Source organism: Ctenocephalides felis, unplaced genomic scaffold, assembly GCF_003426905.1.
Source record: "Ctenocephalides felis isolate EL2017-DRISC unplaced genomic scaffold, ASM342690v1 CF-g0.4_SCAFFOLD_01886, whole genome shotgun sequence".
NCBI lineage: Eukaryota > Metazoa > Arthropoda > Insecta > Siphonaptera > Pulicidae > Ctenocephalides > Ctenocephalides felis.
In genome coordinates, this window is record NW_020538040.1 from 86,548,328 (window position 1) to 86,620,416 (window position 72,089).

At 29.6% G+C, this 72,089-nt stretch overlaps 3 protein-coding genes and 1 long non-coding RNA gene across 4 annotated transcripts; 3 read left to right on the forward strand and 1 right to left on the reverse strand.

The window, feature by feature from the left end:
- The first annotated feature begins 15,179 nt into the window (after positions 1-15,179).
- On the forward strand, positions 15,180-22,607 carry LOC113375480. Its single transcript, XM_026615414.1, has 5 exons — positions 15,180-15,212; positions 15,329-15,484; positions 16,896-17,052; positions 20,012-20,291; positions 22,421-22,607. Exons 1-5 carry the CDS (start codon positions 15,180-15,182, stop codon positions 22,605-22,607), a joined length of 813 nt encoding a protein of 270 aa, XP_026471199.1.
- A 2,765-nt stretch (positions 22,608-25,372) lies between these two features.
- LOC113375482 lies at positions 25,373-31,430 on the forward strand. The gene is made up of 5 exons (XM_026615415.1): positions 25,373-25,405; positions 25,522-25,680; positions 27,316-27,472; positions 28,848-29,127; positions 31,154-31,430. The coding sequence occupies exons 1-5, from the start codon at positions 25,373-25,375 to the stop codon at positions 31,428-31,430; spliced, it is 906 nt and encodes a 301-aa protein (XP_026471200.1).
- Positions 31,431-36,512: 5,082 nt separating this feature from the next.
- Positions 36,513-36,887, forward strand: LOC113375483 (threonine-rich protein-like). Its single transcript, XM_026615416.1, has one exon. The coding sequence runs from the start codon at positions 36,513-36,515 to the stop codon at positions 36,885-36,887; it is 375 nt and encodes a 124-aa protein (XP_026471201.1).
- Positions 36,888-37,441: 554 nt separating this feature from the next.
- Positions 37,442-44,840, reverse strand: LOC113374562. The gene is made up of 3 exons (XR_003366996.1): positions 44,294-44,840; positions 42,481-42,643; positions 37,442-37,614 (listed from the first exon to the last, which is right to left on the reverse strand). It is a non-coding gene; the product is annotated as an uncharacterized LOC113374562 (long non-coding RNA).
- Positions 44,841-72,089: the final 27,249 nt, after the last annotated feature.

Sequence of the window (72,089 nt, forward strand, 5' to 3'; positions counted from 1 at the left end):
TTGAGAAAATTCAATTAGAAATCGCAATGTTTAGATTTAATTGAAATCTAAAACTTGATCGAAATAAACAGTTGAAAATGTTATCTAAATGTCTAAATCTCATTTTCGGTTGATTAAGTCAATTATTACTCCTATCGGGAAATTTATGCAACTTGCCTTAAGGCAAAATGCCTCTTTCAACTAGTATATGTTTTATATTGCGACGACCTTATCGCACAAAACACTTATATATTATATATTATGTATGTTTACAAGAAACAAACAAAACTATATCAACTCGAGTTTGAATGAAGGCTTCCTAAGGGAAAGCCTTATTTTATTTTTATAAAAATTATATAAAATACCGTTACAATTTCAATCTCAATATATCATTTTTATTTCAATTCATTCTTTTCTTTTAATAAAAATTTTGAAAAAAATTGGTCATTTTTGAAAATTGTGAAACATTTCAAAAAAATGTTAAAAACTAAAATTAAGATTTTTATTTTAGAATTTTTAAAATGTTACAAGAAAATTATTTTTGGAATTATTCTAACTCTCGAAAATGTCGATGAATATTTGTACATACAAACATACACACACATACAGACACAAACATATAATCTTTGAAACGTAAATTTATACAAAAAATTTCATTTGCGGGTAGTTAATAAACAGTAGAAAATGTTATTTAAATAGCTTAATCTTAATTCTTCTTGTATAAGTATATTATTTTCATAACCTTAAAATATGCTAACAACTTGAGTTAGTTTAGTTTTTTTGTTTTGAAATTTTTATTGCATTATGTGGGATATAATACAACATACATAATTTTGTACATATTTTTCTACCTGGTCAAGATTTGACCAGGGCTTTTTATTTAACCGGGACCCTTCGGGGTAGGGGGTACAATTATATGAGTATAAATACCTGTAACATATAATAATAAGCGAGTCTAGCAAATGTAATAAGAGAAGAAGGTTGTAGAGAGTAGTTCAATATATGTCATAAATTAAATAGTGGTTTTATTCACATCTTCTTATGGTGATGAAATATTTATAGTTTACAGTCCACACAATATCAAATTAATCAAAGTGATCCTCACCATAATTGGTCCATTTCGAGCCGAATTTTAGATCAAAATTGGTCACATTAAGCCAAATTTTAGATCATAAATTGTTGATCTGATCCGAATATAAAAACTACAAGTGGAATAATATACTGTGATTTGTGATTTTGATCTCGTGCTATATTGAGTCGTGTAGTGGTTTGTTGTATGTCATCACGGATTTGAGACAATCGGTCCGTTCGAGAACCCGACTGGAGCAAATTGCTAGCCAATATAGCATTTCAATACAACTCTTCAAGATCTCAAAGGACGACTGCTGCGTATTGTTTAGAACTATTAACAATACTGCGTACGCATAGCTGGTTCCTGCAGGAAGTTTATTCAACCATTGGAAGCAGATTTATCTTGGCCACTAGTTGTCGGATGCTGCAAATGGACACTCCTCCAGAGAAATATCAGCTAAGTCGATTTATTTGCTAGATTTCTATTGATTCTTATTATTTCTGTTTTACCAGAATAATATTTTATGGATTTTGCTTCATTTGTCGAGCATACAACATTAATGTCTTGACCGAAATAGTCTTATCATAGGGATATTGTTAATAATTCAATAGTATTAGTGAATATTTTTATTATTCTTTACCTTGATTGTCAAGTGCTTTGTTGGAATAATTGTTGAAAATGTTGTAATTGAAAATTTTGAGATACTAGTCTGAATATTATATATTAGATGTCATTTAATTGCCATATATAATACATAATTTAGTAAAATCAATTGTAACAGTTAACGCGTCCCATAACATTTCGGTAAAATTATTTTCATAAGTATTAAATTATAATTATTATTTTTAATATTTTTCGAGTTTTTGTGATATTTAATCAAAATGGCAGAATTAAAAAGGTTATTATATAAACGCCAAAATATTAAAATTAAATTTGAAAAAACCTTGAGTAGGGATCTTCAAGGAGAGCCTACAAATTTATTAAACGTTTTAAAAACGCGGCATGAAAAAGATTATTTTAATTTTGAAAATATACAAGATTCAATTAATGAATTATCTGATGAGCACACTTCAGAAGCGCAAGTGATCGATGATTTATATATAGAGGTAATCTTTAAATTAGAACGTTTGTTAAGCACAATTTCAGAGCCCGTTAATAAGAAAAATGTAGATAGCGAACCGCAAATAAAGTTGCCCGACATTTCGATACCAAAATTTGACGGATCGTACAAAAATTGGGTAGGGTTTAAAGAATTAGTTTATGCAACGATTCACAATAATAATAGTTTGTCTAACGTACAGAAATTTTATTATTTAAAAGGACATTTGATCGGAGAAGCCGCAGAAGCAATTAATAATTTGCAATTGAGTGACAGTAATTACCAGATAGCGTTAGATTTATTATGCGCGAAATTTGAGAATGTTTGCCTAATTACTTATTCTTATTTACAAGCATTAACTGATTTACCTTCATTGTCTAAACTAAATTCATCAAACATAAAATCTTTTTCTAATAACGCTCAGCAAATTATTAATTCGCTTAAGGCTATTAACACTAATGTAGATAATTGGGATCAGTTATTAGCCTTCTTATTATTGAATAAATTTGACATAAATACTAGGGTTAAATTTAATAGTTGCAGATGCCAAAAACAGTTACCGACGGTGTTGGAAATTTTCACGTTTTTAGACCAACAAAGAACGGCATTGGAAATATCACAAGGAATAAATTTAAATACCTTAAATAAATACAACTCTACAGAGAGGAAATCCTTATTGTCCCGATCAAATAATGTTGACAATGCATGCGTTTTATGCAATAATAATCATTATTTAGTAAATTGCTCCAAATTTCTTTCTATGGCATTATCTGATCGAGAGAATTTTATTAGCGGCAACGGATTATGTTCTAATTGTTTGCAAAGGGGACATTTACGACATAAATGCTTTAAAAGGTATAGATGTGGGATATGTTCTCAGAAACATCATAGTTTGCTCCATAAAGATAAGCAAATAAATATTAATCGGCCAGGTATAGACGAACCCGACAATGCTAGCAATACGTCTAATACGGTTATGAATACAAATCTCGCGACGGGGGGTGCGTTCTTACCTACAGTAAATTTGTTTGCGAAAGGTAATAATGGAAGCCGTGTTAAAATTCGGTTCATAAAATTATTATTCGCAAAACACAATACGAAAATTTTAAACCATTAATAGAATCGATTAAATCAAATACAGGTGTTAAAACTACAGATAGATTTTTACTTCAGTTAAACCCATTTTTAGATGAAAATAATATCTTAAGAGTAGGGGGGCGACTAGAGAATGCGAATATTCCATATAATCAAAAACATCCAATAATATTGCCGAGTAAAAATCATATAACAAATTTAATCTTATTACAAGAGCACCAGAGGCTGCTGCACGCAGGTGTACAAACGGTTCTTGCAAATATTCGATTACGTTTCTGGCCTATAAATGCGAGAAACACGATCAAACATATTATTAAAAATTGCGTTAGGTGTCATCGATACAATTGTCGTCCTGTACAACAAATTATGGGAAATTTACCGAGTGACAGGGTTAGTCATTCCAGGCCCTTTGTAATCACCGGCGTAGACTATGCCGGACCTATTACACTTCGTGCAAGCCGATTGCGCAAGGTTCAACGATTAAAAGCTTATATTGCGGTATTTATTTGTTTCAGTACTAAGGCAATTCATTTAGAGCTGGTAAGCAACCTTTCAACTGAAGCCTTTATCGCGGCGCTGAAGCGTTTTATTTCTCGGCGGGGAAAGTGTATCACAATTTATTCGGATAACGGCAGAAACTTCATTGGGGCTCGTCACGAGTTACATGATTTATATAAACTTTTTAAAAAAAGACAACACGCGTTCTGAGTTGATTGAGGCAGCATCTATACATGGAATTGACTGGAAATTTACACCACCTAGCGCACCAAATTTTGGGGGTTTATGGGAGAGTGCTGTCAAGCTAACTAAACATCATATTCGTAGGGTCATTGGTAGTACTTTATTAACCTTTGAAGAATTTTACACGGTGCTAACTCAAATTGAAGCAATATTAAACTCGAGACCGATCACTGGCGTTTACGATGATGCATCAGAACCATCCTTTTTATCACCAGGTCATTTCTTAATTGGCGACGCGTTAACTGCTTTTCCTGAGCCAAGCCTCAAAGAAATAAATATTAATAGAATGTCAATATGGCAAAACTTAACTTACATAAGAAATTTATTTTGGCAAAGATGGTCAGTAGATTATTTAAATCAATTGCAAAGACGTTATAAATGGCTAATAGAAACACCTAATTTAAAAACTAATGATGTAGTTTTATTAAGAGAGGACAATTTGCCTCCATTAAGTTGGGCCTTAGGGCGTATTATTAAAATTATTTATGGAAGTGATAACAAAGTACGTGTCGTACATGTAAAAACAAAAACGGGTGAATATGTACGCCCTGCATCAAAAATATGTCCTTTACCAAAAGGAGATTTTTAATATTGTTTATTAATATATCATGTAATGGTTATACAACTGATGTATTTACTGATATTCCTATGCATATGTTTGGATAATTTAAGTAAAATATTACCTTTTTATAATTCAGAGTTAATGTTAATCGTATTCTTTGATATACTTACACATGTATGTTTAGATGATCTGACTAAAATGTATTATTTGTAATTTTTATTGTTCAATTTTAATGTTAATTTTACTTTTGATATATGTTCTACTAATTACTAATTAAGAAATATATAATAAAATGATAGATAATAAGTTACAGGGTAAAAGATATTAGATAATAAGAATTCATATTTTTGTAATATTTAATCAATTGTTCAGCATTAATTATAATGCAGGGCCGGCAGTATGGTCAAGATTTGACCAGGGCTTTTATTTAACCGGGACCCTTCGGGGTAGGGGGTACAATTATATGAGTATAAATACCTGTAACATATAATAATAAGCGAGTCTAGCAAATGTAATAAGAGAAGAAGGTTGTAGAGAGTAGTTCAATATATGTCATAAATTAAATAGTGGTTTTATTCACATCTTCTTATGGTGATGAAATATTTATAGTTTACAGTCCACTCAATATCAAATTAATCAAAGTGATCCTCACCACTACCCTATAGGTATTTTACATTTCTAAATGTTTCTAATTTCAGTGAGTAAATATAATGAAAGTGGTGTATGGCCTCCTGCCTTATTAAGGCAAATTACTGGAATTTTACGTACCAGAAAATATTTTTTTTTAAAAAAGATAAAATTTTTTTTTAAACTTTGAGAAATTTGATTTTTGAAATTTTTGAATAAAAATTTACTTTTATGAAAAAAATGAATCTTGTGAAAAAAATATTCTTTAAACAAAAACTTTTTAACATAATTGCAAAAAAATCAAAATGTTTGCATATCTTTAGGTTCCGAAGGTTTCTGAACATTTTGGCATACCTTAAAGAAATGAATGTATGTGTGTTTTTTTGTATAGCAAAAGAAATGCCTTTATGCATCCCTGGTCTTTTGTCTGGGTATGTCGGACTCAATACCGCCAGGATATATAATGCCGACTAAAATCTCCGCTTTCTCCTTGCCTCTGGTCCCCACGGAAACTGCGTTAGGCATTACTTTGTGGGGCGATGATCTAGAACAGTGATTTCCAACCTTTTTTGGGCTCCGCCCCACTTTGAGGTTTCTAAAAACGTTATGCGCCCCATCTATTTTTTTTGTTAATAAAATAATAAAAATGTGAATGATAACTTTCAATATAAAATCACCATTAAATTGTTATTTAACGTCATAAGTAAAATTTCGGAATAAGCCAAAAAACGGAAATTTCAAACAAATTTTATTACTATTTTTTCGAAATTTATTGCGATACTTATGCTTGCATGCTGCACAAAGATTCTATATTAGGTTTTAAATTACTGAGATTTTACTAAACTCAAGTTTTCACGTTATGTTATTTCAAGTCAATTTTATTTTATCAAAATTATAGCAAATATTTGTTCATATGGTCGGGTTGGCAACTAAGTAAGGGCCCATTTTTACTAGAAATTTGTAGTTATCAAGTTGGCAACTAAGTAAGTGCGCATTTTTGTTATAAAATCAAAGACAATTCTTGCGTGGAATTAACCCCTCAGCTTAAAATGACGAGCAGAGCCCGCGAACGATTGCTAAGCCAAAAGTGAATATTACGGGCAGAGCCCGCGTACGATATTCGGGCCAGAAGCAAATATTACGCATTTCGGGCATGGCCCGGTATGGTAAACGCTAGTATTACAAAATATTTATTCATACGAAACTATAAAACAAAACTTATAAACTTATAAAACAAAATTTTTTTTTTATTTTTGAGATAAACCGTACACTATGAGAAAAAATAGTCATAACGCCGCTCCAGCTTGAACAACTTTGGGCCGACATTTTTGAATCTAAATTGTAAGTTAAGGGGTTAAATAACTTTTTCCTTAAATGTATTGATCATTTTGATCAATGACCAAGAAGCATCATTATCCCACGTTTATAAAACTTCTAGTTTTTATTAGCAAAAACTGAATTAAGCACAATTTGATATCATCATTTTATTAAGCACAATTTTTTTTTAAATCAAGAGTTTTAATCAAATGGTTTATAGCCAGGTCATTGATGGATGTGGAGAAACATTCCAACGAACCAAGCCCCAATAGTTTTCAAACATAGCCAAATTGTTTCTATTAGCCGAATTGATTATTGTTTTAATTAAGTTGTCCACATCTTTAACTAGACAATCAGAGCAGCACTGCTCACTGTGACAAAAATCACCAGAATGACATTTTCCAAACCAATTTTGACATTTATTAAGGCTTCGACACTATAAACAACACCTAACTTTTTGGATGATTGTTTTCCCTTTGCAGAAATAAAAATGGAAAATATGATAAAAATGTTTGTTTTGATTTTTTCATCTTTCAACGATGGCTTAACGAAAACTACGCAACCGATCAAAAATGTATTTTCTACCAATTAAAAGCTGAATTTTCTACTATACAATAAAAAATGTGTTTTACATTTAGAATACCTTAGCAAACCTAAAGATTTATTTGAAGCAATCTAAGAATAAAAACCGCACTTATGTACCAACCTTGCACTATTTGAGGATACAATAAAAATCAGTTTGTTTTAAATTAATTCCATCTTTAGCTATAGTTACTAACAGTGAGTAAAAAAACTCACATCGTATTTTTGGTTTACGTTTTTTCCGGTTTTAAAATCTTGCATAAAATTCTGTTTGCGTTAAACTTCGCAATTAACTTTAGTAAAAAATATTACTTTTCTTGTGCATGAATCTTGTCACTGACCTTCTTGTGCCGAAACAGAGTTTACTTAAATTTTTGGCAATTTTCGTAAATTTGGCAAAGAAAGTTTAACATAATTAATGAAGGGCAATTTGGATTCGGAAAATTTCTGCTTTTCGCAACATTCACTTCATACTGTTTAGTATTATATAAGCAGTTTATCGCATATATCATTTCTAGATAATTACGGTTAGTTGTAATTTTACTAGTAATGAGAAAAATACAAATTCAAGCTAAACTTTTTAAAAAGTCAGGTCAACCCGGGACAAAAAATATAACTTCGACACCAGGGAAGCAACATTACGAACTAGGAATGTCCCGACCAAACTGGGACACCTTAGTTAGATCTAATAAACATTTTTTGTTACTACATTACATTCAAATCACCAAAATTTTCAAATTGCCCACCGATGGGGCGTGCGCCCCACGTTGGGAATCACTGATCTAGAATGTTATCATTTTGCACTGAAATTATATTTATCTTTTAAAAAAACAAAGTTCTATTTGCTTTTTCTCTTTCCATAGATTGCAGGTCAATTAGCACATTTCTCGCAAATATGTCTATGGCGTTCCAAGCGGGCTCAGTTCTCAGCATTTACAACAGCATCTGGAGTAATTCTTCGGCTCAATAATATTTGTCGGTGGTTGGGCTGGCTACCATCAGTAATTAATAATAAAGCGGACTGTAAGAAAATAATTGTTATCTGACGATAACCGTTCCAAATTTGAATCTTACTGAATAAAAACACTGTGATTGGTATAAATCTATATTAATATCTTCAAACTATTACAAATACAGCGGTGATTGAATATACTTGTTGACTGTTCCGCTGCATTTTCTAGACTCACTTAAAATTATGACTGTCGAGTGTACAGTATTTAGGTATAAAACAGCCCTTGTGTGAATGACACAGGTCAGAGGCTGCAATACCAATTTTCTAAGAATTGTAACGCAAAACCCGGCGCCACGGCACGGTGCACTGAAATTGTCAAATCGTCAGAATATATTCTGACCATATTACGCCCCGAAAAATTAAATTTATTCTTCATATTATTTTCTATAGTTCATCATTCCATCGGCATCAGCCGAACAGGTCACATCGTCTGTTGTGAGTTAAACCATTACATAATCATATATTTTCGATAGTAGTGAATATTACAATTTATATATTTTATCAGTGAAGTGAATTCAATAATTTAGTGTTATATAGAAGTTTAATTTATTTTATATATGCTCCCTTCGCAAGGAGAAGGGAGCAATTATTCAATACCGCCACTTGTTCAAACGGAACAAGTATTATCTGATGATTCGCAAACAAATTCAGAATTTATTCAAAAACTTCAAAAGTTTGCAAAAACACAATTTAATATGGATACGTCAAGTTCTCAAATGACTTCACAAATGGAAGTGAGTAAACAAAGCAATGAAATAAATGAACCAAATGAATCAATTAACCCAAACCCGTGGCAGCAGGTTGTCTACGGTATAAAAAGAAAACGTTTTGCAAATAACAATACTAATTCAACTCCTACGTCGAATAGATTCGACACACTTATTAACGAAGATAACAATAATCAGGAAACAAATAGTAACATAATTAAAACACAAGTAACTCCACCTGTTTTTCTATATGGTGTTAGAGATTTTAAATTAATGATTAGTACTTTAAACACAGTGTTTACTAGTGGTCAATATACAACGAAAATCCTGCCGGACCAAATTGTCAAGATTAAAATGGATAGTGCCGATAATTACAGAAAATTTATTCATTACTTGCAAGAACGCAACACAGTATATCACACATGTCAAATAAAGTCAGAAAGATCGTATCGAGTGGTTTTAAAATACATGCATCATAGTACAGATATAAATGAAATTAAAACAGCGATTGAAAAAGCAGGAATACATAAAGTGCGTAACGTATTAAATATTTTGCAACCTAAAACAAAACAACCACTTAATATGTTCTACGTGGATCTCGAACCAAACGTAAATAACGCTTCAATTTTCAAAATAAACAGGTTATTAAATCAAGTTATACATTTTGAAGCTCCATTTAAAAATTCAAACATTATCCAATGCGCAAGATGCCAATTGCATGGTCACTCAAAACGATACTGCAACCGGCCATTTGTATGTCTTAGATGCGGGGGCCCCCATCCAACTCAAATGTGCAAAAAACCCAAAGAAGCGCCTGGTACATGTTACTTTTGCGAAGGACCGCACAACGCAAATTACCGACAATGCTCATATTATCAAGAACTTATCAACAAAAATCATAAAATGGAAACAACAGTTAATAATCGTATCAACGCAAACCCGACCAAACCTAGAAGTCAAAATCATAACATAAACAAACCGGCATACACATCCGACCATTTGAGCTATGCACAATCACTACGTCAGCAAGCGTCATACGCCAATGTAAACAATCATTCCAACATGGATGGCCAACTGTCACAATTCTTATCGGAGTTTAAAAAAATGTTCGATCAACTCATGCAACAAAATGGAATGATTTTGAACATGCTTTCAGCAGTAATTAGTAAAATGAAATAATGGGACAACTACTGAGAATAGCTTTATGGAATGCAAATGGTCTTCATTCTCACAGAAATGAAATCATATTATTTTTATCAATGAACAAAATTGACATACTATTAATTAGTGAAACACATTTCACTAATTATTCTCATCTCAGAATTCCATATTATAATGTATATCACACACCACATCCAGATGGTTACGCACATAGAGACAGCGCAATAATTATCAAAACAAGTATTTCACATTACGAATTGCAAAATTTCAACAAAGAGTATTTACAATCAACTTCAGTAAGAGTTAAACTTCTACCATATGACTTAGTGATTTCGGCTGTATATTGTCCACCGAGGCATAACTTGAAAGATTTTCATTTTCAAGAATTCTTCGAAACTGTGGGAAATAGGTTTGTAGTTGGAGGAGACTTCAACAGCAAACATACAAATTGGGGATCACGATTAGTGAATTCCAAGGGAAAAGAATTAGACAAATTAATACAACAACATAAATACACAACTATTTCTACAGGAACACCAACATACTGGCCTACTGATCCAGCAAGAATACCTGACCTCTTGGATTTTTTCATAGTTTCTGGTATTAATAAATCATATATTGAGGTTCAAAATTGTTTCGATTTATCATCTGACCACTCGCCTATAATTGCATCAATCAATACGACAGTTATACCAACAAATCAAGCTCCAGCGTTGCATAACAACAATACAAACTGGGAATTTTATAGAAGCATGATTGAAGAAAAAGTTAACTTAAAGACCAAATTACAAATTCCAAGTGATATTGACAATGAACTTGTTAACTTCAAACAAATCATGGAAAATGCGGTCAAATCTTCAACTACAAACAAACATAGTAGTTATAAAATTCCAAGTATTAGTCTTGAAATAAAAAGATTGATAGCAGCAAAGAGAAAAGCAAGAAGAATATGGCAAAATTCTCATTATCCAACTGATAAAAAAATACTTAATGAATTAAGTAATGAATTAAAAGTCAAAATTAAACAATGGAATGAGAATAGCTTTAACAATTATTTGAAAAATCTCAACAGATTTGATAACTCTGTGTGGAAGCCTATTGCCAACAAGAAAAAACCTATCATGAATAAATCACCAATTCGGGAAAGCAGTTCTTCAACTTGTTGGGCGAGAAGTGACTCAGAAAAATCCATATTATTCGCAGAATACTTAAGCGCAGTTTTTACACCGAATATTTCATTTTCAAATCATAGCTTTCAGTTTTCCACAAACAATGGACAAGATTTTACAGCTAACAAAACAAAATTCTTTACAGTTAAAAGAATATTCAATGAAATTCAGAGAATAAAAATAAAGAAATCTGCAGGTCCGGATCAAATTACACCTATAATGCTTAAAGAACTTCCAAGAAAGGGTGTAATTTTTATTACATATATCTTTAATGCAATTTTAAGGATGGATTATTGGCCCTCAACCTTCAAGTTAGCGTCTATCATAATGGTTCCTAAACCAGGAAAAGATTTACATTTTGTACAATCTTATAGGCCTATTAGTCTTCTACCAATTTTGTCCAAGATTTTTGAAAAAATTATTCTGGAAGATATAAACAAAGAAGTCAGTCTGCTACCAGATCATCAGTTTGGTTTCAGAAAAGGACATTCTACTATACAACAATGTCACAGACTAATGGATACAATTACTAAGTCTTTTGAGAAGAAAAAATATTGTTCAGCCGCCTTTCTTGACATAAGTCAAGCATTTGACAAGGTATGGCACGAAGGACTTCTTCACAAAATTAAAACATTACTTCCGTTATATTATAAGTTTTTTGAATCGTACTTAAAGAATAGGAAATTTCAAATAAAAATAGGTAGTGATTACACAGAACCAAAAATTGTACCACAGGAAAGCGTGTTGGGACCATTTCTTTATTTGCTATTCACATATGATTTTCCGACCAGGTGACAAACAAGTCGGATTGACTTGCATTTTTTTAAATTTGTTCACCACTGCAATACCTAGTCCCCCTACCTCAAACAACTTGATAATATTACGCAAAAAAATTTTGCGAAGCTTCTCGCCCCAAAAAAGGCCTTTTTTGACACTTTTTTTTAAATAGCTGCCATTTTTTTTTCTTTTTGCTTTTTTTCTTTCATTTTGGTAGGGGTACTGAATTCAAACTTCTTCTTCAACGTAGTTTCTTTTTTTTTTGTTTCGGGCGATGCGCAACGGATTTATCTGTGGCACCGCAAAAGAGATCGATTTTGCAAGGCCGACTTTGTCGCCCCCTGGTTAAAAAATGACAGCGAAAAAAAAATTTCGTAATATTCTATGATTTGTATTTTTGTTTAAAAAAAACCGCATGTCTCTATGATAAATACATTTCGAGAAAAACAAAAACAAATTTCTTGCATTTTTTGTAAAAAAAAGAACAACCCCCTTAAACGTATATTCAGAATCACAATTAATTTAAGTCAATTGTAATTAATAATTACTAGGTGCTTCCGTACATCGGTGATAAATCATTATACGTCGTATGTATGGCCGGAAGAGGAACCGTATTGCAATGCGAAGAACCCGCTGAGTTTTCCCCAAGGAGCGAAACTTGTGTCGGGCAATGCCGAGCACGTGGAAAATTTGCTTTCAAGAACGACGCTACATGCCGAAAGTTCTTCACGTGTTTACGTCCTAAAGGCGAGCCAGTTCCTGATCAATGTCCGATTGGAACAGTATTTAACCAAGCTACTCAAAGCTGCAACACAGGAACTTGCGAGAGGAAACCTAAATTATATTAATACATCGATGAAATAGTTAACAAAGAAACTATACAAAATAAGTACTTTGTTTCATTTCATGCTTTATGTAAAAATTGATTAGGTTTGAACACAGACTCGTAAATATGAGAAGACATTTAAAAATTTCACATTTTAGATTTTTTTCAAATCCATGAATATAATTGTTCTAATCAAAATTATTTATTTTATCATTAATTTTATTGATTGAATATGTTGTACATATGTACAACATATATACTAATAGATAGATAGATATAGATAAAATTAATATAAAAATAAAGAAAATAGAATTAAAAGTAAGAAATAAGACGGACTTCTAAATGTATAGCATGAAGATGTAGAATAATTATTATATCACTATCACTATGAAATTTTGTAACAATGTTATTTTAAAGTAGAGGGTGAAATACATGTAAATTAAATTGAACCTTTATGCTTACTCCTTACCCCTTCGCCCTCCTTTCTAAATACTATATTAAGTGATTACATTTCAACACGAAGTTGTAGTTTGGGTTAGAGATCTAATATAAAAATGGTAATACTAGCATGATTGCGAAGACATTTGATTATATTCTGGAAATGCTGCTAAATTATATCTGAAAAAATGATGTGTCCCAATAAAACTTGAAAAATACACTCGAGTGCTTGATGCTCTATTCTGGTTAAAAATAGATAAAATATATTATTATGACATCAGTTTATTTATTTTTTTCATAAATTTGTTCATATTTTACCTTTCTATATGTTAAAACTTTATTAATTTTAGTTCAGAAATATTTTAATTTTTTTTATTGAATAAGCACTAAGTGTATCAAATTAAAATTGAAACGTGACAGTCAATATTTAAATAGTCTTATGTTATTTGTTTGAGTAGATTAACACTTTACGAGATCATATTGGCATATAGAGAACGATTCTGTCGTAAAATAGACGAATGTTATGGCAAGGCTATGTTACAAAATAGTACTAAATACTTTTCAAATGCCATGTGGTTGCTGCGCAGTCAGGCGTTTTAGATAAAAAACCTAACCTAGCAAACACACAAACGTCAAAAGTACAATCTTATCATAAACGCATCTTTGTGATGTGGCATAATAACATTGGTGAAATTGCATTTTATGTATAAAACGCCTGATCGCTCAGCAAATACATGGCATTATGACAGTATTTTAGTGCTATTTTGTATGAGAAGCGCTTGGTAACATAGCCTACCCATAACATTGATCTATTTTACGGCGGAATCGGCCTCATAATCAATTTTTTTGAGAGATTGTGAAAATATCATGCTTTTTCTGTATCTTATGAAGACATATTAAAAAATTAAAAATATAAGTTACCTAAAAAATCCTCACGCTAAATATTTTTGGATAGTATTAAAATACTAGTACTACTTAATTTGAATGTATTTAATGTATCTCTAAAAGACCGGCATATATCGAAATTATATTGATTTGAGACAACTTAAGAAATCCTGACAAATTATTATTTTATGATATTTATTTTAACTTTTTTGTAACATTGTTATATAAATAAATTGCTTAATATATACTCAATTTGTAACTTTTATATTAAAAATGATATTATTGCACTCCAAGCAACCAGAAACGGTGTTGGCGATAAATAATACTATACTCTTATAGATAAATATATTACTAACAATATGATGTATTAAAAATATTAGATGGGTCTGAGACTTCTTTAATTTTAGTATTTGCTAAGCTTGCTTAAATATGCATATAACTATATCAATAAACATATGTACATATATTATAAGTAATAAATTATGGAACTATTTAAATAGAAATTGTTTTATAGAAGTTAATGATTAGATATGAAATAAATAGTGCAATTAACAACATGATTTCTCAGGTGTAAAACATATACTAAAATTTAGATTTATGAAACAATCTAATAAAAATATTCATATTTCCGGATACCTTACATTCCAAATCAGAGAATATTTTTTATATTAAGTGTACAAACAAATATAGAACATATTAATTAACTAATAACTGCAACTTCTAAATATATATGCAATAAAAAATAATAAATTTCAATATTATCAATTAATTTTAAAATAAAATAAACTAAAATACTAGCTGTATGATAAGAAAAAGTGATAATAACTATTGGAATTTTAAATTAAATATAATTAAAATTTAATTTATGATATTATATCAATAAATTTCACATCAATTTGTTAATGAGATTACAATATTTTAATTTTCCATATTGGTTCAAATCAATATCATAAGATAGTTTCTTTATAAGTTGAGCTTTAGGAGCTTTTTCTTCTAGTATTATAAAAGAAATTGTTAACCTACTCTGTCACTCTCTGACATATGCAACTTAGAAACAATATATAAAGGCATATATGATTATGACTGCAATATAAGTTGCATATAATTTTACTTATGAATAAGTTTTCACAATGAAGTTCTCAAGAGTTTTATTGGTTGCAGCGGTAAATATTTTTAATAAGTTAAACATTAGTTCTGTACCCTTAGTTAGAATAATTTGGAGTTTTTTTAATGAATATACTGCAAATTAAATTTTAATTAAAGAATAAAATTTATGCAGTTTGCCTTGGGTGCAGTGGGTGCTGAAAGGAATTCGCCCACATATGTCCGTGGTTTCCCAGTGGGTAGAACGAGATCACGTGCAACATTCGGCGACCCACCAAAGTGTACTGACAATCAGTATGGATCATTTTGTGAAGGTTGTTCAACCTTGAAGGTAAAATTAGTAATTTATTAAAAAATGTATGAAACAATTCTCAATTCCAAAATTAACTAGTGATGCATGGCATCGTGTCTTGAAGCAAATTGCTGGTACTCCCCGCACCATTTTTTTTTAATGTTTTGAAATGTGAAAAAAAAATATTTTTGAGAATTTTGAAATTTCAAAAAAACCTTGACTTACTTGAAGAATTGGATTTTTTTTATATTTCGAAATTTTCTGAAAATTTTGAACTTTTTTTCAAAGCAATTGCGCTGCGTACCAATTTCAGAGTTAAAATAACAAAGCGCGTAAGCGCCGCGTTACAGTCTAACGGATAAACATTGGTACGGAACCATAGAGATATAAACAAAATGTGTACATATTAATAAAATCTATTTAAAAAATCTTATAGTTTGATGTGGGTATGTCTAATGATCATTTTTGACCTCTAAATTGCATTTTTTCACTTTTTTTATTGGATCTGCAAAACTGCTCTTAATTTTGTTAATACAAATAAAATTTTGTATAAATCATTCAAATCAATTGATCCGTGTTCCCGAAATCGTCGGCATAAGCATTAACACATACATTTTCTCTAAGGTATGCCAATATGATAAGAAACCTGTGAAACCTAAAGATATATACAAACATTTATTTTCATTTTTTTGAGATTATTAGAACTTACCCGACGTAAAGTTAAAAGTCATTGAAGAAGTTTATAGATTACTAGGCCCATTCTCGAATCAATATAAATGTTATAGTAATATTATGTTTCGGGTCTATAACCGCATAAGTTGGTAATCACAATACAAATGGCTACGTATTTGCTGTGCAATCAGGCGTTTTACATATAAATTCTAATCCTAACCTAAAAACGCACAAATGTCAAACAGCAATTTTATCATAATTGCAACTTTATTATATCTCTTTGATAACACATACGCGAAGTAAGGTTTTTTGTATTATAGACCAGCAACATAGCATTACACAACATTTCTATTTTATCCGAGAATAATTCATCATAATTATTTTATATAAGACGATCCGAGCTTTTTAATAAATGCACGCAACAAAAATGTAAAAATTTAAAATTGAATAGTCCTATAGATATTTAAATCACAATTTTTTTTAGATTAAACACATTTGCAAATGTTATAATTGTGCTTTTTGTTTATTTGCGATTAATTTTACAACGTATACGAAATAATTTAACATGGCATATCCTCATAAGCTGTTAGTGTTTAAATTAGGGATTAAAGTACAGTTTAGATCAATTTCAGTTGCATTTTTCACAGAAAGAAGGCAATACTTGCACATTTTTTATTGATGTAACGCTCAAATATGTGAAAAATGAGTATCTGTTTGTAGTATATGTCTTAATTTAAGTGTTATAAATTTTGTGTGAAGAAAAAAACATTTTTTGCAGTTTTGTGTTGGAAAAGAAAACCCGGTTACCACAATAAATTGCGCAGAGTCAAATCCAAGCCTTCCATATTGCGTAAATAATCAGTGTTCGTCGAAAACTGATGATGATAATTGCAAAAATGAAGGAACTACATGCGCGGTTGTTGGATATCAACCAGGTAACCTAGATAACCAAAAAATAATCTATTTCACTTCTTGGTAATTTTGTATAGCTTTATCTTTCTATTCTATCAAGATTCATATACATGAATAAACATATTTTTCTCAGTGTCTGTTTGTAGCATATGTAGAAATATGGCACTCTTAAAAAATCTAACAAACTCATTAAAAAATCAACTCTCAGATATAGAAATAAAATATATATACAACAAATAGTTGTTTAGAAGGTTTAAGAAATGTTAAGAGGTATTATCCATTGTCATTATGGATAATAATGAGCCTTCATAAACAAATTTCAATTGGTAAAATTTTGCGCTACATTTTAAAGCAAAATTAGTTATTACACCATTACTCATATTTTTTGCATTATTTTGTGTTTGTGGATTTGTAAAATTTTTAAAAATTCATTTTAAACACTTTGAAACTTTGGTGTAATACATAATAAAGTAATTACAAAAGCATATTTATTATGAATTAGAAAATATAACGTGAAAAAAAAATTGGGTATTGTTGATTTTAAAATAGAGTAACGTAGAATAAAAAAGTATAATGCATATATATATATATATATATCTTATATATAAAAATGGATCGCAAAATGTGTTGGTAAGCGCATAGCTCAACAACGCCTGGACCAATTTGCCCAATTATTCTTTTAAAATGTTCGTTCATGTCCAAGGATGGTTCTTACGGCGAGAAAAAATCGAATAATTGCCGGGAAAACCCTAAAAACAGCCCTTTTCTTTTTTAATCGAGTAGGCAACGAAATTTGTAGAAAAAACAATGATCTATGTCATGACATTTTGTGTAGTTTTTGATAATCTAATTTTTATTATATTTATATAAACATGTAAATATCTTTCTATTAATTAACGAGCTATATTTCAAGAACAAATTTGAGGCGAATCGGTTGATTTGGCAACTAACCAAGACGATCCACCGGAGTTTTTAAACTCGCTGGATTTGCTAGGATTGTCACCTCACAATCTTCAATTAAAGGTTGGATCGGCAATTATAATGCTGCAAAATATCGACCAACCGCGCCTTTGCAACGGTTGCAAATTCGAAGGTTAGCGATAAAAAAAACTACCAAACAACGTGATGGAAGCTACTATATTGAAAGGATAGTATAAAGCAGTAGATGTTCTCGCACCGTGCATCCCTATGTTTCCGACTGATATACCATTTGAGATTAAACGACTACAGTTTCCAGTGCGTTTATGGTATCATTAAGTATTTGTGGTATTAATTTGGAAAATCCATGTTTCTCACATGGAAAAATGTATGTTGTCTGTTCCCGTATTGGAAAACCATCAGATTTGTTTGTCTATGCGCCAGGTAATCAAACAAAAATCATTGTTTATCACAAAGCACTACAATGAAAATTGAACTGAATTTTGAATTATGATTTTCATGATTAAAATTACTTACTTTTAAATGCTTATAGTGTTTTATTTAATTATTTTTAATTCACACCGAATTATTACCAGGGTGACGGTTCTGTTCGGGATAATTTTTTGCAAAGAATAGAAAAAAGGTAGAACAAAACACCGCCACATTACAAATTTTTTTGACAGGACAAAGTCTGTCGGGTCGGCTAGTATATATATATATTTATTTATTTATTTATCATGAATGTTGATTTTCAGCCAATCGTCGAAATAAAAGAAAACATAAATAATAAAATATTTATTTTTAACTTTCCGTTGGGTAAGTTATAGTAATCGCAAAAAAAATCGAAAATGATAATTTTTATATATCTTTAAGTTTTAGAGGTTTCTGATCATTTTGGCATACCTTAGATAAAATTGATGTATGTGCGTGTGCGTGTGTGTGTATGTGCAGATTCAAATTTCCGTCGACGATTTCGGGAACACGGTTCAACGGCTTTCAATTGTTTAAAAACATTTGATTGCTGTTGATAAGGAGACGTGATGATTAGTTTTTGGCATAGGCAGATCTAGCCGTTTCGAAGATACGAGGCAAAAGTGCCACAAACGGTAACTCAGTTTTTAAAAGAACGGAGTGTCCGATTTTAATAATTCAAAAAACAGGTAAAGGCAGGATTAGCGGTTTCGGAGATCTAGTGAAAAATGTGTGAGAGTAGTAATGAATATGAATGTATAAACTTCACTTGTATACGAATATATAAAATTTATTGACTATAAAAATTAATGATATCAAAATATGACAAGTCCAATTGTTTTCTTTACCACGACTAGCCTGCTTGATCCCCACAAATGTAAAAAAAATGCCATTTGGCGGTCAAAAATCATCATTAGACATATGCACATAAAATTATCAAATACTTTATAAAGATTTTAACAATAAGTATAAATTTTGTTTACATTCCTATGGGTTCCGTAGCAATGTTTATCCGTTCGACGACGACGTGGCGCTTACGCGCTTCCATATTTCGTCTCTATGCAGTTAAAACAGTACGATTGCTTTGAAAAAAAGTTCCAAACTTCCAAAATATTTTAAAATAAAGAAAACATTTTTTTTCCGAAAAAATAATTATTTTAAAAAAAAAAATTATTTTTGATACGGAAAGTTCTAGCAATTTGCCTTAAGGCACGATGCCATGCGCCCCACTACAGTTTTTTTTTTGTTATACAGTATCTTTTTTGTTATACACTATCTCAGTTAGATACTATATAACAAAAATTTCTAAAAAGGCTTACTGAATAATGACACACAATCCGTGTCGAAACGTATAAATGAATATTTTATTATTTATTTGTTTTCTTTTATTTTGACGATTGGGTAAAAATAAACATTCAAGATATGTCTCAACGTCGAACAAAAAAATCTAAACCTTATATTTATTTATATATATATATATATATATATATATATATATATAATTTTGTTATAAGTGTATATATGCTTATAAGTTTCTTACAATAATGTCATAAATGTCATAATAACTAATAACATTATATGTGCATCAATCAGACCCGAAAGACTGCACAAGATACTTATTCTGCAAAGAAGGTAAAGGCCAGGTTTACGTATGCCCACCTAACTATGTATATGATCATTCTAAAAATATGTGTAAAAAGAAATCGTCAGAAGCTGATTGCGCCATCATGAATTGCACAAATCCCAATTCTTTTATAACCTATGCACCAGACCCATCAATTTATGCTTGGTGCAATGACAAATTGCAACCGATCGTACTGAAATGTGAAGACGACGTCAACGAATGGTTCGACCCAAAATCTTTCTCGTGCAGGTTAGTTTAAATTTTTATTTCATATACATTGTTTTCGCTATAGCTTTTAGCTATTATATTCATATTAGCTAAAAGCTAATAGCTATTAATATAACTAAATGTATAAAACAGCTCTCATATTCAATTCAATGTTTTAAATGTTATTGACATGTACTAACTTTTTTAATTTTGGGTTTTTTTATGTATTTTTTTTTATTCAGTGTATAGATAATGTAATAAAGTTTTACATTCTTTTTTATGCGCAACATCGCTCGAAAGTTTTTTTTACTGAAAAACATTGAATTTATATGTCCAAGTAGAAATGAATATCATTATTGCATGGTACCTAATTAGTCAGAGTAGAGTAGTCATCATCAAGTACTTTACTTAAAATTGGATAATCAAGAAAATCGCTAATATTTATTGTTATAATAGATATTTCGAGAAAGAGCATATGTATATTACAATGCTGTATAACGAAGGAAAATGTTTATGTTTTCGACAAAATATCCAACCTGCTAATTTTATGTTTCCTTGATGTTGTAGGTCATTCTGAATCGTTTGAGATCAAAATTATGAACAACATAAAATATCATAGTCGTAAGTGCGTATTCACGCACTAGGGTAGATCGGGGCACAAAGGTCCAATTCGAATTTGAAGAATTATATTGGGGAACCTAAACCAATTGTATCACTAAAAATAACATATCAAACAAACAACTATCTGACTATGTTCAGTAAAATTCCCAGCTATTCATAAATGTAGAAATGTTTTTTTGCTGTTTTTTTTTCAAAAAAAATTTTTACTTGGTTTCTTTTACCACATAGGCAGGATAATATAAAATGGCCATGGAAAACATAAATTCGAAATAATTTTAAGAAATAATAGCTACATTATTTAACTAATTTTAAGGCAAAATATAAATTTCATGAACACATTTTTCACGGATATAAAGCAGTAATACTCTCGATCTAGTATTTCGTCAGAAAAACTATCAAAATTAAAATAAATATTTTTTTAACTTATCTCTCGTAAAATAGCTTTTTTTTACTGAATTTACATTTTATTTACTATTTTTTAATGTTGCCTTTGCCAGGGTAAAGCTATTATAAAGGTTATATATATATAGAGAACTGTTGCATCTATCTTAAAAATAACATTCATCTTATTAAACATTTAAATAGTGTAGGTTTAAAAATTATATTAAAGTCTAGTTATTTAAACAAGAGTGCCCACAACCAATAAAACTAACAACAAACAAAAATAATTTTGCATGTGTATGAATAATTTTGCATGTGAATGTATTTTCAAACATTACTGTTCATCTCCCGATAGCAATCTTTTGCCCACTTCTTCCATTTATTGTTTTTGAAAAATTCTTAACTCTTGTTTTGAGATATCGATATTGGACCACGGACCTTTAAGCCCCACTCTACCCTATAGTCAAGAGAATTACATATATTATGAATTTAAGTAAATATTACATAACTTTTTATAGTTAATATAAATACTATTTTCAAAATTAACAGTATTTTTTTATTTGAACAGTCGAATCCCCATTCTTCTTAATGAAAAGGATTGATTTACATGTATCGGAAAGTTCATACAACTTGCCACTTCCATCTACTTTTTTTAACAACATTCAGAACGATAATATCTGTAAGATGTGATGATATTCCTTCTCGACGACTTGGCTTTTTATAAGACAAACCAGTTGACCTATCAATTGGATAATTTCTTTTATTAGAAAGTAATCCAGTAGTTGTTCTTTGTCGAAAAAGGCTAATTTTACATAAAAACTCTTTGTACATTTTAATTACAATCTGTCACACTTAGGACAATTAGTAAATGTTTTGACTTTATTATATCCATTTACATGAAAACATAATTTCATGTTAGAAATATGAATATATTATATAATATTAGAGAATCACGAAATAAATATTCTTTTGTCCAAAATATTTATATTTTAAAAAGATGGTAAGCCAAAGTTGTACTTGAATCAATAATAAGTAAAAACTTAATTTATCCAAAAGTATAACAAATTTAAAATAATTATCCACATAAAATTTATAAACTGCAACAAATATTAAATATACATAATGCATTATTTTACATATCAATATTATATATTGTGCATTATTTTCAGAATTGCATGCAAAAGTGAAAACGTCTTTTCCGATCGAAGGGATTGCAAAAAATATTATCAATGTTTCTTGGTTAACAACAAATGGCAAATAAAACATTATGATTGTCCAAATGACTTGTACTTTGATAAAACAGAGTTGCGATGCATACCCGGCAAAGATTGCAAAAATGAGATCACTAAGGTTTAAACCAGGAAAACAATCTTTAATTAGGATTCAAGTAATCATGAAGTAGACAATTAATGTAATAAATACACAAGTAATCTGCGCTATTAAATATAAAAAATATGTACAGAAATTAAAATGTATAAAATTGTATTCTATATATTCTATATAATAACAAGCAAAAACAAAATGTCATTAACTATTTTAATTTCTGATTATTTAAAATATATAAATATAAAAGTTTTATGAAATTACATGTATATTTTCAATAAAAGTAAATCGTTTGGGCCGTTTCTTTGTAATTAATTATTAACTAAAATTTGTCTGTGATTTATATAAAACGTATTTGACGATAGAGAATATGGTCTTCATATATATATATATATAAAATATAAAATTTTTCTGTAATAATATATGTAAATATACTCTTCCTAAACTATTATTTGGATTTTGATCAATCTTTCTGAATTTTGTTAAGGAAATTTTTCAGGATATATGTCATTATAAAAATGTAGTAATATTATAGAAATTAATAAAAAAAATTGCAAAAAACGACATATCATTAAAAATATTTGAGATATTGTTTGACATTGAAAACAAATGAAAACTGTCATTTGCCAAAAATTTCAATTTACTTATGAGCCTAATCAATATTAAAATATGTATAATAAATTCATGATCGCAAATAAGAGAAATGAAATGTCTACATTATTATTGCCAAAAAGCAGCTGAGATGTGACAGAAATTAAACTAATGTAAGATACAATATATGTATGGCACATTGAATGATACACATATAAACAATATTTGACAAATTAATTCACTTAAAATATGGAATTAAGTAATAATCAGGGTCCTGCCTTGAATGCGACGCATGCGAAAAATACGAGCGCACGCCTTAGAGAGCGCCAACACAAGATTCGGATATGGAATTTACAATATAGTTTTTTTTTAAATATAATTCGAAAATTATATAATTTTTTTGCATCTTTTACTCATCTTTGCACACTATTTTTAAAATACGTGAAAAATTTTACTCTAAAACAACAAATTGAAAAGTGAAGATGAATGCATACAATTCGGCCTTTACGATATCAATTAAAAGAAGTTTAAGATGCAATTTTGGATATCTTAAATAATATAAAATTGAATTAAAATAAACCAACATAAAGTACCAGTGTTATGTTATGGTTATATTTAATAATGGAAGGCTAGAATTTTTTGCGCTCTATGATTTGCTCAATAGATTAAATCACATAAAATGCCCAAAATAAATAAGTAAAATGTTTTAATAGCAAAATAATAATTAATAGCAATAATTTTATTAACAAACTGTTAGAACACGTAAAATAATAGCGGTGGCGAGGGAGCACAAGAAAAAATATAACATGCGGGCTCTGAGGACCCCAGGAACGTCCCTGGTAATAATGTATATTAAATTTTTACTAAGAAAAATGTAATTTAGATATTATATTTACTAAAATACCTACAGAATTATAAAAACTATAGACAACATTATTAGAGAAATTATTATTAGAAAAATCCAAGATAATATTGTACTTTTACCGTGGATACTACATATTAATTTGTTCTGAATTTGTTATACCGTTTAAAAGGCTTAAACTTCTAATATAGTGTAGGAATTGAGGCTCATCATTTTATTTAAAGCAGTTCTACATTTAACATCGCTCACATTGATTAAACTTAAACACTAGAAAATACTATGAATTTATATCATTTACAACAATTCTTATTGAATGTTGAGCCCAAAAAGATAATAAATTAAAGTAGCACAATAAGTGTTTTTCTATGAACTCAATGTCAGATAAACTAAAACAATGATGTCCGCATTTTGAGTAATTAGTTCCCAAAGCTTATAATTCCTGTATAAATAAAAATATGATTTCGCAGGTTAAGAACATTTTTAAATTAATTTTTTAAAGTTTGAAAAAAAAAGATTTTTTTTAAATAATTTTAAATATTATGGAATATGATGTTATTAAATATATAAATTGGTAATGAATTCGTTACTATTTTTTGTAACTAGCATTGCTATTACAGTAGCAGAATAAACAATTACATCTTAGACTTGATTATCACTTATTATTAAAATGATGCAACTCTATAACATGTAATACATTTCTATGTACTAATGAATTTGAAAGCAAAGTCTGAACTTGTAATGCATTCAATTTTTTGTTACCATGTACAAATCATCATATTTCAGCAAAATTATTCTAATTTTCAATATGTAATTAATAACAAATTGATAAAAGGCCTGTTAAAATGTTTATGATTATGTACAGGAGACTTGAATAAAAACATATATTAATGAATAAGCTTCAAGTGCAAATTTAAACTATATTAAAGTAATTTTATATAGTAATAAAGTTAAGGATTGCAGAATTAAAAAAATGAGAAAAATATATATTAAATATGAAAATGAAAACATATATCAAACATGTAGTGTTAACTAATGTGGTGTATATATACAAGTATTCTCTGAATCCATAAAATAATGTGTTAAATTATATTATGATCTACGAATACTCAGTGCATAAGTATACTTTTAATGTGCGATTATATACATAGTTCAATCATAAACACGGTAGTAAAAATATGAGCATGAATTAAAATAAGTAAATAAATATAATCTGCCCAAAACATTAACAGCACGTTATCTTAAAGTTTATTACCACTGACTCTTGATAATCTGATTAAAAAATTGTATATAAAGTAAAGAGCTTTTTCAAAATCTCAAATATTCACAGTGAAGTAAAGTGTGCAAAATGAATCATTTGAGGGAATTTGTGATCGTGCTGGTAAATAATAAAACTATAATTATAATAGTTTTTATTATAATATTTTAATTTCGTGTTAAAGTTTAGTATGATGTCTATCAGTTGAAATATGTATTTGTGGATATCATTTACTATAGATCGCAGTGGGGGCGGTGGCTGCCAATTATTCGCCAATGTATTTACGCGGTGCTCCCGTAATGCAACCAAGGATGGCGGCAGCAAGAAATACATCTGCTCCCCCACAGTGCCCAAGTGGAAAATTTGGCGCTATGTGTCATGATTGCAATACCATGCTGGTAATTTTATTAGATTATTTACAATTAATTTCATATACATTAATATTTTAATTAAAAATTATTGCATATATCATAGTAGTTATAGTTAAACATATAGTATTAGCACTAGATTTACGGATGTTGATGGCATATCTATTTTACTGAAGTGAGCTCATTTTGGCTCAACAAGAAAATTGTTTTTTTTTTGAAAAAAAAAATGGGTACAAGGCAATTTTAATAAAATGTTTATAATAAAAAAAAACATAATAAACATTTTTTACTATTTGGTCAAATACATCAATGCCATGCTTGTTTGTACCAATGTATATACTTCATTTTATATGTATCTAGTCATTAAATTTTATTGAGTCAAATTGGGTTGTTTCCTAAAACTAGTGTTAACTAATTGATTCAAGTTTCTTCTGTAAAGGTTTTTGATTTCTGAATAGATTAATCCATTGATCAGAAACGATGCCTCTATTTTAGTTTCCGAATATTGTGATAAACGGCCATACCAAAATATACCAAAAATAACTTGACAATTACTATCACTTTTCATTATACATAGTGTGTAACTTCTTTAATACAATTTGTAATACTTTATTGTGGTCAAGGTAAATTGTTGAAACTTTTAGTGTGAAAAGAAGAATATTATTGTGACTAAATATTACAAAGTTAAAAATAAATCGGGTAGAACTTTTTGTAAAATTTGAAGTTCTTTGGAAAATTTTAAAAATTCTGAACTAAATCAAACAATTTTGAATATTGCGATATTTTAATTACAATTTCTAAATTGATTCATAATTCAATACTAATATTAACTTCCCGCAGGGTAAGTTATAGTTATAGTAAATGAAAATGTTTGCAAATATGTTCACATTTCAGAGGTTTTAGAACATTATGGCATACTTTAGAAAAAAAATGAATGTATGCGTGTGCGTGCGTGTGTCTGTGTGTGTATGTATGTATGTGTGTGTGGGGATACAATTTTTCTTTGACGAATTCGAGTATACGGATTGACCAATTCGAATAATTCAAGAAACATTCGATTCTTATTGAAGTGCTGATTATTTTTTGAAAGGCAGTTTCAGCCGTTTCGAAGATACTGGGCAAAAAGTGCCAAAAATGGCAATTTAGTCTATGAGAAAACGCAGTGACTAATTTTAATAATTAAAAAAATTTTTTTCTGACTGCAATTCCAGCGGTTTCGGAGATCCAGAAAAAAAAGTTAAAAAAGTACCATTTGGGTGTCAAACATGATCATTATACATATGCACATCAAATTATCAGATATTTTATAGAGATTTTAATAATAAGTTAACATTTTATTTTCAATTCTTTGAATTCCGTATAAGATTTACAATGTTTTGCGTTTACTTATATAGTACAAACAAATTTTTTCGACATTTTTGATGGATAAACCGACTTGAACGAGTTTCAATATATTCAAAAAAAATTTTTTTAGTTCGAATTTCTTCAATAAGATCAGAATTTTCAAAGTCGGTTTTTTCAAAATTTTAAAGTTTTGAAAATGTTTGGTAGGGTACGGGAAGTTTCAGCAATTTGTCTTAATGCACAATGCCATGCACCACTAGTTGATTTTAAAATGAAACTAAAGTTAATTAGTTTTTATGTCATATTTTTTATTTTGAACAGTTTTGTACTGGTTCGACGACTCCAGTTACCACGATCACTTGCAGGGATAATCCCAGCGTTCCATATTGCGTTAACAACCAGTGTACTGCGGTGAAAAATGAAACCGATCCAACATGTGGGGCAGGTGGTACATGTTCAGTGAATGGCTATCAACCAGGTAAATTGATTTTAGTTCAGTTATAAAATTTATATTAATTTTTCGTAAAAGATGAGTAAAACAAGCAATCATATTATCAAGGCATATAAAAAATATAAAAATACTAATAAACTAAAGACTAATAAAAAAATAAATTTAATGTTTAATATATAAAATAGAAACAGAAACTGTTACAAACAAATGAAATATATAATTTAAATTTGCGTACAATTCTAAGTAGATTTAAAAAAAAGTTCTAGGAAGGAAACAATAGTTTTTGTCACGCAGTGGAATCATTTTACAATAATAGAATCTTAATAGAACATGCACAAACTTTTATTGTTAAAAGTCTGGATTGTTATCAATACAAAGATCATTTACTACATGATGAAGATAACGATTTGGACTAAAAACATTCATTAACAATTTGTCCCAATAGACTATATATGACATTGATTTACTCAAATGCTGAGTGACTCTTTCAACTTCAGTTTAGATTTAGGTTGTTAAATTAGTAATAGTTATAGTAATCGCAAAAAATCAAAAATAAAAATGGTTAATTATCTTTACGTTTTAAAACCTTCTGGAATCAACCGATTTTAGTTATTCAAAAATATTCAAATTCTATTAATAAGAAGTCGTGCTGATCAGTTTTTGGCCAAGCCAGGTTTAGCCGTTTCGGAGATACGGGGCAAAAAGTGCTAAAAATAGTAATTCAGTTTTTGAGAGAACGGAGCGTCCGATTCCAATAATTCGAGATACCTTTCACTTGTATTGGCAAAATGAAGAATGGATCGAGTTTTTAGATAAGCAGATCTAGCGGTTTCGAAGATCCAACAAAAAAAATAAAAGAATGTCATTCGGCAGTCAAAAAAGAATATTAGACATTAGCATATGAAATAATCAGATATTTTTATAAGATTTTAATAATAAGTACAAATTTTGTACATTTCTATGAGTTCCGTAATAATGTTTAACCGTTAGACTCCTACGCTGGGCCTACGCAATTTGATATTTCGTCTCTACACAGCTAACACAGCGCGATGGCTTAGAAAAAAAGCTCAAAATTTCCATTGAATTTTTTTTTCAAAAATGACACTATTCTAAAAAATGCCTAGTCCTCAAAAATTAAATTTTTCCTAGTATTCAAAAAAAAATTAAATTTAAATTTTGGTACGGGAAGTTCAAGCAATTTGTCTTAAGGAACGATGCCACGCACCACTAGTTAAATTTTAGAATGTTTCCTGAATTTTTATGATTATGAAAATAGAATTTCGACTGGATTTTTCTCATTTATAAATATTGAAAAAAAAAAAAATTATATGCGTGTAGACTAGCTACATCACTTAATCTAATTATAATTTCTTTATATAATCTACAATCATTTTGCATATAGATCCCAAGGATTGCTCGAGGTACATATATTGCAACAATGGCGAATCAACCGTCTACGAATGTCCATCCTCGTATGTGTACGACCACTCCACAAATCTGTGCAAGAAACAAAGTTCGCCAGCCGATTGCGCGGTAATGAATTGCACGACACCAAATTCTTTCGTGACCTATTCTCCAGATAAATCCATTTACGCCTGGTGTAACGAAAGATTAGAACCTACAGTCTTGCAATGTGAAGACGCAGTCAACGAATGGTTTGATGTTGCAACTTCTTCTTGCAGGTACCGCTTATAATACTTTTTTTTATAATATTTTAGATATTAGACACAAACTGCTAGTGATCCCTTTGTCGCTAATAAGATATAATAAACTTGGTCACTTTTGAAATTTGTCGCAAAATATATACTAGTATATCAATTTTTATGGATCTGCCTGTTATGACGGTTTCTCTATTTCATAATCAACGTACGCAAAGTTGCAAAAGCACACGTAATATGCGATAACCCGGTTTTGGTTTTCTTTCCTAAAGTTTCGATTTGTTTTGACCGCGCGCTGCAGAATGCATCGAGAATTTCGTCGAAATCCTCAGATAATGCAGTGCATAATTTAACGTTGTAAACTAAAAAAATTAGAAGAATAATGATATAACTAAGAGAAAATACCTCACAATTACGAGTTTGAAACATTTACTTTAAGTTGTTATCATTTTGATAACTTGTGCAAAATATTCCTTGCTGATATTTTATTAATATTATAAGAAATACACAATTACACCTGTATTAATTACACAAGGAAAATGATATATAACATAAAAAATACCCTTATTATATTTTAGTGGGTATTTTAGTGTAAATAATCAAAAACTTTTATTTTCATATTTTTTTAACTTTAACTATTTAAGAATATATATACGAAAGAATTTTTTAAAATTCAAATTATTTTATGCAGATGTTTGACCGTGCTAATCATCTTCTGTTTCCTCCTTTTTGCCCAACTTTAAACGCGATTTTCTCAAAACTGTCTTTATCTATGAATTTCGCGAGTTCTCGAGTTTTACTGAACCGATTCACCTGAAATTTTCAGCAAACTTTATGAGTATATACTAATCTCATCCCCTAAGTTTCAATTTCTATTATTTTTAAATTCGAGAAACTCAAAAAGTGGTATGAAAATCGTCTTTTTTCAAACAGTCAACATTTTGTAATTTTTTTTAAATTCTTTTATAACTAAATTCTAGTATACATGGTCTGTTCAAAAAGTTTTCGTAATTTTCGTTTTTTCAAAAAAATATTTATTTATTCGTCTACATTAATGTGGTCCCCTTCAAAGTAGTCCCCCCCAGATATAATACACTTATGCCAGCGTTTTTTCCAATTTTCGAAGCACCCTTGATATTCACTTTTTGATATGTCCTTGAGCACTCTCAGCGATTTTCTTCAATCGAGGAAAACCGCCGTCCTTTCATGGGTCTCTTCAGCTTTGGGAATAGGAAAAAGTCACACGGAGCCATATCTGGTGAATTTTTGCACTTTGCAACACTTTATTTCATTTTTTACGCAAAATTTAATACAAATTCTTTGACTTTTTCAATTCTTCCATTGTAAAAATCGCCGAGCTCAGAAAAACACGTCGAACCTTAGCGACTACCACAGACAAAGTAAACAGTGAATATAGCTGAAAATTTCATCATACTTTAGGGGCATGTATACCAACACAATAAAAAAAAAATTTTGACAATCAGACACTCCAGACCCGCGAAATTTAATTATTAGTAATTCCGGGTACTTTTTGAACAGACCTCGTATGCCATTGCAACATTATTATCGATTAATAATTTTGGATTATAAGAGCATTGCAATCGTGGGCATTTGTAAATTTTTTGATACCACCCATTTAAACAATTTTTAAAATGACTAACTTTTAAATTACTGTCAGCAAATTTTTATTTATAAATACTTTCAATATTTTTACATTCGTTTTTTCATTACCGAAATACTAAGAATAATTATTTGAAGTACTATTCTGCTGCTATCTATTTACAACTTGAAGAAAAATTATAGGAAAACATCTAGTAGCAAACATAAATATAACTACTAAGTTCATCGTTTCAAATGTGCTGTTTTTAGAATAACGATTTGATATAATACTACAAATATATTGAGTAATATTATTGAGTCAAAAATATTATCGAGTCATTAAATAAAGAATAGAAAAAAATGAATATTGAACATGATCAAAAAATTGTGTACGCTAAGAAGCAATTTATATTATTACTTTGTTAATTATATTTTTTTTTACTTATTTAAGAATCGTGTGCAAGAAAGAAGGAGTATTTGCTGATCGCAGAGATTGTACAAAGTATCATCAATGCTTCGTCGTAAACGGTGGATGGCAAATTAAAAATTATCAATGTCCCAAGGGATTATATTTTGAACCTAAAGAATTACGGTGCGTTCCTGGAACATGCACACCCGAAATCACTGAAGCTCCACCAACCACTGATGATACCACGACTGATACGGGCTCAACCGATACCACGACTACTACAACTACGACTACTACTACGCCTAAACCCGCCCCGTAATAAGGTGCAGGCAAAACATTATGATTGAATTCGAACACATCACTCTTATTAAATATATTTAGTTGTAGAATATAATGCCTCACTTTAATATTTAATGCTATGTATAAATCAATCAATTTATTACTGGATCAAGATAACGATGTATCTTTAGAGAAAAATAAAGTTCTGTTGATCTAGAAGTTCACATATTTATTTTGAATAGGTTCACATTATAGTCGCTGTAAATGATTTTTCTATACTATCACTGGCATCGTGCATTGAGCCAAATTGCAGGAAACTTTCTTTATATTTTTTTAAATTAATATTTTTTAAACTTAAAAGAAAAAAATAATTTTTGAGAATCTTGAAACTTTTGATTAAAATTGACTTTTCTTGAAAAAAATCATATTTTGAAATATTTTGAAAATTTTGAACTTTTTTTCGAAGCAATCCGGCTGCTTTAGCTGCGTAGAGCGCCGCATTATTGCAGTCTAACGGATAAACAATATTACGGAACTCATAGAAATGTAAACGAAATTCATGCAATAAAATCTCTATAAAATATCTGATAATTTGGTGTGCATAAGTCTAATGATCATTTTTGACCGCCAAATGATTTTTTTTATTATTTTATTCGTTCTACGATACCGATAGACCGACTTTCTCAAAAATTGAATGAGTTCATTATTTTATCAATACAAGTAACATGTTTTTCGAATTATTGAAATCAAACGCTCCATCTTAAAAATTGTATTACAATTTTTGGCACTTTTTGCTCCATATCTTTGAAACGACTAGACCTGCCTTGTCCAAAAACTAATCATCACGCCTCCTTATCAATAAAAATTTAATGTTTTTTTAATCATTCAAATCGGTTGAACTGTGTTCCCAAAATCGTCGGCAAAAAATTGTATCCGAACACACACACGCAGACACACACCCATCTTTTTTTTTCTAAGGTATGCCAAAATGTTCAGAAACTCTGAAACGTAAAGGTACATAGAAATTTTTATTTTCGATTTTTTTGCGATTATTATAGTCTAACTTACAGAAAGTTAATAATGTGGGATCATAGTAGACTGGAGATCGAACCGGAAGAAATGATATTTCACATGTCATAATATTTATTTTTACAAAGAAATATTTTATAATACAATATTTATAAAGGCGGAAATTTTAAAAACAAATAATCGCATTTTCAAAATAAGTAAAATTCCGAAACGTTCTTCAGCCAAGTTACATGAACTTCTCGATATGTGTAAATAATCGACTTAATCAATAAAAAATAATAAAATTTATAAGCGATTAAAAGTATTCCGAGTGGATTTATGACACATAATTGTAAACGAACGAACACGTTGACTCGGAGTATTTTCTAAAAGCAAATTTTTAAAAATCAACAATTTTTATTCGATTCGGTAGCATGAGCTTAAACGTGGACGAAAAGTTTAACACTTTTTCCCAAATTACAAAGAAACGGCTTGGTAGATTGTCGCACAAAGCTGACAAATGATAGTCCTCATTGAGATACATCAAATGGCTTTTAAATTTCTGAAGTCAGTTCAGGCGTGTTTGCGAAAACGTCGATCAAAGGCCTAATATTGCCAAATTTCAAAAAAACGATACTAATTTCTGCAAACTTTAAAGAATTTTTAAAATTAAACGACTTAAAAATTTCTTTTAACACTTCATTACAAGAAAACGGCCCGGCCGATCTTTACCAAAAACTAATCAGCACGATTCCCAACCAATATCTTTCAAACGGTTTTTGAATTTTCATAATCCATTCAGAATTGCGGCCTAAAACGTAGACGAAAAATTTTGCACTTTTCTGAGATTTACAAAGAAACGGATTGGCTGATCGTTGCGTATAATTGATAAAGCGTAAAATGGGGTAAAATTAATAATCACCTTAAAAACATGCCAAAATTATAATATAAATGAATTGAATATATGTTGCTGTGAAAAACATGATCAAATGAATTAATTCCATAGCTACATTCTTACACTATCCAACAAATACATGACACTGAACCTGTAACTATATCAAACATATTCCACATATTTTTATTATTCCTAAAAAATTCAAAAAATTATACATAAGCTGTTCATCATGCTAAGCATGACGTGAAGTGTCCAATAATAACTGCTGAAGGATTTGATGAAAGATCAAATTAATTTCTCGTGCTTCCATCTTAGATAAATTATAATATTAATTACAATATGTGACATATCAACTTATAACTATTCCTCTTGTTGGTGAATTAATTAAAACTGCTGAAAATTCTCTAACATGTAAAGTATCTATTATATTATGAAAAACCTATTTAAGAAAAAACTTTTATTATGCACTCAACGTTGAAAAATAAATTGCATAAAAAATTACCAAATATAGAAATTTTGTATGAAAATATTTTGTTTTAGCGTTTCAAATTGTTAATACTAGTTTTTTTTTGAAAAAGTAGACGTCGTTCAAAAAGGAATATAGCATAAAATTGACTTATTCTATGTTAACAAGAATTTACAATGATTCGCATTTGGTGGATATTAGATATTATTTTACAAAAATATTTATGGTAACGGTTATAGTTAAAATTTGTATAATTGTATTTATTGTCACTCGATGGTACATTTTTGATCTGTTATTTAATAAAATAATGGAATGTATACATTAACACACACACAACACACACACACATATATATATACAATACAATATTTATTTTTATCAAATGACGTATTTAAACTTACCAAAGTGTAATATTAATATAATTCAACTCTTGCGTGATAATTAAACTTGACATTAGAACTTTTGGTGATACAACAAGAACCATTCGTAAATAACACAGGTTCCGCACCACTTGCGCAAATACAGAAATATACAATTTTAATGCTATACAAAAGCACATGATTATGCATTTGATGTGAACCTTTGATAAACTATATATTCAATTTATTTGATGTGTTTATAGTACAATTTATTATCAATCAAATTTATATATTCTCAATTGTCTTTTATTTAATTTTTATAATAATTCACTAAAGATGTAATTAACAATAGAAAATTAAATGATGCTGTTCCAAAAATTACATAAATATAATAATATGAACAATTACAATGTTTAGGATATTTGATAAATATGACAATAATATAATATTATTTAGGGTATTTTTATATTTTTAACAGCAAGTCCTATCAGGTGCTGCACTGACTTCAAGCCAGGTTGTCCTATCTCTATATGATGACTTTTATTATTACAATTTATCTAATATTCATAAATTTATTATTTTATTGATGCAGCAATGCTCCAAAAGGCTATTTACACTTGAAAACATTGCTAAATTTATTTTCAAGAGAAAACCGATGCCACTGCTTTTTGACATCAGGCTGTTCAAGGCAGGTTCCAAACTTAGAATATCTAACAGGTCTAATATTAGTAGTCAATATGCATAAAATAATCAAATGCTCAGTTAAATATTAATTTAGTTTCTCATAGAATAACGAATCAAAATTATCTATTAATTGTAGATAAATTCGTAGATAAAGCACATTAAAGCTAGATTTAAAGTTATCTATGATATTTTATTACTTTTATTATAAATTCCTATTTTGGTTCAAATTATTATTGATAATATTTTAATAGATAATAGTTATTTATTGTCTAAACAAAAATAAACTGATGACTATTATTATCTAACTTGGAAAAAATAGATAATTTATTAAACAAAACAACAGCTGCATGGTGAATTAATTTTAAATTTTGGCTTGTAAATACACTTTCTAATTTCAAAATTGTGATCGTCTTTAAAATTATCTAAACAAATTTGCCAACGACTGATTTGAAAATAAGCTCATCTCGGGCACTGCGATGTAAAATGGCAATGGGAAATCTCTCACACTATTCATTCCTGAATTGAGTTGGTGTTTAACTCAGCTCGCGGACCTGCCCTAAGGCGGTACTACCCATTATATATAAAAAAAAATAGAAAAGCAGATGGAATCAGTAAAGTGATACTCCCCTGCAATGTTTGGATCAAAATTACCAAAAGAGCCTATAAATACAAGCAGTTCAATAAAAATATGAAAAAGTTAATTAGTGCAAAATCAGCAATTAACCAGCAATGGTGAAGTTTCTTGCTATCGTTCTCGTAGCAGCTGTGAGTACACGAATATTTGTTTATTGTTAACAAAATTAAAGTGGACTACTATTACTAAATTTTTCTCGCGATGACGAAAATATTTGCAAAATTTATACAAATTTTTCAATGCTGATAATTAGCGGACAAAAAGCTATTATTAAATATTCCAAGTGTTGTTAGTAAATGTTACAATTGCTGAATAGTGTGTTAAAAATATATAATGAAAACAAAGAATATCGTTCAATATTGTTGCAGAATTGGACTCGATTGCTGGGTTGCCATCCATTCAAAATTCATATAATAAGAAAAGTCAAAACAATTACTGAATGTCCTATAAGTGTGACAGATTGTAATTAAAATTTAAAAAAAATATTTTGTAAAGAATTAATTTAATATCAAAGGTATAATAATTTATATAAACCCATGGTACCCTGCAGTTTATAACAATTTAATTATTTAATTGTAAAATCAAGTTTGTACATTGGTATTCCTACATTTGGAATATTTAACATTTGGAATATTTAACATTAAATTGTACAATGAAGAATATTGCTGCCTGATGTCGAGTTTGGCAGGAGTTCGAATCATTGAACTATATAGTACATAATAAAAAAAAAATAATATTTTTTTTTCTCCTATATCTTATTCTCCTTTTCTTCTATGACATACTATATTGATATATAACCTATTCTATCCAATCATTTTTTCTACAAATAAAATTTGTCTGCTCCATTCAGTTCATTTATTTATTTGTTTATTCTTCTTTTTCTTCTAAATCTATCTTTTTAAATCATTGTCTTCCTTTTTTTTTTCTTACTTCAAATTCTATTCAATTTTCACCGAATAACTCAAATTCATATGCATGTGAGTCGGACATTGATATAATTTTCCAATTTAAATTGTTTATAGTTTTCGGTAGCTGCTGCAAGTTGGGATTTGCCTGAATATGTCGAAGGCATACCAATGACGAGATCCAGATTTGCTCGTGCAGTCACAACAACAAATGCGCCTGAAACCACAACAGCTGCTGATGCCACCACAAAAGCAGCTGATGCTACCACAAAGGCTCCTGATGCTACCACGAAGGCGCCTGATGCTACAACAAAAGCTCCTGATGCAACAACAGCAGCAGGTGATGCGACAACAAAAGCTCCTGATGCCACAACGAAAGCACCTGATGCAACTACCGCCGCAGGAGGAGAAACAACCGCAGCAGGAGGAGCTACAACTGCAGCTCCAGATGCTACGACCGCAGCACCATCGGGAGAAAAGTCTTGTAAAGCTGGAACAGCTGGTGGGCTGTGCAAAGACTGCTCCACGCTCTTGGTAAGATTTTAAAATCTAATAAGCTATTTTTATGCCCTTGGTAATGATTGAGCGTGCGCGCTTGAATCTACTAGATATTGGGCTCGATTGCGGATGTTCATTAACACTCAAAAATATAGCTAAATCAAAAATAAGTTTTATTTTAAATATAGACCTTTTGTCCATTTTTGGTAAAAGAAATATATAATAATCTATATGATAAAATTTTATTAGTATTTATTATTGAAAATAAAACTATTATAAAATAACAGTTCACAACTAAACATCAACCATTGAGGATCTATTCGGAAAAATAATTGTAAAATTACCAAAATAATTAGTCATTAATAATTATCATATAACAGGAACACTGTTTTTTAAACAATTAGGTTTGTAAAATGTGACTGAATTTATATGTCTTCTACGATTTATAGAATTCTCCATTCGGTAACCAATAGGAGGGCTAACATTTTGAGAAACTCAAGCTTCAATGTATTTTTTCTAATATATGTTTATGTATAAATTAACTTAATTAACAATACTGAATTCAGTAATAAGATACAAACTTCTTGATTAGATGTGCGATGGCCAAGGAACAGAACCAATGCTTGAAATCACATGTTCTGAACAAAGTCCAGAGAATCCATTCTGCGTTAAAAACGAATGCGCTCCTGAACCAGACGAGGAAGATGAAACTTGTAAAAAGGCATCCGGTATTTCTTGCACATTTGAAGGATACATGCCCGGTAATATTTTTTCACTGTTATAAAATTATCATAGAAAAGGATTAAAATAAACTAGCGAGATGATAAATTAACTATATTATTTAAATATTAAAAATATATTGATCATTGCTAATTGCTTAAAAAAACTCAAAAAGTTCTGCACCGATCGATCTAAAATTTTAGCCCAAAATATAATCCTCATTTAGAATTGTTTTTATCTACTATTTGCATAAGACACATATCACCGACCGCAAATATCAGATCTTTTGACTGCGACTTTTACAGACTATCGCAAAAACAAAAGTAGATTGTGAATAGAACTTATACGATATTTTATGAATAAGTTCAATATAAGTTTACTAATATAATCAATATCTTTTGTACGAGACAAAAACGGACTAAGCACTATGCAATTGTGAATGACTGCAGTTGAGTGTGGGAATGCAAAGTATGCAATCTTCATATTTTGGCAGTCTACGTAACATACAAGAGTATACTTAAGATGCAATGCTAATGTCCAGATTTATTTACCACTTTTACATGCAATCCGGCTTAGGACAAGATACATCAGCTGTTTCTTCCTGGGCAATCAGACGTAATTACATAACATTATAGCACGTGTGTTCCGACAAAAACTTAAATCGTTCTAGAATTTTATCGTACAACATGAAGTATTTGAAACTGTGTTCATCTGGATGTATACTAATCTGGCTATATAATAAAATAACTACAGATCAGGATGACGATGTGATTATTAGCGCTGAGATCCCATGCTAAATTTCATTTCTGATATTTTGAAGTCCAATAAGTACGGTTGAAATTGATAAAGACGCGAGAAAAGCATTAATTGATGCAAACCGGCAGTTAACAATACATGATATTCCATTGAATTAAAATTCATTAAATTTAACAGTTAATGACCACTCAAATGGTCGGATATTTTCTTCGAAACTCAATGTATGGTTCTCATAGAAAGAAACGTGTGTCGTCGCACTAGCGTCCGCGATTTGCCTCTCAAAAGTCCTGAAAATTATCAGGCTGTGAAGCAAATTGTCACCAGGAATGTAAAATGGGATGTAAAGAATACAATACACGCAATTGCCCATGAAACAAAAAAGAACCCGCTCAAAACAGGTGCAAAACCGAAGTTTGCTAAAAAGGTGATACAGTATCTTTTCTTTGGTAATATTTTAAAGAAGTTGTTCATTTTTCAGAGTTTTCAGGATAACATACGGGCAATTCAAATGCCTTATGTCATTAGCTGGATAAACTAAATGATATACTTCAATAGAGAAGTTCAAAATTAACCCGCACGCAAAGTATATACACATAAGTTTGGTCAATCGCCAAAAGCTTTTGTAGCTTGAATGGGACTCAATGACACATTCATGATATTCTCCAGACCTGCCATCATGGGACCATTATCTGTTCCAGCCAATAAAAACAATTTTAGGCAGTAAAACTTTTACCTCAAACCAGCATGTCAAAAAGCACTTTGATCAATTTTTTGTCAATAACGACCAAAAAATTTATGTTCTCGGAATAACGCTAATACCAGAAATATGACAAAAGATGTTCGATCAAAACTGCCAATACATAATTTATTAAAGTAATTGTTTATTGTACGAAAATACGTGCCAAAATGTCTATAAAAACAAAGTTGTTTTCCGAACAACCCAAATATATATTAGGTTGTCAAATATCTCCCTTCCGCCTTTTTGTATTATAAACCAATAGCAAAAAAGCGGAAGGGAGATATTTGACAACCTAAACTACATCCCCGAATCAAATTAACAGGCCTTCAAATAGTGCACCTTGAAGGCAGTGCACTATATTATATTATATATTGAGCTAAATTATGTATATTAAACTTATGACTAGTGGCGGGATTAGCTCAAGTGTAGCGTTCCTGATTCACATGCTGGAGGTTCTGAGTTCGAATCTCCGGCAAGAATTTGAAAAATATTAAAGTAGTTAAGTTAGAATAATAATAGAATTATGAATTGGAATAAAAAAGATAGGTATGTAAAAATAATCAGAATGTATAAAAAATTAGAGAATGAGAATTAAAATGAATTGAAGTAAGAAGAGTTTAGAAGATGAAATGAGAATTATAGAAGAAGAAGATAGAGAAATGTTCAGAAGATAGTAAAGAAGAATTAAGATAAGTTGAGAAATATAGAAAGAATAGGATTATATGAAAGAGATAGTATAAAAAATTGAAAGATTACATAGGATATATGATTGTATAGAATAATGAAGGTGGCTAAATGCTCGAGTAAACAAAGCCAATAAAAATAATAAAAAAAAACTTATGACTACAACGCAAATTTTGCATCATCTTTGTATTAATTGTAATAAAGCATACTTCGTGAATACTTGTAACGTAAGTATTTTTTCACAGATGCAAGTGACTGCACTAAATATTACTACTGCAGCAAGGCCGGCGGTGACGCAACCCCTTACATGTGCCCCGAACAATACGTGTATGACCACAGCACCACGATGTGCAAGCTAAAGAAGACGGAGGCGGACTGCGCCGTACTCACGTGTCCCCCCGGTCAGTTATTCGCCACCTACGCTCCGGACAGATCTATATACGCCATGTGCGACGCCAAAACCAACAAGACAACCGTGTTCCGTTGCGAGGACGAGATCAACCAATGGTTCAATCCAAAAACCTTTGGATGCGGGTAAATCATTACTCAAATATTTTAAATAGTTATTACATATATTACATAATATGCAATTCAAAGCGACGAAATAAGTCATCATTACTTGCTGATATTTTCTTATCATTTTGAGCACATTTATGAATTCTATATAATTAAATTTACACTCGCTTGACACTGCGGTATTTTCATCTGCTAAGAGATAGTTAACCCTCCGTCGGTCAAATATTTATTAACCTTCGAACGGTCGGAGTGGTCTGGCTGGACCACCATTCATTTTACATGCATTTATATGGGATAAATGAGTTTTTGATGTCTTATATATTATCGATTATTAGTAATAAATATTTATAGGTTTGATTTTTTTTCTTACCGTCTTTTGCATGTGTTGAGCTTACCTCTAATGAATATATTTCAAAAAAAATCATAGAATATAAAATAATCGTTGCTTTTTTTGTTAATTTTTTTTGTTTTATATCAATGAGAAACAATATTTATTCTTCTTCGGCGCCTTTGAAATGAATGTGAAATTCAAATGAAAACGAAATGAGGTGCGTCGCCTTTGAAATGAGCAGTAACTCAACGTGAAAATATAATTTTAATTGCATACGGCTACAGGTTTACCAAAAAAGTTTCAAACGCAGTACTGGTAGAAAAATTGTTGATAATGTGCGCTGATTTACAATGTTTGCGATAGCCAATAAATTTGATAGGTTTTCAAGGCATTTTCATATGTGTTCATGTAAATACTAACATTTATGTTACAACACATAGCAAAGAATATATAAAACGCAGTTTGAATAGAAAATACCAGAAAAAAATACAAAAGACTGATCAAAACGCGTCATATTTCATACAAAATGTATGGTGGTCTAGACAGACCACTCCGACCGTTCGAGGTGTAAAAAAGTTAATATCCTTATAATTATCATTCTCCCGATATCTCCAGAATTTTTTCGTCCTGATTTTTTCATTGATCGACAGCTAATGAAATTTTAGGAAACGTCAAGAAATTTCAAGTCGATAGGATCACTAGAAGTATATTTTTTTTAATTGAAGTCGGAAAAAGTCTGGCCAGACCACTCCGACCGACGGAGGGTAAAATAAGTATTTAATAAATATTGAACAAACAGAGATTCTATATATACATTCTATATATATATATATATATATATATATATATATATATATATATATTGAATGGTAGAGTCTTGGATTTGTGTATATTTTGTAGAGTTTCGAACAAGAATCCTTGAACAAGTTAATTTTCGTAAACCAATCGAACAACATCCAGAGAACAATATTATTTGTGTTTTCAAATAATAATTTTAAAAAAGACAAAGTTTTTTAGTAATTTTGATTTACAAAATCTAATTATTCGGCGGAAAATTAACTCACAAAATCATTTTTGTTAAAAAAGCTTGTTTAGTGAAAAAGTGCTAACAAATATTCAAACATACAGATGTCCTGAAGATGGAACGTACCTAGTTCCGAAACGTCGACAATAAACAAATAATTAAATAAAGAAATTGTTTTTTTAAAAACTTTTCTTGTTTTTTATTTTGTATTATTTTTGGATTCTTGTTCGAAACTCTACAAAATATATATATATATATATATAAAAATAGATCTGATTGTTGTTCAGAACATAAAAAAAATATATAATATAAAATATTTTAAGATCTCTAATTATTTATATAATATAATACTAAATTCTACTAAGTTTCTACAACTTATTTTACCTTTCACGCTTATTTATATATATAGTTCTGTAAATTTAGAAAAAATGATTTAAACAAGCACTGTGATAAAATATATTTAGCCCACGCTTGTTGTCATACTCACTTTCATAATAAAGATTCATTAACGGTACATTAATAGACATTCGGATATTTGAACCATTATGGATAATTTAAATGATATAGTTATATATTATTTTTCAACATTCAATTTTCATCAAAAAATTTTCCTTCAAAATAAGTTTTTACTGATTTTATATACGTTCAAATCAAACCACAAGCAACAAAATATGATACCAATTTAAAGATCTTAAATACATGTTTTGTATATTAATCATATACAGTAAATGAAATGTTTACATATATTTTTTAAATTCATTCTTACTCTATATATATATATATACGCAAAAATAATGTTTAAAATATTTTCTTATAAACTTTTTACTTTGCATTTGAAACATAGTTTTTTTTATACATATTTTCTTTAAACCTCGAAGTCAAATTTCCTTATACGTTTCCAATAAATTGATGATACTTCGCTACTGAATTTCTTATTACAATAAAAATTATTGTCCATAAATATTCTGATACTTTATTTTCTTCCAAATTAGAATGATCTGCCGCAAGCGTGGACCCTTCGCCGATCGCAAGGACTGCAAGAAATATTATGTATGTTACGTAGTAGACAGAAAATGGAAAATGACTCATGAAAGTTGTCCAACTGGCTTACAATTCGACACTGAACAACTCAAGTGTCTTAAAGGAGATGATTGCGTACCAGAAATTCCACCAAAATAAATTCAACCAACTCAAATATATTTGATTACTATAAATTAGACAATAAATTGCCAATAGACGCAGAGTTATTATGTCTTTATCTTAATTATATGCAGAAATTCACATCATATGAATTACCTTATTAATAACTGATTTTTTTTATTGTATTTTTAACAGCAATCAGAACCTTACGTCCTATGAGCTGTTGGGCTGAAACTTCTCCTTCCTTCGTATTTTTTAGATGGTAACCCAATGGTTAATCCATCCATATTTGATGATTTTTGTTATTAAAATTAATCTAATAGGGCTGACTTTTTATTGGTGCAACAATGCCGGGCAAGGGCTATTTTCACTTGGAAACATATTGCTATCTATATTTCCAAGTAAAAATCGTTGTCACTGCTGCCTGAAAACAACAAAAAAGTACTTTTTTATACTTCGAACGGTCGGAAAGGTCTGTCTAGACCACCAATACATTTTGTATGAAATATACGTTTTTTGATATATGAAAACCAGTATTTTGTCTTTTTTCATGGTATTTTATATTCAAACTGCGTTGTTTATATTCTTTGCTATGTGTTCTAACATGAATGTTAGTATTTTCATGACAAGAGTTCCTTGAAAACCTACCAAACTTATTGGTAATCGCAAACACTGAAAATCGGATGAGTAATGCACACATTCATTTCAAAGGCGCCGAAAAAGAATAAATATTGATTTTCATTGATTTAAAACAGAAAAATTAACAAAAAAAAACAACGATTTTTTTATATTTCTTGATTTTTTTATATAATCGTTAATATATAAGACACCAAAAACTCATTTATCCCATATAAATGCATGTAAAATGAATGGTGGTCCAGCCAGACCTTTCCGACCGTTCGAAGGTGAAAAAATATCCGACCGACGGAGGGTTAACATGCTACAGAAAATAAATTTAAATATTATTGTAAATGTATGTTCTTCAATGCACACAAATTCGTATCAAACAAATTGCATAACATGCTCAATAATATGATATTTACTGCAGGTACGTTTTTGTTGGAATTCAGCACCGAGAAGCTGGCAGATTGTTTCGAATCAGTGGTAAAAGATAACTTATGTCATTGTTCTATATTTGCTATTTATTTTAATTATAAAAATTAAATTTAGAAGAATTTTCAGAGTTTATGATTAATCTAATTGGAATATAATGAGCAAAAAAGTTATTTCTGAACATTTTTGAGTTGTGTCACTTGTCTTGCGGTCTGATAAATTTAGATATGATATAATATCTAACATGAATTGATGTATATATATTAGGTTGTCAAATATCTCCCTTCCGCCTTTTTGTATTATAAACCAATAGCAAAAAAGCGGAAGGGAGATATTTGACAACCTAATATATATATATATATATATATATATATATATATATATATATATATATATATATATATATATACACTCTTATAGACTCGGTAACAATATATTTTATCATCAGAAATTATAACCATAAAACAAAATTGATTGAAATAAGAACTCACCACTCATCAAGAAGCCCCATAAATTAGTCTAGAGACAGATTCAAGGTCTCTCCACTTATTCCACTTCACCACAAAGTTTTGAACACATAGTACAGTTTTGTCTATTTAATTACTGCACACTTGTCATAAATTATTTATTCCGTCAAATTGAAAAATAAAGCAATAACAATAACATACACATGCTACAAATGTTTGTTTGAGAATTCATTCGTACGCACTTAATTTACATGCTGTCCCAAACATATTAATGGTAACATGATTTATTTTTATGTGTATAATTAACTATAATTTTTGCTTAAATATTTTAGATCTAATATAAACTTCTAAATATAAAAGAAGCAACCCGCATTCTTTTTGCACCGTGAAACTAAATGTACATGAGGTACGAAACGATCTCCCGTGTTATTCATCATAATGAATTTTTATTAATAACCATAAATATATAATATATTACGTTTTGCAATATATATTTTTATAAGGTTACATTAATAACTACCATAACATTTTCAACGCGTCGGCACAATTAAATATGTGCAAAAACACAAGCGCCCCAAGCAACCGACAAATCGTAACTAAAATATGTACTTTTAATATTATTTATTTTTCTGATTTGGGCATATCGGTACGAAGTGTTATTCGGATACTTTCGACTTACGTCGTATAAAAATTCTTCCAACGTATTTGTTCTTAACCCTCTGTCGGGTGCTGTCCAAATATGTACAGAATCGGGCGCAGTGTATCTGACAGACACAGATTTTAAATACAGTAGAACTCCAATTATCCGAACTCCAATCATCCGAACTCCAATTATCCGAACTCCGACTATCCGAATCGCCGATTATCCGAATCACTTTCAGAAAAAAAATTGTCCAAAAAAGTCTAAGTGCGCTATTATTCTTCCACCAGCAAAGCCAGTGTAGGCACATTGTTTGTTTTGATTTGACGGAGATGTTTACAAAACAATGATTTTTATTTCTAAACTTGTACATAAGTACATTTTATTCATATTTAAAACATGTGAAAATGTCATGTTTCTTTCATTTAATTCAATAAAAAAATAGTGCAATCCAAAACGTAACTTTTTTCTCTCCAATGGCAATTTTTAAAAAAAAAAACTCCGAATATTTGATTATCCGAGTATTTGATTATCCGAATCGGTCCCGGTCCCCATTAATTCGGATAATTGGAGTTCTACTGTATATTCAAAGGAGGCACATAGTATTATATACTTATATTTAATTGGCGCTTTTATAATACTAAATATGTATTTTATGAGCAAATAAAAGCAAAATATAAATTTGATCAATATTATTTTTATTTTTTAATTTTTTTTTATTTAAACAGCGATCAGAACTTATGGGTTCTATGAGCTATTGTGATTAATATCTTACAAACTACGTTTGTTTTATTACAGATGGCAACCCAAACAGTTGTCACATCTCTGTATGAAATTTTTTTAATTACAATCTCTGTAATAGGGCAAGTATGGTGCAACAATGCCGGGTGAGGGCTATTTTCACTTGGAAACATATTGCTATTAATATTTCCTACTGAAAATCGTTGTCACTGTTGCCTGACAACAGGCTGCTCGAAGTGGGTATCTAACCCGGGACCTCTAAAACAAGTCCCGTCGCTCTTAACCGCTTACCTACGGGCGAGCCCTATTATTTTTATAATATAAATTTTTGTACGTGCTCAAAATACATTGAAGCACAAACCTTACTTTTTCTGAACTAATTAATTTAATTAATTATATAAAAAATGACAGATTCTATTAGAATGTTTATACAAAAACTGTATAAACAATTAGGATAATAAAAACTTACAATTTTTTGTCATTTTGTACGTCAAACAAAGTTTGCTTAGAGCGTTTCTCGGAACAAATTAGGCAACCTAATGTAGACGAATGAATAGTACACATAAAATAACGAGACTACTGAAATCTGGGATCTCGATGACATCACATAATAAAGAAACGTAAAATATTGGCGCTATATGTGTCAGATCGGCTGCGTCCGACGGAGATTTAAGGACTTCTTGATATATATAATAAGAATTATTGTATTTTTAACTTGTATTTTTTTTATTTATATATTTTTAACAGCAATCAGAACCTAACGTCCTATGAGCTGTTAGGCGAAAACTTCTTCTTACTTTGTATTTTTTAGATGGTAACCCAATGGTAAATCCATCCATATTTGATGATTTTTGTTATTAGAATTAATCTAATAGGGCTGACTTTTTATTGGTGCAGAAATGCCGGACAAGGGCTATTTTCACTTGGAAACATACTGCTATCTATATTTCCAAGTGAAAATCGTTGTCACTGCTGCCTGACAACAGGCTGCTCGAAGTGGGTATCGAACCCGGAACCTCTGATCCAGTTCCCGTGGCTCTTAACCACTCACCTACGGGCGAGCCCTAACTTGTATTTGGTGCAATATTCTATTGATTAGCCATAACTGAAATGAGTAAAATAAATATAAATGGTTTATATATTTTTGGTTGACAATTAATTAACATTAACAATCTTATTTTAAAATTATTAAGGAGCCAAATGTCGAATAAAATAGAAATGTTATGGCAAGGCTATCTTACGGGGCTATCTTCGTATGAATTGGTAGTAACTAACTGTCAAAACGCTATGTATTTGCTGTGCAATCAGGCGTTTTACTCATAAAACCCAACCTAGAAAACTCACAAACGTCAAATAACAATTTTATCAGAAGTACAACTTTCTCATGTCTCTTTTATAACACATACGCAAAGTCAGGTTTTATGTGTAAAACGTCTTTCGCACAGCAAATACAGTTTTTGATAGTTCATATTATCAATTCATACGAAGATAGACCCGTAACATAATATTACCAAAACATTTCTATTGTATCTTCTTTCTCTTTGACACTCGCTGCAAATATCGATTTCATTTAAAATGTTCAAATAACCAACTTATTAATTGTGACACAAATTAAAACATAGCTAACCACAATAGGTTACGAGTATTAAAATCATAATATAATAAAGCAATTAAAAAACTGATTTCTTCTAATGCATTTATTTAAATTATATAATTATAATATAATATTATGCTATTTTAATACAGACATATAAATATAGAAATCGTATTTATATTCGAGCAATAATTCATTTACAATTATCATATAATGCATCTGCAACACGCAGTCATGAATTTGCAAACTATGATTCAAACTAGTTTACTATTAATTGCTTATCATTGTAGTGAAATTTTGATAATACTCACAAAAGTAATACAATATATATTAATGAATGATTTTTATCTGTGTGTTATTTATAATACATTTTAAAAATATATTTCATACCTGCAGTTCGTAAAACTAAAACTAAATATATACAATTACTTTACAATTAAAATAATTTTATCTTGTACAAACTATCTGGACTGTTGTGAAAGTCATTAGCTTCATTATTTAATTTAATTTCCGAAAATTTATGAACATCTAAAAAAATTTTATTTCAAAAAATTTTATAAATATAATTTAGCAAAATTAAAATCGACAAAAAATTAATAAGCCTTCGTAGGACTTGTTAGTTTTGCTCAACAATAAATTAAAAAATATCTAAAAAATCACTTTTTCAAATATAAAACGTTTTAATTATTTATGAATAACTTATCAGTTTGAACTTATCAACTTGAAGTTTGCTAATTGATTGGATTTATAAATGAGCATAACAGCCAGAATTTACAATACCGGGTTCGCTATCAATCAAGAAAATATGTTACGCTAATTATATGTAAGATATAAGCTAAAAATAATTACATCATTGAATTTCTTACAGAAAAATATGCTAGGCGATTTGAAGCAACACATACGTTACCTAATATTTGATATTAATACCAGTATTTGAAATTGATTTATTTGTACACGAAATACCCTAATTATATCTATTCAATCATTAAACTTTTACAATGTTATTGAAAGGTACGTTATTAGTTATATATATATATATATATATATATATATATATATATATATACATATATATATATATCTGTTACATAACTGATAATGTATTGAATCACTTTATAAATTGGCCGCATCGTTTCATTCATCACAAGGCACTACATATTAGGCACTATTGTGATTTTGGACAAAAGTGTTACTAAAATCAAAGTCTTTGTATCATATTCAATGAACTCAGTCATACACGCAAACTTAGATATATCTATATACATGTTCTATGTGCCTATAGTTTTTTCAAAGACCTCACAAGTTTTTGCAGGTACGACATATTTTGTTGCATTCCATACCATAAAATTAATCATAAAATTTAATATATAGGAAAAGTTTCACATATACATAAATTTGTAAGAAAATACATTACTTTAGTATCACCCTTATATGTATATTTAGCGTTATAAAACTAATTTGTATTATATTAAGATATAATATTTTTGTTCACAGGTTTATGATTGTCAATATTGATTGATTTTAATCACATGAACCATATATTTCATGCTGCGTGAGACTTCTATAAATAGGTTATTTAATTTTTCAAGAGAATAATCAATTTACATGCAAGCAATACCTGATCCTTTACTAATTGGTGTTTTAAATATTAATTCACAGACTACATAACAATCGGACTTGAATTAACACGTTGAGCCCGGCGCCAAACTTGCAGTCCTCTCCATTCAGCGGGCGTTGTCGAACAGTCGATAACGTTTACCATGTAACACATTTTTGTTTATAATTTTCCAATAAATTTCATTAAAATTATATTTGATAGCTTTTCATTAAGACTAATTTTATTTTTTATTGTCACTCACACAAACCATCAAGAGAAAAATTCTAGTGATGGTGCTCGGGGCTGACGCCGGTCATATGGAAAGTTGACTATCGTTGTCTATGAACCGACGCCGGACTCAACGTGTTAAACAGTTAACTAACGTGTCACTAAATGTCACTTCGATATGATATATAAACAAATCCTTTCATAATAATAGTCTGTGCATTAGGCTCATCATACCCAGTACTTGTTCGCCGAGTTTGCGTATCCCTGTTGTGCAAAAACATCACCAGGAGGCACATTGTTGTGGAAAGGATTGTATGCTTGGTAAGCGGCCACCGCGTTTGCAGCAGCAGCCGCTGAAGCGCCGTTGCTCTGGGACCATATTCCTGGGTCGTTTTGTGATGCCATTTTGGAATAATTCTCGGCTGCCATTTTTGAATAGTCTCCGCCAGATGCCATTTTCGAATATGTGTCAGCTGCCACAGCGCTAGCTGCCATTTTCGAGTAGTTATCAGCAGCTACAGCCGCTGCCGCTGCCGACATTTTAGAAAAAGTGTCAGCTGAAATAAAATGTGTTGAATGGAGTTAGTACAGTAAAAAAACTAGAAATGTTACATTTTGTGGGTGGTGCAATTATGTGTTGTTAGTGTATTGTAAAACTTTTTAGAGTTTGTTCTTATAATTCATAATTACACAGATCTACAAAGAAAATCTGTGCTGGTACTGTGACATATGTTTTCCAATGTAGCTTTTACGGTTGAACACGAATATAAAGTCAAAAATAGGGGTAAAACTACAAATGAAAGAAAAAATAAAAAAATTATCGACAAAATCTTCGATCTAATAATTTTTCAGCATTATAATTAAAATCTTATAATATCTGTATTTTTTTTGTCCTTTTTACCTTAATTGACGATTGAGTTTTCACTTAAATGATCTATAAAAATTTACATTTGCAGAATTTGCAAACATATTAACTCCCCCTTTCCCCAGGATAATCTGTAAGCTAATTTGGGTAATCTTTTTTGTTTTTTTGTTTTTTGTTTTATTGTACTTAGCAAAGTATACACATAGTACATTCAGCCAATTTACAGCTATAATTTGGGTAATCTGTAATTAATTTTGTATTCTACAAAAAAACTTTATAGATCATTTAAGTGAAACTCAATAGTCATTTAAGGTAAAAAGAGCTAGGAGATGACAAAAATCATAAGATTTTAATTATCATGCAAAAGAATTACTAAAATTTTGCATCATTTTTTGTAGTTTGACCCGAAATTTTGACTTTAGATTTGTGTTCAGCGGTGAAAACTTCATTGAAAAACATATGCCACTCACCCAATATAAACAACTTTTTTTGTAGACCTATGTGTTGTTATCAGAAAACAAATAAGTCACCATACCGACGAGAATGGCTATAGAAAGCAATATTGCAAGTTCGTAAGTAAGTTTGATGCATATATTATTTTCAATTAATTTCACAACTGGGCATAAAATTTAATTTTTTTCAATGAATTTAACGAATCCGATAAATTATGGAAGAGTACAGTTCTGCAGTATGCATAATTTTTCTGTTATAAAATATAATATGCTAACCCTTCACTGAATGATTTTTTCTATTTCGTTAAAATAAATCAGGGTGATGTAATTAATGCTCTAGATCAAAGAAAAAATATTTAAAAATTCATAATGTAAATTGAAATGTGTATCATGTAAAAAACAATATGATGAAAATTTACATCATGCATTGTCACATATTTACCTTAGTAGTAAATACATAAAAAATATTTTTTACTCAATCTTCTTTATTCTGTATACTGTTTTGTTGCACTGTGTGAATTCAGATTTAGCTAAAAAAAACTACCAATGGCAAAGAGGTATAAAAATTATCAAAGTTTATGATATGGTTTTGCTTTCTTGGCACGACAAAGCAAACGAACTACGACATTTCCTGTTGCATCAAGATCTGGTTTATCTGTAAGCTTCTCTGTATTCTCTTGTCGAGAATATACCTCAAACTTGTGGGAAAATCCCATCAAATCATAGACAACATATAATTTGAAGCCCCCATAATTTGAAGATTTATGGGGCTTCTTAGGCAGATATTCTTTGTGAAGATCATTGTTATTAAAATGTAAAGATAACTATATAAAGTTATACTTGTTCAGCGGCATTGTTGAAGAAATGGGCTCATATCAAAACTTTGGTGACCAGTATGGTCTTGTGCTAGAATCTTGTTTGCCATCCACTACTGCACAGTGATGTAAATTTCCATCACATAGTTTTGAGAAATTTATTCACATTGTTTTAATATAAATTGTACAAAAATCTACAAAAACATGAAAATAAACCTTTTCTCCACTCATTTTTATTTTTACTGTATTTTATATCTCCGTTTATTTCCTTATAACAAACTAAAATTTCGACCCACAACAAAAAGCGGAATGAACAAGTTTTAGGCCTGGTAATAGACAGTGACGTTTGCTATTTTTTTACAACTGTGTTTTGTTGTACGCAATAGTCTCTTAAAATGTTACCAGCAACAACAAATTCACAGTACAAGGATTTTGAGTATCTTTTTTGGTTGACTAAATGTTATAATTGAAATTTCCATCAATATACAAAGAAGGGTTAAGGACGTATCACTAGCTATAATTTATTTTACATTAGAAATTTTATGATACCCTTTGTGTACTTGTATCTCTAAATAAGCGTTATATTATTTATTTTTATGTTTATATGCCAGAGATGGATAAAGTTAATAATATGTGAGAGTTTCCACTTATTATAAAACGTGCAAAATATAAAATATACAAATTGTATCATTATATTGAAATGTACTCACTTCCTCCCACCGAATTCATCTTGTCATATCCATCTTCAAGTTTCGGGGCGTACTCGGTCGGACCGCATTGCGTCGTATTTTTAACCGCAGTATGATGATACAACAGATCACCATTATTCTGAGCCGTTCTGGGTGCAGGATAAGGAACCGCGGAATGATATCCTCCAGGACCCGCAGAAGAGAATTGCGGCGGAAAAGTCTGCTGCTGTTGCTGCGGACCCACGGTCTGAGGCGGTTGCTGAGACTGCTGGTGATGATGTATTGAATGATGTGGATCGTAGTGCGGTGGACCTGGTAAAGGAGGTTCCGGACAAGGAGGGTACTGACATGATAAAGCCGATAGAGATAAAGGACCTAAAGGGCCGCTCATTCCGCCACCGACGACGCCTGCTCCGACGTGCTTGCGAAGACGCGCGCGCCTGTTGCTGAACCATACCTGGAATGAAATGAAAAAAAAATCGTTAATAATTAGTCTGCACAATGGAATCATTTACTAAATGTGTGACGATAGTTATTATATATTGTAATATAATAGCACAAACAAATTGCACCCTTACACATATTAATATGTAACATAAATATAATGATGTGTTAGGTCTATCGGAAAGTTCTGCCTGTTCGTGGAATAATATAATTATTGGATGTATGTAATCCACTTCTCATCCCCAGTTATTATCCAGTTATTAAAAGGGCTCGGTTTTGTTCTGGGCAAGCAAAGATGTGAGTATGACAGCTCAATTATCCAAATTTTTCTGAATTTTTCATGTGGCTTGAATATGTCCACAATAATCATATGTTTCAAATATGGTTAGAAATGGTTTGGTGAGCTGAATTAAGCCTTTCTGAGAAATCCGATGTTAAGAAAAGGATATCTCCAACATAACCTCAACAACATTGTCGTCTGAAAAACCTGGAAAATGTCGAAATCACCTGTTTCAAATTATTTTGTACCATTTTTTGCATATCCCATCAGAAACTGTACCTTCAAACACTTTCAATAAATTTCTACATGCTTCTGTAGCATTTCTTTTGTGTTATAATTTACAGTTCTATAAATAAACTCTGTTTTTTTCACACTTAAGGGGGTCTTCCTATGTGACGGCCTGTTTTTTAGGGATATTTTAGAATTCTTTTTCTACGACCAGTAAATAGTTAGAGCTTCAAGTTTTTTATCATTTATTAATACATATTTGGACAGTATAAATATAAAATTTCAGCTAAAAAAATTTAGTCCAACTAGAGTTACAGCGCTCTAAACACCCCCCCCCTCAAAAAAAAGAGCTCCCACTGTCTCCACGATTCCGGCTGATCGGCTTATCTGACAAAAAAAAATAAACGGCGTTTTAATTTGTAAGCTTAAAAGCACGGAATGATCTACAATCAAATGAATACAAAAAAAATTAGATGTTTTATAGACATTTGAAATAAAAGTTGCAAATTAGGCGTTTTTTTTTTAGTTTTTTTGCTATAAAAAATCGAAGTTTTGAAATTTTTGATTGATAATAGTTCATTCCATGCGTTTAAATATATTGAATGTGCCCTGTAAATTTCAAGTAATTCGGTCCAGCCGTTTCTGAGATACAATGGAGACAAGTTTGAAAAACACAGTTTTGAGAAAAACGCGTTTAAAGATAAAATGATCGTTGTACTATATACTATATGTATACTTTTTAAATGACTGTAACTCAAAAACTATTTGAGATATCGATTTGAAATTTTAATATGTTATTTTTAAAGGTATAATCTACTGAAATATGAAATAAAAAAAAATTCAATTTTTTCAACTCATCACATAGGAAGACCCCCTTAAGACTAATATGAATCAACTTTTTGCTATTTTATTTTCTGTTAAACTATAAAAATATAGCCGATTTTGCAATAAATATGCAATAAAAGTGGTGAAAATGTCTTATTTCATTAAGACTTAATAACATTCCGGTAGACCTGTTAATAAGGGTCTAATCGAGACAAACCAGGAGGGATAAAAATTAAACAACACTATTTTAAAAGCTCATTTTAAAATCCACGCGATTCAACGATACATAATTACAACAATCTCTAGTGCTAAAAATAATTTGGACTAAATATGTGAATATATTAAGAAATTAGAAACTTAAATAATAAAAGGTACTTATAATTTAGCGATGTTAAAAATTTACCTAAACTTAACACTTATTCAGGATATGAGGATATAGTATAACAATGTCATTATAATAGAAACATTAAAATTGTTATTTGATATTTATATAAATATACGTCACAAATTATTTAAAAGTACAATACATATTACTTTAAAATATATATGTATGTGCTAAGCGGAACTAATTGCAGTATTTTTCAACATTTTTTTTCTTTTTTTGAGAAAAAAGGCTTTCAGTTTAGAAAATTAACGGTGCTTCAGACGTACATATGCTAATAAAAAAAATTACAATGCCAATTTCGTCAATTTATAATATAAAATTACATTTAATATTGAAATATGAAAAATAAACATTATAATAGGCAAAAAGGCATTGCCTTTTACATAGTACTGAAACAAACCGTACGGTCTTCGAATTTCACGCTAGGTGCCACACAGATTAACAACGGCCTGCGCGCAGATCATTTATCAGAAACGATATCAAAATGAACTAGTTATATATGGCATGGTGCCTTAAGGCAAATTGCAAAAAGTTCAAGTACCGAAAATTCAAATTTTTAAAAAATCATAAAAAAAAATTGAAAACTGACAACGTAGAATTTTGAGACTTTAGAAATTTTTGAAAAATTTGATTCTTTTAGTGTTTTGAATTCTTCTTTGAAGCAATCGCGCTGCGTAGCTATTTAGAGATATGAGATATGAAATATCAAAGCGCGTAAGCGCCGCGTCGTAGTCCACAGGTACAGAAGCCATAGAAATGTAAACAAAATATTTACTTTAATGATCAATTAAGACTGCCAAATGGCATTTTTTTACTTTTTTTATTGGATCTCTGAAACCTCTTGACCTGCCTTCCCAAAAATTTAGTCAGTTCGTCATTTTATCAATACAAGTAAAATATTTTTTGAATCATTCAACTCGGACGCTACGTTTCTTCAAAAACTGAATACCATTTTTGCAGTTTTTGCGCCATAAAGTCGAAACAACTAGACCTGCCTTTGCCAAAAACCAATCAGCACAAATTCATCAATAGTAATCGAATGTTTTTTTTAACCATTCAAATCGTGTGATCCGTGCTCTCGAAAACATCTGCGAAAAATTGTATCCGCACATACATACATACACATCATACGTCCATTTTTTCTAAGATATGCTAAAATGTCCTGAAACTTTTGAAACGTAAAGATACGCCGATTTTTTCCTATTACTATAACTTACTCTACGGGAAGTTCGAAAGTTAAATATATTAGCTCAAAATAAATATGAAATAATAATATGTTGAATTAAACAGATCCAATTTATGGAATGGCTTAAGCGTGAAATTTCAATTTTATTATAATATAAATTTGTACAAAGCTAGTTTACTGCTACAGAAAGCGTGTTAAACTCTTTATAGTTATAGACATATTTCAAAAGTATATTACCGATAATTGTAAACTAAGTTATAATCTTATTCATTTCTTGGGAAATTTCACACCCTCAAAGTCATAAAAAAATATATTCACAACAATTTAGTAAAACTTGCAAAATCAATTATAACATTTTTTACATGAGGATTTTCTTTTGAAGTGTTATAAATTAGAAAAAATATTTAACATATTTAATTACAAAATTAAAAAGTTTACTCTTCTAATTAAATAATCAAAGATATTATATGTTTAATTAATAATTTATAAATCAATCAATTAGTTTATATAAGATTCAACAAAAAGTAAACTTTCAAAGCAATTTTCTAATATTCGTGGATAATATGTAATATAACCCGTCTTAAGTGTTCATATCAAATTGAATATATAAGAAAAAGAGCAAAAATTCTAAATAGTGTAATGATGTTATTATAAATGCAGTTAGCACAAGGAAGTGTATAGAAGAAAATATAATTATTTATAATGCAAAGAGAGAAAAAATAATGAATTATAATGCAAACTGAATGATTTTAAAAGTAATTTACCTGGATTCTAGCCTCTGTCAGCCCAGTTGTTTGGGCTAATTCTTCCCTGGTGTACACATCAGGGTATTGAGTTCGTGAGAAGGCGCGTTCCAGCGCTTCCAATTGTTCACCACTAAAAGTGGTACGGCTGCGCCGCTGTTTGCGTTTTAGCGGAATTCCTGGCTCGCTTTCGGTATCGCTTGAATCACTACCTCGACCTGAAACAAAAAATAATAAATATTGTAAATCCATAAACTTTAAATCAATTATTCAATAGTCAGAATATGTACTACATTTCGCATGAACATATTTTTTTGCTTGAATATTATAATCATAATTTTTAATACATCATCTTTGACACCATTAGTATTATCATGTAATATGCAGGGGAAACGAGGTACGTTTGTGCCGGGGTACGATAGTGGCAGTCACCATAATAGCTAAACTACAATGATTTTGAAATAGGGTTCAAAGAGAGAAAGATGAAGTATGAATGTTTGAACAAGTTTCCTTTGTTGCATGTCAACGACCTACATTAACATGATCTGAAGACAGCATTGCTTTTAAAGAGTAAAAAAAAATAGATTTTGTTCGATTTCTTTTAATAATAACTGCCACTTGTATACACTTTGCTTGTGATTTTGCTGCACGTTGAAAATTAGTAGTTAATCACCAGCAATTAGGTTTTGCGTAGATAATTTATCTTAGTCAAAAGTATGCGTTAGGCACAGTGTTGACATGTTTTTGTGGGTCTTGTACTTTTCGGGTGAAGATTAAACCGATAGAGAAAAATATAACTTAACTAACAATAAGACAAAATACGAAAGAAAAAAAGGAAAGAAAAACTCAATACAAGGAAAAAAGTTTTCACAAAGTTATTTTCTAAACTTTGTTTAAATATTTTTTTGTTATATATTTCTATATTAAATTCATAAATTTTGTTTAAATGATTGTGTTGTGTTGTGTCATATATTTCTGACAATAAAATTCTATTGTTTTTTTAACCTGTTCTTATGTCTGTTACAACCGTCCTGGGGTTGTAGACGGATTTTTTTTTTTTTTTGTAATTGTTTGAACAGCAATCAGAACTCTTATATGTTCTATAAGCTGTTGGCTAAGACTTATGACTACTTATTTCATGAGAGGCAATCCATCGATTTACCATTCTCATATGTGTGGGATATTTTTGATATTAGTTCTTACGTCTAATAGTCAACATGTAATTGGATGTTGCAGCTATGTCCACTTGGAATTAAATTGTGATCTGTAACCCCAAGTGGAAATTTGACATCAAAGATGCCTGATGTCGGGCTACGGCGGTAGCGGGAATCGAACCAGCGAACCTGGGACTAGTTGCTGCTAGCCCACGCTCTAACCGATATCGCCACCGCTGGCCCGTGGACGGATATATATAGTTTTTTTGGATAGTTCTTTTTTCTATCAGCGCCTATTCCATTCGATTAAATGAAATTCGTAGTGAGTATATATTTTATTTACGTGTAAAATCAATGCGATGCTCCAAATTATATATATTAGTTACAACTTACTCTAAGTCGCATAGGCAAGTCATCTAAAAATAAATTTTAGTAAACTGTCCTTCCATTTTGAAGTTATTACCAGGCCAAGAATGCCAAGTGGCCAATATCAATGTAATTAAAATATGGTTAAGATTTCGCAATAAGTAAGTGTTCACACAAAAAGCATTTGCCAAGAACTATAACTCTATAATAAGACATCATAGATAATACCTTTCAGTACGACAAAAGACGTATTATATTCGCAAGCAAAGACACATTCTGCATATGCAGTCACAATTTGGTGCAAGCGATCTAAAATAATTTTCGTGTGACTAATCCATAATGCATTTCTTATACTCATCGGCGTTCGTTTGATTGTGTTGCGTCGTGTGCATGCGATCCATCTCTTCTCCTCGTGGTGGATTCTCGTAAGAGTCATATAAGAGTCGAGAGCGGCGGCTGGAGCAACATAAGGAACCGTTTAAAGGCAAGTTAGTTCCGGCGATCGAACGAGATGATGCGCTGATCTTATTAAGCCACCCTATCCTAAGACGAATCCAATTCGCGGCAAATAATCGACATGTAAAAAGATTAGTGCATATCCTAGGCTAAATTTAATTGTTTTTATTAAATGTTGATCAATGAAATGGACGATGTTCTGAACGTAGTCATTAGAACGAGCCAACAGGATTGATTATTGCTTTGATTTTTTTAAATTTTATCAAGGTTTCTGTCAAAAATCTCATGCGTTACGCACTACATTCTTACTATTTCTAAATTTGCTATTGAAGTGTTTTCCTATTTAGGTTTCATTCTATAGACTACCTTTGGATCGGATACTGGAACTACTGAATTTGTATGATAGATTTATGGGCCGATTCTGCGCAGTTTACGCAGTTACGCAGTTACGCTCGTATATAAAATGGTACTAAAAACTGTCAAATGCTATGTTGTTGCTGTGCAGTCAGGCGGTTTAGATAGAAAACCTAACCTAGAAAACGCACAAACTGCAAAAACGTTGTTATCACAACTGGATCTTTGTGGTGTGGTTCAAAAACATTTGGATGAAGTTGCATTTTGCGTTTTTAGTACCATTTTACGAGCATAACGCTCCGTAACGTACTCTATTTTACAACTAAATCAGCCCTATATCACTTTTAATGTGCAATATGCTGGTTATTATATATTCAATTTCCAATATTTGTTTATTGTTTCATATATTGCATTTATTAAGTGGCAGTGTTTTCGCTGAGAGTTAATAATAACTCTCACCAATTTGTAATAAGTATTTTGTTATAATTAGTGAATTATACAAGGCGTTGATAAAGTTCGATTATAGAGTATGAGATACAATGCTCATGTTTTTTTCGAATAATTAATTACCAAGAAATGACACATAAATTAGCCGAAGCGTTTCTATTTAAATTATATGTTCAGGTTACTTATAGATCACCATAGTTTTTTCGAAAATTTATAAAATAATATACTTCAGTAGCTGAGTTCAAAGGATAAAATGTTAGTGATATTTAACGTATTTTTCTGTCGTTACTTTTTATTAATTTATTTCTGTATGCATATGATATGTTACACAAATGCCTTTATTCCATTTAAATGTAAACTTTCAGCACTCTTTACACTATCACCGTGGTTCCCAATCTGTGGGACGCGCCCCCTCAGAGGCATAGTGTTGGGAATGGCACGTACAGCTGTTTCCAAAATAAATGTCGAAAATAAACAAAGAATTTTGCACTATTAGAAAAAAAATGAGCAAGGTTATAATTATTTTTTATGCTTATTCTTACATAATATACCATATTAATTTGTAGTCTGATAATATCGATTGAGAATTTATGAAATGAAAAGGGGCGCGTAACTTTTTCTTACTAGATCGGAAGGCATTGTGCGAAATAGGTTAGAGACTAGTTTACCGAGAAAAAACTACAATCAATTTGACAAGATGTTCAAGTTATTTATTGAGATTTATTTGCTAAGATCTCACGAAAATTATAATAGCATCTAGTTGCAAAAAAAGCAAATATGCTTAAGCTCTGTATGATCGCGCCCGAATGTCTGGCAAAACTATTTTTCCAAGACCCAAGCAGAGAAGTTCCAATATATTGTTTCTCATATAAATTTTATTATGATGCATATGAACTTTTAAATAAGACGCTGTTTACAATATAACAACATATTGTTTAATCTAAAAAAATGCAATTTGACTTTTTATTGAATTTAATTTTGAAACAATTAAATTTTTTTACCGATCGTCAATAATCCTTTAGGAATCCATTGAGTTTCCAATAAGAATTTTTAAAACGATGTAGGATTTTGCATTGAAAATTTTTCACATAGTTTATATTTTTAGCAATATATATATATACATATTTCATTTTATTTTTGTCAGTCTGTTGTTCGTTAACATAATTTCAATTATATTTCCGTTAATGTGATCCTTATAAATTCTGTGTGATTTAAAATCGTTTAAATAATATTCAATATCTTGTCTTACTTTTTCTCTTTTTTGTTTATCAACGCATTCAATCGTGCATTCGTATTTATTATAGATAATTATAATCTATAAAATTTGATTATAAACAAATTTTCACCTTACCATAACAACCAGATACAGATTTATAGCTGCAATAAAATCGTTATTAAGTTATTTCGGCTTCTGATGTTTTACGATAGCATATTATCAAATAATAATTTGGAAGAGAGAGATAATGGCGCCAACTTGTTTGTGAACAAGTTTGCTTAACGCCTCTTCTCAACAAGTTGAACCGCAAACGGCGGTAAGTTAAGTAGTTGCTGCTCCCGTACGGTTTGCGGTTAGACTTCATACACGTACCATTTGCTGTTGTCTAATCAATCATGCAGAACGATATTTGATACATTGCCATCTCATTTTGTGATCAGTTGATTCCCGTTAAATAATAATGGTATTTTTTATGACAAGAAGAATATACAAAAAAGTAACTTTCAGATTTGCGAAGAAGTGCAATTCAAACATATGTACTGTTGTCTTATATCTGCGTACTGTTTTTATTATTACCATTTCTGTTGTAATGATAATTTTTTTATTGATGCATCAATGATATATAAGGACTAGTTTTACTTAGAAAAATATTGCTATCTCTATGTTCAACTATAAATCGAGGTCTGACCATTAACTAACAGAAGAGCCCAAATATAACATTCTTGTGATATTGATCATTATTTGTAATGGCTTGGAATCTGCTGATGATATTGTAGGATATAACAATATTATTAAAAATCTTAATAATTTTTGCCGACAAGTACGAATTTCTCACTTCATGAACAGGATTTTGATGTTGGTTTAACCCTTTCGTTACGAATGCCATCTATGGACGACATCAGTGCTGTGTGTACGGATGTCGTCTATTAACCATGTATTCTGTTTTAGTCTTTGCTTCAAGATTTATCACCATAAGTTAAACTAATTGATACTTGTAATTTCTAGCTTATTAGAAATACAATTTTTAAATGTTGAACACAATTTTAATTGAAAATGAGAAATATTTTAAAATATGTTGTTGTGCATTCACTGCTAAGAACTAGCAATAAGAAAATATGTCATGAAATTTTTATCTAAAATAAGATATAAAATCATTTGTTCATAACAAAAGTCAAAAAAATTTTAGAAATAAAACAAATACAAAATGGATTTTTAATTATTTGTATACTTAAATTGCATAATTAGAATTTTTCGACAAAAATTGTTCTTAATTTAACAATAGTATATATGCATCAATTTAAATTAAACTTACATTAATATAATATACAATAGTAGTTGTAATAATATTAGACATATTTAAAATTGAGTTAAAATAAGAAATGAAAATACTCATAAGTTTGATCACTTACATCTGTATAACTTCCAAGTCAAATCTTATAGGAAACTCCTAATCTACAACTTCAATTTTCTAATTTATTAGAGACTAGAAAACCTGAAGATTTTATCAAAAATGAGCTGGTAAAAAGCTAATTTCAACAAGAATATATAAAGAAAGTTTTTATAATATTTTAAAATTAATATTTTAAAAGAGGATTACATCAAATCGATACAAATTATCCCATTGGAAAGTTTATGAGAATCTTAATGTCATTCTTATGAGAATCAGTTTTCAGAAACAACAGCATTACAATATAAGAATTTTAAAAGCAAAATATTTGTTAATTTGTTCTATTGCTCTAATTGACTTTTAATACGAAAAATTAATGCTTAATAGAATGTAATGCATAGATTTTCAAGCAAAATTATTATTTATAAATGATAATGAATAGTATTATTTTTCATTCAAGTCTTGAATAGATAGTATATCATGTTCCTATTTTTCCAATAATATTGTCATTCACTGTAGATTTTGAAATAATATTTAAAAATTATGTATTGGTCGGATCGCGCAAGATCAAAAGCGAAAACGGCCCAGAAACGATCATGAGATGTGTGCGCTTGAATAAGGTTGAGGAATGCAATTTTGCGAATAATCCAACAGTAACTTCAGTCGCGAACTAACAAAGGTCCCGCGATAAAGAAAATGCATTTTATTTTTTTCTTCGTTATTCCAAAGCTGTCTGTTTATATAATGCATTTTTGTAATAATTCAGATTCGTGGAAAGTGGAGTAGTACCGGCCAAAGAATGTAATCTGTAATCCATTATTTAAATTTGAAATTAGTAACTATGGCGCATATATTATCTTCAAATTTTTATCTGAATTGATAATCTAGATTTATTATTTATATAGATAATTTGTATTTCATATATACCTATGAATGTGAGCGCAACAATGCTTTTCATAGTCTATAGAAATATCGAATTTTTGAATGGTTTATTAGTTCATAGAGCTTACAAGATTGTTCTTGTAAGCGGTTATTTATTATATAATTGTTCAAAAGTACGATTTGGTGATTTTCGTGATCTGACGTAGTTTTTCTTTGCCGCGAATAGTTTTACATATTTTTTTTGTTTCAAATATATTACGCCAATCAATTACAAAACTTCTCTGAACAATCTGAAACACCGCACATTACAAATTGTTCTTTTTGAAATTTAAGGACTGATTCTGCCGCATAACAAACCAGTGTTATGGCAAGGCTATGTTATGAAGAACTTTCAATACAAATTCGTTCAAAATACTGACAAAAACCAGGCGGTAGTTCTGCAGTCAGGCGAATTTTTCAGGTTGTCAGATAGAAAACTCAACCTAGAAACCGCACAAATGTCAAAGAAACGATGTTAGATAACAGGGTCTTTCTGACCCAGCTTTATAATATACGAGTGACGTTGCAGTTTATGTGTAAAACGCCTGAATGCATAGCAAATACATGATATTTTGACAGTTTCCAGTATGATTCAGTAGCATAATGTATGAAAGTTGAAGCGTAACATGGCCTTGCCATAACATTTGTCTGTTATGCGGCAGAATCGGCCCCGTAGTTACTTCTAACAAACATTTAAACTTAATCTAGTATTTGTAATTGTATACAATTATTCATTGGAGTCCCATAATCATCACAGCGTTTCATATTATGAAGTAATTGAGAAATCAATTTTCCTTGCAGAAGAAAAAAATTATGAGTATAGTTGTCAGTCGCATCTCGACAACGTTTTAAACTTGACACATTCTAATAACAAATGCTTTAATAATATTAGCGATATATTTATCGAATATTTATTTAATTTATCGCCGTTAATAAAATATTGAATCAAACGAATTAAAGATTTTACAAAAATATAAATCTTCTTAGAATCACGTATTACAATATCAATCCAAAGCTTTACTCATTAAGACTCCAATGCCAACGCAGTAATAACAGTTTTATTACATTATTTTTAGTTATTAATCATGAATTGGAAAAATGAGTTAATTTTAAAATTTGCTATTAAAAGTGTTTATGATCAGTTATATGAGTAAACATTAATTTGCTTTGTGGTATCTAATTCATATTGATTTATGTGTTAGATATAATATAGGATGATTTAATTGTATAGAATTTTTTTAATTAACTTACAAACAAAGACATAATTGCTGAACTATGTTATTAAAATGAACAATCGATAATTAAAAATAATTGCAAGATAATTCATAAAATTCAATTAAATTGAATAATATTTACAATTAATTCTGGCAGCAATACTGCATATTGATTAAATTTTAGTGATAGTTATTATATATGAAGTTAAAACTTGAATTATTGAATTTAAAATATACAAAATTCGTTTCAAAATTAAATTTATTTAGTTATATGCGGATAAGTGGATTGATATTTACTTTAATTAAAATATAATAGAAAAGCAATTGGTATATATAAAATACAAATTGGAATAAAAAACAAAAAAAAGAAATGTCTAAAAATATTTGGCACAAATAGGTAAAATGGTCAGCATCAAATTATTAATCTCTAACTAGAATTATTAATTCTACCAAATATGTCAATAATTTAAAAAATCTACCAAGATTTTAAAATAGACAAAATAATTTGCTCTTAATTTTTGAAGAACAGAAACTACAGTGAAGATTTTACAATATTTAATTTCAAAAATCGTTACCCTGATTATAATTACTTCGTATTTAACTTAGATCATTTTTCAATTTCAAATATACGAGTATATACAATGCACACATAAAGATCAATTCAATCAATTGACAATTAAGAATTGATGTTTTCTTTTATCGTAAGCAATAAAATATAATAAATTTTATACACTATGTCAATGTCGCAAAAGTTGTAAATGCGATAAATCACACATTGGAATATTGACTCCACAAGGATAAAATATAAAATGTACATGTGTGTTCATGTGTGTATATATATAAATATGTGTGTGTATGTATGTATATTTTTAATTAATAATATGAAAATTGTATAAAAAGTATTTAGTTTTCTAATAATAAAAAATATTTTACAGGATTTGGATGTCCTTGATTAACCGAATAGTGTTGCTTGTACAACATAGTTAAAAGCTCTGAAAGCTCCCATCCAAAAATACGAGCCAGGAAAAAATTTCAGGTAACATTAGCAGCAATAACAATATAAATACTATGTGTATTAAGTGAATATGTGATATTTTCAGTGATAAATGAACATATGATATTCACTACTTTTTCACTACTTTTTGGAAGTAACTTATAACCATCTTCAGTAAAAATTGAAAAAAATCTAAAATAATTATATAGATTCTACACATTAAAGCAACTCCAATATTAATAATAAAAACATTTTTTATATAGTAAAATAAATAATTATATACAACAAGTATGATGAACTTTCGATTATTTACTATAAGTCAAATCTAGGTAACAGATGATATAATTGCAAAAGCAATACCAAATTACAGATTTTAAAAAACTTTACTTTTATTACTCTAGTGTAAAATAAATAAATTTAATAACAAATCTAAATATTAACATTTAATATGTCTTTTATATACATCCCTAAAAGACGCACTCTTATGCGTTATTTGTGCGATCGATTTATGGGTATATTTTAGATGTTTAAAGTAAGTTATTAATTAATTATATAAATATACAAAATATATGACAATCAAAGGCGTATGGGTGATTTAGTACAAGTGCACTTCATTTGATGTTTTAATTTTAGCACATTTTCAATATCCAAACAAAAGTTCATATAGTCAATACATGACTGTGTTAGAAACATTTGAAATCATAGCAAGATTTTGAATTAATAAAAAAAATAGTATTAATAAAAATGAAGTAACTTTGTTTAAACATTAATATTATTTTTAAATGCACAAGAAGTAATTTACATACGCTATAGTAAATTACGATTCCTAAACGTGTTTCAATTTTAGCCCGTGTGAATATATAATTATTTGATTGGTTTACATCGAGTAACACCATTACATTTTTTCCCAAACACAGTTTACCCAAATTTAGTAATCTAAGTGATCATAAAATGAAGTTATTATGAAGTCTGAGTAATTATTATAAATTATTTATATATTATCTCGACACATATCGGTATGATATAAGTGTAATTACGAAATACAATTATGCTAGATGCGAGACTATTACCGTAATACGTAAGCCAAATGGTTATTTCAATCTTCATTCGTTTAAAATTCCATTTATGAGGTTACGGTTCGCCTCGATATTAATGAAAATAAATAATGAGTAAATAAATGGCTTACGTAATATTATCTATCTATAAAATATATGTATACCGATAATTAAATATTGTGAATCGATCGCTATAAAATTATATTACGCTGTATTCTGACAGGTGCTAAAATCTTTGTGACCTTAATAGTTCAATTAAAAAACCTTTCGATTAAGCTTCTTGGTATCTCTTATTCTTACTGTCTCATCTAATAAATTTATAATAATAAGTAAAAATGCAAGTCTGAAAATTTAATCTATTTTTTAAGGATTTAACAAAAAGTTATTATTATTATTATTATGTTAAAAGTTATTCAACTCAATTATATTGTTTATTATTATTGTTAATTAAACCAAATAGACAGATGTCGTCAAAATTTTTATACTTAATATCAATTTTAGTCTAGGCCTATTCGTTTAAGGAAGTGATCTGTAGACGATGTAAAAGTGATCCACATTTAGCGCTAATTTCATATTTTAAATTGAGATTTTATAAAATAATAATTATGTTTTTTTGTACAAATCCTAAAATTTATTTTGAGTTATACAAAATTTTAATGAACATGTAACTCGACATTGCCATCTGAATATGTTAAATCCAAAAAGTACAGAAAAATAAGTTCGTCATTTTTTCTGTATTCATTCATTTTCTTTTTCTATGATTTTTCAACTTTGTAGGAAAATGACATATATAAAATATACATTAATCCAAGCTGAAAATACCTGAATATCAATTATCAAAAATTTTATTTCCCAAAATGAAGAAGAAAAGATCCATTGATATTTATATATATTCAAGATTTGCACTTTTGTAGTGCATCAAAAAAATCTATGATCATCCCATGTGCTATACTGCTATAATTCTAGTGTTTTCCATTCAAAATATTTATTGTAACTATTGAAAATTAGTATAGGGTAAGGCACAAAGATCCAATTTGACTTTAAGCGATTATATTGTGAAAATCAAACCATTGTGTTACAAAAATATTACATATCAAAGAATTTTACGGAGTAATAGCTAAATTATTCAACCAATGCAACATATAAATTGCATGAGCATATTTTTCACAGAGATAACACTGTATAGGGATAACACCTATATAGAGATAACACTCTATCAGTGTAGAGATAACACTGTATAGAGATAACACCTACAACCTTGATCTTTTTTTTCGTCTGCAGAAATATTCATCTGCAGAGTAAAATTGCTTTTTAACTTAATTTACATTTTTATTGATTATTTTTCATCATTTACACCTTTGCCAGCTAAAGGTTTAGTAGGTGCTACCCCACCCACGTTAGATTTCACAGAGGTTATATAAAAAAGGTGTTGAATCGAACATCCTATAAAACAATTCAATAACTTATACATAAAAATTATATTGAGGTCTCGTAAACTAAACAACAGTGCTCACAACCAAAAGTATGAAAGAGAAATACTTTAGTTATGGATTTATAAACGTTGCCGTTTATCTCCCGATAGCAAGGTCGTAGGAATGAAGTTGATGATTTGTTATACTTATGCTTTTTGTTTCTTTTTCCCTAAACTTTCAAATATATTAAAAGTTAAAAAAATATTATTAAAAAGTTAAAAGTTAAAATTGCAGAGCAAATAGATCACTTTTTGATAATTTGTTTCTTTGGTAATTACGAAGATATACCTATATACAGCGTTACCATAACCTTTCTATTTTATCCGAGACTAAAATCGAATGGATCAAATAATACATATAGATATAATCAAATCATCTATAATATTATAATTTTCAAATAAATTATAGTTCATAGTATTTGTTTACTTAGTTTTGCTAGTTCTCTGCGCTTGTAAAAGTAATATTGTTCAAACCACCCCGCGTTGGCTAAGTAAAATACGTTTTCTGTTTATATGCTTTTATTATTATCGCGCATATTAGTCAGATGTTTATTACAATTAATTTCCCTAATTTATCACACCATAATATTTATATAGTAGATAAGTGTTTTATTATGATCGATGATTTAAAATAAATTAAATAGTGGCGGCGCGTTAGATCGGATAACCGGCTCCGGCTCCGGCTTCGGCTTTCCCGTTGCGATCACAAAACGCTGAGTATCGGTGTCAAGCGCGCTCGCCAACGCCGACGCAGAAATAATTAATAGTGACAGAAATTAATTATATTTTAAGTAATAAATTTTATAATACTCATTATGTGTTTGTTCACTTCACACCGCCTCATAACATATGGCGGTACCAGTAACATATGGCTCTTTGTACCGAACCACTACGGGGTGAGATGAGCAACCTTGTTAAATTAATTGTACAACAATTTATTATAAACTAGCGGTGGAAATGACTCGAATATTTTCTTCACTTGCTCAATTTTTTTCGACGAACTCGAATTGGCCGTACGTGGGACATTGAGAGACCTAAATTGAAGGTACATGACGAGGCGAATCAGTGGGCGCCGAAATTGGATCAATTAGAAGTCTAGTTAGTAGAATGCTTTGGAAGATATTTTTTTATTTGATGTGTGCAAGAATTCTTAGTGATGAAAAATGCATTCATAGTATGGAAAGCAATTGTATCCGATTATGCATAGAAAAAATGAATCAGTCTAAGTCGATGTATTTCCAGTGCTACATGGCATCGTGCGTTAAGTCAAATTGCTGGAACTTCTCGTACCGTAATGAAATATTCGAGAAATTTTAAATGATTTAACCTGAATTTAAAATCCAAAAATAATTTTAGATATTTAAAAAAATTTGGAAATAAAAAAAAATATAAATTTTGAAATAAAAAAAAAAATTGTCTTCCCCAAATACTAATCATTTATATTGTCTTGTATTGTATTTCACACTATCTACACAAACAAAATGTTTTTTGAATTAGATGATTTCTTAAAAAAATCCGTCCGTTCTCTTAATAACTGTTATTTTTTGCACTTTTTGCTTCGTATCTCCGAAACGGCCGGACCTGTCTTCGCCAAACACTAAGCACGTCCCCCTATTATTAGGAATCGATTGCATTTTGAATCATTAAAATCGGTTGTACAGTGCTCTCGAAAACGTAGACAAAAAATTGTATCCACACATACACATACACGCACACACATAAACCCATCCATTTTTTCTAACATAAGGTATGCTAAAATGTTCAGAAACAAACGCAAACAATTTCATTGTCGGTTTTTGGACGATAACTTACTCTACGTTTTCTTGAATCAATTAGTAAATTTATATCATGGCAACATACCGTAAAATATGCTGTTTTTTTTAAGTTAATATCTTAACTCTATTAAACTCTATCCTTAAATGTTAACTTATAAATTATACTAGCCACGATGCTTCTAAACGCTTCTTAATTAACTACAAATAATATAGTTACTGAAAACAGCAATAAAACTGGCATTCCTGTTTTGTCAACGTGTTTAACATTTGTATTTTCTATTGTTATATGTTACATACATATAGACATGTTGTCCTACCCATTATTGTACATACAACTAAGAAATACTAAGGGCATAATTAGTTAGTTTGTAGTATAGAAAAATATTATTAACAAAACTGTGTTATCTTAATTTTGCTACCCGATTTATACTAGGTATATATATATATATATATATATATATATATATATATATATTGCTATGATGCTACAACTAAAAATAAAGGTGCAACCAATACTACCATGAAACATACGGTTTATTCAAATTTAAAAATTTTAGCAAGTAACAGATTACTATAAAACGAATAGCTTTATGATTTAATATTAAAATTTATATTGAGACCAAAAATAATTTCAGTATTTTTCAAAATATGCTAAATATTATTTTAGCCAAACTATTATAATGAAGATTTACATACTTATATATATGAATTCGTCATATGTATGTCTTAATATTTTAATTATAATAAAATTAGAGAGTAATTAAATTTTTCTATTAGAACCTCCAGAAGAAGACGTTTGTTTTCATAAAAAATACGATTTGCTAATTTTATGTTTTCTCGACGTTTCGAATGAGACTAAATTTGGAATTTTACCTTAAATCGACATTCGATAAGGTTTGTCAGTTTTGTGCGACGATCAGCCGAGCCATTTCTTTGTAATTAGCGAAAAAGTCTGTCCATTCGTCCACATTTTAGCTTTCAATCCTGAATCGATTTTAAATTATCGGAAACTTTTCGAAATATATTCGAAATATAATCAGTTAGGAATCGAACTGATGAGTTTTTGGTCGGAGAGCCCGACCCGCTTTCTTGTAATTAACTTGTCTTAAGGCAAAATGCCACTTTGAACTAGTTGAACTTTAAGTCACGTTCTATATTCTAATTTTCAATCACTTTTGCGAATATCAAAATAATCAAAATATGCTGCAACAATTTGTTAATACAAATCGTATATTAACTTCCCGTAGGGTAAGTTATTGTAATGGGCCGAAAATCGGAATTGAAAATTTTTACATTTCTCGACGTTTTGAAGGTTTCTGAACGTTTTGGCATACTTCAGAAAAAATGGATGTGTAATTGATTTTGGAAAAAAAAAATTTTGTTCCATTTTTTTTTTTTTTTTTAAATTTTTTTTTGTATATCGAAAATAATTCAGATTTTATTTTTAATTCTGACTATAGTTCTAATATTCTTTACAAATAATTTCAACTTTGCAACTTTCACTTTATATAATTCTTATAAATATTAGACAATGTTACAATATTTATAATAATCTATTTGAAAACATTCAATATTCCTCGAACATTTCGTTACGGTACGGGAAGTTCAAGCAATTTGCCTTAAGGCACGATGCCACCCACCCCACTAGTTTATTACAAATTCATGAATATTGAATATTTACCATTTCTACGCGCTATTGTTTCATAAATTATCAAAAATAAATAATTTACGACCATCAAAATTCAGTTTTATTAAACCGATTATACTACCGAAATGTTAATTTTTTTTAAAACTGATCGTAAAAGATACAAGTTTCCCTGGCGCACATTCATCATGAAAAATCTGTGACCACAGCACAAAGCTACCGTAATAATTATATGACAAAACGCGTACACGAGTCTCATAAAATATTTGTTTTCGGATATTTGTTTGATCACAGGATCCCGCAAGCGAGCTGAGCAACAATGGGACGCATTAATTTAAATCATCTTCATATGACATTGATGCCACTTTTTTGTGTCTATGATATAGGTGACCGAATTTTTTATCTTTTATTTTTTGTGAGGACCCGATCTCATTCAATTCCTGTCTAATATAATTCGAGTCACACTGGCAGGTACAAGATATCTAATAATGAAATTTCAAACAGAAGAGACGTGTGAACAAGGTATTAGTATGTATGAATCTCGAATCGCGACGGGTGGTGCGGCCGAAACGGGACGGGGCTATGGGGCTCCGGCTGAGGAAAACAAAGAGCCCCATACTTTGTCGGTCTTTTGACATATTAAAGGTAACTTATTATATACATATGAGGGAAGATTAATGCATTAAGTTTTATTAGCTTCGAAAGAAATTATAAATTGGACATTTAGAGCTTAATCAGCATTGCATGCAAACCTGCAAATCTGTGCTGCAATATTGCACGTATTAGGATCGACTTTATTTTTTTATTTACAAACTGCCCGTATGATGAGTAATAGTAATTGTCCAAAAATCGAAAATGAAAGTTTTTGCATATCTTTACATTTCGAAGGTTTCTTGGCATACCTTACAATTAAAAAAAATTGATGTAAGTGTGTATGTGTATGTAGTATGTATGTATATACGGATACAATAGTTTGTCTACGATTTCAGTTGCGCCGCTCAATTGCTTTGAATTATTCAAAAAGTATTCGATTCCTATTCATGAGGAGACATGCTGATTAGTTTTTGGCAAAAGATGATTAAGCCGTCTCGAAGATACGGAGTAAAAAGTGCAGAAAACCGGAATTAAGTTTTTTTGAGAACGGAGCATCCGATTTGAATGATTCCAAAAACATTCCACTTGTATTGACTTAATAATTGTTTAAGTTTTTGCAGACAGATTCAGCGGTTTCGGAAATTCAAAAATGAGTCAAAAATCAGATATTCTGTAATTTAAATCAACCGATATACGTATGATAAACCTTCAAAATTTTTGAAAATAAAAAAACTGGTGGGGTGTATGGCATCGTGCGTTAAGGCAAATTGCTGGAACTTCCCGTACCGTAACAAAATGTTCGAGGAATACTGAATGTTTTCAAATAGATTATTATAAATATTGTAACATTGTCTAATATTTATAAGAATTATATAAACTGAATTGCAAAGTTGAAATTATTTGATGAAAGTATATTAAAACTTTAGTCAGGATTAAAAATAAAATCTAAATTATTTTCGATACAAAAAAACTAAAAAAAAAAAAATGATACAATTTTTTTTTCCAAAATCAATTATTTTGTTAAATCAAGCTGGAAGTTCTTTGAATCATTTAAATTGG

Bases quoted from the DNA above. Each gene is read 5' to 3' on its own strand.
- LOC113375482 (XM_026615415.1), top strand. From the start codon at position 25,373: ATGAATCATTTGAGGGAATTTGTGATCGTGCTG. The intron at 25,681-27,315 runs GTAATTTTATTA...TATTTTGAACAG, and splicing joins ATGATTGCAATACCATGCTG to TTTTGTACTGGTTCGACGAC. The intron at 29,128-31,153 runs GTACCGCTTATA...TACTTATTTAAG, and splicing joins GTTGCAACTTCTTCTTGCAG to AATCGTGTGCAAGAAAGAAG.
- LOC113375480 (XM_026615414.1), top strand. From the start codon at position 15,180: ATGAAGTTCTCAAGAGTTTTATTGGTTGCAGCG. The intron at 15,213-15,328 runs GTAAATATTTTT...AAATTTATGCAG, and splicing joins GAGTTTTATTGGTTGCAGCG to TTTGCCTTGGGTGCAGTGGG. The intron at 15,485-16,895 runs GTAAAATTAGTA...CATTTTTTGCAG, and splicing joins AAGGTTGTTCAACCTTGAAG to TTTTGTGTTGGAAAAGAAAA.
- LOC113375483 (XM_026615416.1), top strand. From the start codon at position 36,513: ATGACGAGATCCAGATTTGCTCGTGCAGTCACAACAACAAATGCGCCT.